Source organism: Lolium rigidum, chromosome 1 (assembly GCF_022539505.1).
Source record: "Lolium rigidum isolate FL_2022 chromosome 1, APGP_CSIRO_Lrig_0.1, whole genome shotgun sequence".
NCBI lineage: Eukaryota > Viridiplantae > Streptophyta > Magnoliopsida > Poales > Poaceae > Lolium > Lolium rigidum.
The window spans coordinates 128,416,233-128,487,494 of record NC_061508.1 but is presented as its reverse complement, the minus strand read 5'-3'; the positions used below and the strand labels follow the sequence as shown (position 1 = coordinate 128,487,494).

The following is a 71,262-nucleotide window of genomic DNA, read 5'->3' as shown; positions in this document are numbered from 1 at the left end:
CACTCTCGAACCAGGCTGCAATATCAGGGGCCTCTGGAACGGCAGGAGGAACGTCAGGAGCCGATCCTGAGAAGCAATCGTGGCTAGCTAAGTACGCCACTCCGACAAACCTCCACAGCCCAGCTCCTGCAGTTGGCTTAGAACCGGAAAAGCAAGCATGGCTGGTTAAGTATGCCACCCCGGCGAATCTCCAGGGTTCGACACCTTCAGCCATCACAGCGGATCAGATTTGTGCAATTCGAAAGATCGGTTTGGCATGATGCCGAAAAGGAAGACGTTCGGCTACACCAAGCCGTACCCCAACGACTACGAACTGATCCCGCTACCACCCAAATATCGGCTCCCGGACTTCACAAAGTTTAGTGGATCAGATGGTTCCAGCTCCATCGAGCATGTGAGCCGATATTTGGCACAGCTGGGCACGATCTCAGCGTCAGACGAGCTGCGCGTGAGGTTCTTTGCACAGTCCCTCACAGGATCGGCTTTCGGGTGGTACACATCGCTGCCACCAAATTCCATTCGGACTTGGAAGCAGTTGGAAGAACAGTTCCATGAGCAGTATCACTCAGAGGCTTCCGATGTTGGCATTGCCGATCTAGCGCAAGTACGACAGAAGCGCGGGGAAACAGTGTCAGAATACACCCAGCGCTTCAGGACCATTAGGAACCGATGCTTTTCGGCTCATATAAATGAAAAAGAAGCAGTCGAGTTGGCGGTGGTGGGTCTCTCATCATCGATTAAGGACGTGGCCTCCCAAGCGGACTACTCCTTCATTGGCGCACATGGTGCAGAAGCTGTCAGCATATGAGCAGCGTCACCCAGATGTTTACCAGGACAAATTCAAGCGTGCGGTGACCCTGGTTGAGGCAGACGAGGATGAAGGTGCTGCGGGGGATCGGGAGATAGCAGTGGCTGAATGGACTCGAGCGACAGGCCCCGTGACCTGCAAATGGGTGAAGCCACAAGGCCCTCCAAAAGGGTTCGACTTCGACGTGACCAAGACGGAGCAGATTTTTGATCTTTTACTCATGGAGAAGCATATAAAGGTACCCGAAGGCCACAAGTTCCCCACGGTGCAAGAGCTGAACGGAAATCCATACTGCAAATGGCATAACACGTTCTCCCACAACACCAACGACTGCAGGGTGTGGCGGCAGCAGATCCAGATGGCGTATGAAAATGGGCGGTTGATTTTTAACCAGTACGCCATGAAGGTCGACACACACCCCTTCCCCGCCGTTAACATGGTGGAGTATACTTACCACGAAGGTTGCCAGCCAGGGTCTTCGTTCAGTATCAACATGATAGGATCTGGACACCACGCTGGCAAGGATGGAGATGAGGGCAGCTGCTCTCATAGCAAAGATACTGAGGAAGCCGCTCCGTGCGATCGGCTCCGCCAAGATGGCAAGCGCTACGTGACAGAGGGAGAAGTGAAGAACATAAGATATCAGCGACCTCTCTCTGATCACCTCCTCAACAAGTATGTGAGTCAGTATGACCAACGCCGACGGTCCAGCGATGATGATGAAAGAGATCGTCTGGCTAGAGAAGCCAGAAGACATCGTCGGCATAATCGCGATGAGGAGGAGCACGAGCGTTGTGCCAAGGGAAAGGCAAGGGAACGAGACGACGAGGACAGGCACTGGGATTGTCCTTTCTTCAGACACTGCTGGGACTCAGGAATGAGCCGATTACCAACGATCGGCAATTGCCCAGAATGCAACCGGAAGAAGAAGGAGGCAGCCAATGTGTCCGTGTTCGAGCGCTTAGGGCCTCTCCCACCACAAAGCAAACGCGCTGAGTCCCCTCGATGGGAAGATCTCGAGGATTCCGAAAACGAGGGACAAGAAGAAGAAGAAGACAGGTACCATCGGCCAAGATGGTGCCCTGACGGACTCAGCCGTTCCCAGAAACGCAGGGTTCAGCGATTGCGCGGCCTGGAGGAAGCCGAGAGGTTATACTTGCATACATTGAGGAAGGCAAGGCCTGATCTGGCTGCGAAGGTTCAGCGAACCCTGGATGAAGAGGGTCGTCCACAGAGAAAGGAGTGGCGCCCCAAGCAAAGGAAAGCCGATGATGAAGCATCGGCTGGCACAAACATGGTACTCGTCCTTCCGACGAAGCTTAGTGCTCCACGTTTACACGATGCACTCAAGGTGGACGACAGCAAGCGTTCCAACATGATAAAGTCAGAGATTGGGCTGGTTTTATCCACTGACCCAACCATGTAGTTGGAGCGAATCAATAAACAAACGCGGCGAGGCTGATCCTTGTGATCGGCCCCAAAGGATTTATGAAGGGACGTTACAAAACCTTCACCGAGAAAGCAATGTGGAGGCCGATTCCAGCAATCGGCCAAAATTATCCTCACCATCCGTTCTGCCTGGGTTCAACATGTTATCCAACAGAGCCGATACCATCAATTCTCTTGACAGAATCGGCTCGGGGGGGCACCCAGGTGGATAAAACACGAGGATAGGCAATAGCAGTGTCTCATCCTTTGGTGGGCCGATGCATAAATCGGCCGTAAAAAATACAAAAAATTCGAAAATTTTCGAGCACAGCCGATGCAGCAGACATCGACTCAAGAGGCGTAATGGGGCAGTAAGCAGACCACGAAGATTAGGTCAAGGTTGGGTTGCCTCGGACCCACCAAAGGAAGGGAGCCGATCTAGTCAATAAGGCGCTAGAGGCGGTCTGAAGAAGCTCGGGGGGCAGCTCACCTTGAAGGCTCTCTGCTCTGGGAAGCCGATTCCTGATAAAATCGGCTGGCTCCGCGTTATGGCCTGAGGACAATGGCGGCACGTTTGACTGATTTGCTACCTTTGCCGCCTGGACTGAGACTCGGGGGGCAGCTGGCCTGGCAGATGCTCTGTTTGGAAAGCCGATTAGATGGCCATCGGCTAGGTCCTGAGTCGTGATTTTTGTCAGGGGTAATCCGGTGGAACCCAAAGCCATTATTCGAAAGGGACGAAGGATAGTTCAGGAAGGCCTGATGTGTTATCATCGGCTCGTTGAGGATCGGTTTAAAAGAAATCAACCAAATCAAATTGGGGAAACTTCTTCATTAATAAAGAGGATTTCTTACAAAGGAAGAACCGATTGATCAAAGAGGGAAGAGCAAAAGGAGGGTCTATGGACCAATCTACTACTACAAGGCCTATGCTAGTAGATCCTAATCTACGGGCCATCACTGCCCTCATCATCCTCGGAGCTCTCATCGGCACTGCTGCCGATGGGCTCCTCGTCGCTACTCCCATAGCCCTCCGCGGGAGCTTCATCCCCGTCTTCGTCGTCGCTGCTATCGTCATCCCACCACATGCGGAGGCGTTTCGCCGGCGGGTAGCCCTCGAGGGAGTCATCGTCGCCGTCGTCTTCCTCTTCCTCTTCTTCAGAGGTGGGGCAGCCGTCCCAGGAGAGCTGGTCGTCCTCGCTGTTTGACTCCAGTTCCCCGTCGGCGAGGAACCGAAGATCTTCATCCCCGCTGGTCAAGGACTTGTCGTCCTCGGACCAAAGGGAGGAGGCGTGGCTCTCCTCGTCCCATTCTGCTGGGGCACGGATTTCCGGCGGCGTCTCGCGGGAGGAATCGGACCCGTAGGAGAGCTCGGAGGAGGAGGAAGAAGACGTCATGGCACAGAGGGTTTTTTGGTGCTAATGCGAGGAGGACGAAGGAGACGCGAAACTGTTTAGAACGGTTAAATAAAGGGGATATGAGAGGGATTCAATGCCACATCAGTTTCCGAGGAGATGTTGCCCAACAGGAAAGTTTTGCGGCCACATGGAGAAATGTAAGGGGCAAGGATATCATGATGACGGATACTGCAAAAATCCTGCCACGACATGACCCGACGAAAGAAAGGCGTAATGATTTTGGAAATGTCATTTCCAAAACCAGGGGGGCATGTGTTATCACCAGAATTTGACCGAGTTAGGGGTGGGCCGCGACCAAGATGGATTTGAAGAATATACATAGAAGGAATACGTGAATCGGCCTTTTATACCAAGTTGGGCTAAACCGCCCGTGTATCTGTAACATATTAGATCGCATCTTAGTTTAGAAGTTAGAATTTTACCCGTGCACGGTTTAGTGCACGCCCACATTAGAAAGTCCCCTGGACTATAAATATGTACCTAGGGTTTATGGAATAAACAACAACCAACGTTCAACCACAAACAAATCTCAGCGCATCGCCAACTCCTTCGTCTCGAGGGTTTCTACCGGTAAGCACCATGCTGCCTAGATCGCATCTTGCGATCTAGGCAGCACAAGCCTGCCCACGTTGTTCATGCGTTGCTCGTACCGAAGCGTTTTTGATGGCGAGCAACGTAGTTATCTTAGACATGTTAGGGTTAGCATTGTTCTTCGAATTACATGCTTTCGTAGTGCAACCCTTGCATGTCTAGCCGCCCTTACACCTATCTTAGGTGTAGGGCGGCACCCCGCTTGATCATAGTTTAGTAGATCTGATCCATTACGGTTGCTCCTTGTTTCATCAAGGATTAGTTTAATATCCGCAATAGTTAGGCCTTACAAAGGGTTGGAGGATCCAGCGGCGTGTAGGGTGGCGTTTGCTAGCCCTAGAAAGGATGTTCCGGGGATCAACCTCGTGTTGGTTTTTAGGCCCTGTCTAGGATCGGCTTACGGTCACCGTGCACGAGCGCGAGGCCCAATCGTGAGTAGGATGATCCGATTATGTGGTGAAAACCCTAAATCGTCATAGATCTCATCAGCTTTATCTTGATCAAGCAGGACCACCATATATTCGGACACCCCATCTGAATCATGGGTGGATCGGCTCTTTGAGCCGATTCACAGGATAACCTGAGAGCCGATCGAGGCTCGTATTTAATGTTTACGTGTGTGCCCTGCAGAAACTAAGCGAGGCATCATCCACACCTTCCCGACCGGGTATAGGTCAGGTGGCACGCCCTTGTGATAAACATCGGACGTGTGACCAGGAGGCTTTGCGAGCCGTCGCTCAGAGGGACTGGGGCCAGCCGCAGCCCTAGTTGTTCCCGGCTCTACCGTGTTGACCGTCTCTGCCCGCCAGGGGGTTTCTGACGTCAACAGTGTTGCCAAGCACTTCTGCATCATCCACTGATATGTTGCTCCCGCGTTTTTCAGACCAAAAGGCATTGTTCTGTAACAAAACACGCCATAAGGTGTTATGAACGCTGTCTTGACTTCATCTTCTTATTTTAATCTGATCTGGTTATAACCAGAATAAGCGTCCAGGAAGGAAAGACGTTCACATCCTGCCGTAGAGTCGATGATTTGATCGATCCTTGGGAGGGGAAAGTGATCCTTTGGACAGTGTTTATTGAGGCACGTAAAGTTGACACACATGCGAAGGACTTTCGTGTTTTTCTTCGGGACCAGCACTGGGTTAGCTACCCACGTGGCCTCTGTATGTAGCTCTTTGATAAAGCCAGCTTCTCTGAGTCGATCAATTTCTAAAAGCATAGCTTTGCGGTTAGGTTCCGAAAAACGTCGCAAAGGTTGTTTGCTTGGTCTCGCTATTGGATCCAAGTTTAGGTGGTGCTCGGCAAGTTCCCTGGGTACTCCTGGCATGTCACCTGGACACCATGCAAAGATTTTCCAGTGCTCACGGAGGAACTCGACGAGCGCGCTTTCCTATGCGAGGTCCATATCTGTCGCGATGGACGTCGTTTTCTTCGGATCTATCGGGTGAATCTGCACTTCCTTGGAGTCTTTAGTAGTATTGAAAGTTGGTTCCCTGAGTGGCCTTCCTGCGTCTGGCAACACATCATAATCATTTGTAAGCCTTGACGCCATATATTCTGCTTGCATCCCGAAAGTTTCTGACAGTTGGTGAAAATCCTTGTCGCACTTATCAGCTAACGTGAAACTGCCTTTGACTGTAATTGGTCCTTTGGGTCCAGGTAACCTCCACAACAGGTACGTGTAATGTGGTACCGCCATAAACCTGGCATATGCTGGTCGTCCCAACAAAGCATGATATTGCGACGGAAAATCCACGACTTCAAACTCCAGCTTCTCTATCCTGTAATTTTCTCGGGTGCCAAACTGAACGTCGAGATTGATCTTTCCCAATGGAAAATTCGGCTTCTCTGGTGTAATCCCATGGAAACGTGTGTCTCTGGGTTTTAAATTTGCCAGGGATATGTTCATCTTCCTTAATGTATCAGCATACATAAGGTTTAAACTGCTGCCTCCATCTATAAATACTCGGGATACAGCGAATCCCGCGATCACCGCTGGTAGAATAAGTGTTGACTGTCCTGGTCGAGGAACTTGCCGCGGGTGATCCGCAATTGTGAAACCAATATCTTGTCCCGACCAATTTAGGTACTCTTTCTTCGGTGGAGGCATCTTCTCTGCCATGAACACTTGTCGTGAGATTACTTTCTCGTCGCTCGTTAGAAGGCCTAGCTTTCCGAATCATCAAAACCGCGCCATTGGAGTTAGGGTCAACATATGGAGGTGGCCGTGGTGCCGCGCTATTCTGAGTTGGTGTCGATTTTCGTCCGTAATCGCGGGAGGAGGTGGTAGATGGATCTCACTCCTGGGCCCTTGGGGGTTTTTATTTGTTGCTTGAGCATTAGCGAACCCTGCAACCCTCAACATTGCTTGGAAATTGCGACAGTCCTTCGGCAGATGTCATGATTGCCTCTTCCCATTATTGTCGAGATAAAAATGCATCTGACATGGCCCATTCATCATATCTTCGGGAGATACAAAAGGTCTTTGAAACCTTGATCCACTATTTTGCCTGTTATTCCGAGAGTCATCTCTATTGTCGCCTTGCTGCTGATTACTCCTTTGATAATCGTCTCTATTGTTTCCTCCATTGTTTCGCCGAAACCCAGCCGATATTTGGCCAGGGGCATCATAGCTCGAAAATTGTCGAGGAAATTGTCGTCTATTTTTAAAATTTCGACTACGGTCCTCCTCTGGTGACATGTGTCGTTTATTATGTATAGCATCTTCACCATCTGCCCATCCGTTTGCTATTTCCATTAATGCTGATATTGTCCTTGGGTTGGTTCTTCCCAAGTCCTCCACAAAATCTCCTCGTCGAACTCCTGCTACGAACGCATCTATCGCTCTCCCGTCAGATATATTTTCTGCCGAGTTTTTAATGATGTTTCACCTTTGGATGTACTTCCTCATTGATTCATCATGCTTTTGTCGACATGATCTCAACTCCTCTAGTGTCGCAGGCTTTTTGCAGGTTGATCGGAAGTTCTTGACAAACACGTCCTCAAAACTGTCCCAGCTGTCGATGGAGCCTGGGAAGCTTCTTTATCCATGATCTTGCGGCTCCACTCGGATGTACTTGGATGCTCGCATGGCTGTTGCTCTGGTTCCTCCTATCAACTTCACCGTCTCGAGATAATCAACTAGCCAATCCTCTGGATCTTGCAGGCCGTCGAATTTTTTGAAGTTATCGGGTAGTTTAAACCCCGAAGGAACTCGAGTTTTTCAAACCCTCCTTGTAAAGCACGACAACCCACACATATCCTCGTCATCGAACTATGGGGAGTGTCGATGTTCCCTTCTATTTTGTCGTGCTCTGTCCACTCGTGCTTGCGCTGCTGTGTCTCGTGCTCCACTTGTTCTCTCGGGACCTGGCGCTGTTGCAGCGGGTCGTGGACTATTTTGCCTTGCTGAACCTTCGGGAGGTGTTGTTATAAATGCCGTTCCCATGGCACCGACTCCTGCCATGGCCATATTGTACAATGCTTCTCGTGGATCTCCGGGAGGTGGCTTGGATGCAAGGATGAATGCTTGCATCGCCATGTACCCAGCTTCTGGTTTCTTAGCAATAATGTTCCCCCTCGTGTCGATTGACATAAAAGACATGTCGAGGTTTTGAACTAGGTTTTCTCTCTCGCTCGTGTATATTTTGCAGGCGAGATCTTGCTCTCCTTCGAGCTTCCTTGTGACTATCTCCCGAAGTTCCTGAATGTCGACTTAGCTCCGCTCTTCGCCTGCTTGATGCAGAGGCTGCTTCTTGCCTTCTATCCAACTCGATTTTCTGTTTCTCGAGATCCCTCCTGATACGGGCAAGCCTATATTGGTATGCTTGTGACTCCTCAGGTGTTGCCGCAATAGTCATTGGTTCTGTGCCATCGATAGCTCTTGCGACTCGATCCCACACGGCCTGAGGAAATTGCACCATCTCTCGTGTTCCTGTCCCGATATATTTTGTTCCCAAACCTCGCGCAAGATCAGCGGGATCGACATACGGATTTCCTGCATCATCGAAAGCCTCTGACGTTGCTGGTTCTGCCCGGCTTGGTTCTCCAATTGCGTAGATCTGATGATATTTTGGATGCTGGACTTTGTCGGGTTTGGTGACACCATCATAGAGATTGGTGAAGACCTTTCCAATGGTGATGGATTTGTCGATGAAGTTGAGGCTGTCGGTGTCGCTCGAGTCATCGCTTATATAGGAGTCCGCAGATGACTCGAAGGACATGTCACTGAAGTTTTTGACGAGTTTTCCGCTCGTCCTGGTGTTGATGAAGCGTGGCGATAAAATCTCCTCATCGCCTGACTCGACTGATGATACTGAGCTCGAAAAGTCGGGATCGACCGCCGATAATCCCGACGAGATCGGAATTTCGAGACGATATGCTCCTCCTTTCTCGACGCGGAAGTGGAACTTTCCAAACGTCATCTCCATGGGCTCCTCCAGATACGCATATGCATCCAAATGGGAGGGCAGGTGAGGAATAAAATCAACGAGACCAGTTTCGATTTGTTTACCTCTGTCCACTGCGTTGCTTCCAGTTGATGAAATCGACGATCTTGAACGTGCCATCGAGATCAGATCCTTGACACCTCTAATCCCCACGGTCGGCACCAATTGACAAAGGATTAACTTATCAATGGCTACAAGTTGTAGACTAGTGTTTTAGTCGGAAGTAGAGGGCAAGTAGATCTCGAAGGTTTCAGCCGAAAAGTACTCGACGATATGAAAACTAGGGTTTTGTGAGACAATGATTCGATGCTTTCTTTGTCCCTCGACTCCCCTTATATAGGAGGCGGAGCCGATGGATTCATAATACACAAGTTACAGAGTCCGGGAGGGTTTCCAACTCATCCCGCAAGATTACAAGTATTGCTTCCTAATACAACTCTAGCTTTTCTTAATAATAATTTGGGCTTCTGATTCTTCTTATCCGTCGGGTCGTGGGCCTTCAGTAAACCCTGGGTACCATCGGCAGGCCCATTGGGGATGCCTATGTCACCTATTACTCCGGAAGTGGAGGTTCCGCCTAAGGCCTCCTCGTCTGCAGCTCAGGGTCCAAAGGATGCCATCAATATCAATGATATTCCGGAGGAGCCAACTGCAGATTCCGGCAAAGGTGCCTCCTCATCCAAGCCTCCGCCTGAAGAAACTGAAACCGCCTCGGCTGAAGCTATGGCTAATGATGCCCCAAAGAAATTGCTGCTAAGTGGTGCTAACGGTACGCCCAAAACGCATCCGCATTTCTTTCCGGTTCTTCAGAAAGTTTCCCTCGCACAACATCATGTGGAAATGACAAGCTTAATGAATGAAGTGTGGTGGAAGCCGGAGACGGAGCAGCAAGACCTAACAACCCCCAAAGACAATCTTCGGGTCTTCTTTGCCAAGCACAAAGTCGTGCGCGTGTAACACTAGCCCCCAAGCTTTGGTTTAGATATTTCCGGGTAAATTTGTAAGCCGATGCTTTAACTGTAAAATCTTGAATTGTTCTTGGCGGAAACTTGAAATTTCCTAGCACAAGAAGAGGTTTTAACTTCGCGTCCAACCCCCCAGATTTTAAACTTCCGGCTAACCATTCCTATTTGCTTAACAGAACACCCTTCAACTGCACGAACATCTGCGGACGCTGGTGCTGGAGCAGAAGGCGGAGATCGAGAGGCTAAACAAGAAGGAGGCAGAGGACTAGCAGGCAATCGCACTCCTTGAAACTTGTTTGAAAACCAACGAGCGTATGTGTTCCGCCTTGCTTGAAGTTCCTCAACGCACTCTTCGTTATTTGAATATGTCTTTTTTATTTCGAACTTGCTTTTCGCCTTACAGAACAACTTGCCAAGCGCCCCTCCATCGACTCCATCTCTGCCGAGCTCGAAGTGCTAAAAGCCGAGCATGCATCCCTTAAGAATTTCCTCATGGAATCAGCCAAAAAGGAGACTAAGGCCAAGAAAGAACTGGATGAGAAGCATGCGCAGGCTATGTCGAAGATGGCCGAAAAGCTTAAGACGAGCAACCAGAGAGTTAAGACTCTGGTGCCTAAGGCGAAGGCTTACGAGGCGGAGGCGTCAGATATTGACGAATTGATACATATCTGACATCTCCATTGCATTCTTTTTGTCCTATCTCAGAAACTGACCGTGCGATTGTTTGTGTATATCAGCATGTCTCAGATTTGAATGGACAGAGGACTCCGGCCTTTCCAGGACTGAAGCTTATGAAGAAGCCCGGAACTCTATTGACGATCTCTTCGAAGGTTGTCGTGGCATCACCGAGACGTTGTCCCTGAAGAGAGCCCGCACTACGATCATCGACAAGATGGCGAAGCTGATGAAGCTGGTGCCGGATCTGATCATGGATTGGCAAGAGTCTTCAGCTCGCGGAGCCGCCTCAATTGCCTTGCCATGTGCAAATCGTACTTCCACGCTGATGTGGGCATTACCCTTTGGGTAACTAGTCTTGTGCTACCTCTTACGGCCCAGCCAGGGGGCCCATGAAGGATATCCATCGACCAATGTCTTGATACATATACGTTAATTCCAAGAAAGGAGTCTTGGAAAGCAAGGAAAGAAGACGAAGAGAACAAAGAAAGATTAGAAATAGGACTCTTTGTAACCTAGTCGTACTCGAATAGGCCTCTCGAGACCTGGCTCCCAATATAAGAGCCAGGAGAGGGTCTCTCGAAGGACACAATCATAGTAGCCATAACCACCGTAAGTCTAGAGCTAGGTCATTGATAACCCACAAGTATAGGGGATCGCAACAGTCTTCGAGGAAAGTAAAACTCAAATTTATTGATTCGACACAAGGGGAGACGAAGAATACTTATAAGCCTTAACAACTGAGTTGTCAATTCAGCTGCACCTGGAAAAGCACTAGTAACAGGGGTGATGTGAAAGCAGCAGAGTAATATGAGAGCAATAGTAACAAGAATACGTGCAGCAAGTAGCAGTGAATACGTAGGCAATGGCACCGGTAAAATAGTTGATACTACTTATAATGACATATAGGACCGAGTGAGTATTTGATGATGAAAGATGGACCGGGGTTCCCAGCTATCTACACTAGTGGTAACTCTCCAATAACAAGTGACAAGTGTTGGGTGAACAAATTACAGCTGGGCAATTGATAGGACTGAAATAGCATTAAGACAGAACGTCAAGTCTATTAATCATGTAGGCATGTTTTCCATATATAGTCATACGTGCTCGCAATGAGAAACTTGCATAACATCTTTTGTCCTACCAGCCGGTGGCAGCCGAGCCTCAAGGGAATCTACTGGTAATTAAGGTACTCCTTTTAATAGAGCACCGGAGCAAAGCATTAACACTTGGTGAAAACATGTGATCCTCATATCTAAGCCTTCCCCTCCAGCTATCCCAGTTGATGTCACTCTGGGGCCTCGGGTTCCGGACATAGACATGTGCAAACAACTTGTAGATACAATCTAAGCAATAATTATAGAGCTTAAATCTAAGATTGTGCCACTCGTGCACTAGTGACAAGCATTAAACACAACAAGATTGCAGCAACAATAACTTCACAAACTTTATAGATAGACTGATCATAATGTAACAATTCATCGGATCCCAACAAACACAACACCAATTACATCAGATGGATCTCAATCATGTAAGGCAGCTCATGAGATCATTGTATTGAAGTACATGGGAGAGAGTACCAACTAGCTACTGCTAGAACCCGTAGTCCATGGGGGAACTACTCACGGAGGATGATGGAGGCGGTGGCGTCGATGGAGAAGACTTCCGAGGGCACTTCGCCATCCCGGCGGCGTGCCGGAACAGAGATTCTGTCCCCTGAAACGGAGTTTCGCGATGGCGGCGGCGCCTCTGGAGTCTTTCTGGAATATCGTCGGGTGTTGTAGGGTTTTCGCGTCGCGAGGAATATATAGGCGGAAGGTCGGCGTCGGAGGGGTCCCGAAGGGCCCACCCCACAGCTGGGCGCGCCCCCCTCCTAGGTCGCGCCGCCAGGTGGTGTGGGGCCCCCTCAGCCCCTCTCCGTCTCTCCTTCGGTGGTCTGGGTCCGTCTCGGTAAAATAGGAGGTTTGGCTTTTGTTTCGTCGAATTCCGAGAATATTGCCCGAACAGCTTTTCTGGAACCAAAAACAGCAGAAAACAGGAACTGGCGCTTTGGCATCTCGTTAATAGGTTAGTCCCGGAAAATGCATAAAATCGTTATAAAGTGTGAGCAAATCATGTAAGTATTGTCATAAAACTAGCATGGAACATCAGAAATTATAGATACGTTGGAGACGTATCAAGCATCCCCAAGCTTAGTTCCTACTCGCCCTCGAGTAGATAAACAATAAAAAGAATAATTTCTGAAGTGACATGCTACCAACATAATCTTAATCATACTATTGTAAAGCATATGAGATGAATGAAGTGACTCAAGGCAATGATCTATAGTTTGCTAACAAATAGATAACATATAGCAAAAACTTTTCATGAATAGTACTTTCAAGACAAGCATAAAAAAGTCTTGCATAAGAGTTAACTCGTAAAGCAATAAATTCTTAATAAGAGGTTTTGAAGCAACACAAAGGAAGATTTAAGTTTCAGCAATTGCTTCCAACTTTCAACATGCATATCTCATGGATAATTGTCAACACAAAATAATATAATAAGTGCAATAAGCAAGCATGTAAGAATCAATGCACAGTTGACACAAGTGTTTGCTTCTAAGATAGAAAGAAGTAGGTAAACTGACTCAACATAAAGTAAAAGAAAGGCCCTTCGCAGAGGGAAGCGGGGATTAAATCATGTGCTAGAGCTTTTTAAGTTTTGAAATCATATAGAGAGCATACAAATAAAGTTTTGAGAGGTGTTTGTTGTTGTCAACGAATGGTAGTGGGCACTCTAACTACCTCATCAACCAGACTTTCAAGAGCGGCTCCCCATAGGCTGGCGCACCCCCCCCCCCTCTAGGCCGCGCCGCCTGTGGTCTGGGGGCCCTGGGCCTCCTCTCCGGCTCCCCTTCGGTGTTCTGGTCCGTCTCGGTGAAATAAGATGTTTGGCTTTTGTTTCGTCAAATTCCAAGAATATTGCCCGAACAGCTTTTCTGGAACCAAAAACAGCATAAAACAGGAACTGGCACCTCGGCATCTTGTTAATAGGTTAGTTCCGGAAAATGCATAAAATCATTATAAAGTGTGAGCAAAACATGTTGGTATTGTCATAAAACTAGCATGGAACATCAGAAATTATAGATACGTTGGACACGTATCAAGCATCCCCAATCTTAGTTCCTACTCGCCCTCGAGTAGGTAAACGATAAAAAGAATAATTTCTGCAGTGACATGCTACTTACATAATCTTGATCATACTATTGTAAAGCATATGAGCTGAATGAAGTGACTCAAGGCAACGATCTATAGTTTGCTAACAAATAGATAACATATAGCAAAACTTTTCATGAATAGTACTTTCAAGACAAGCATCAAAAAGTCTTGCATAAGAGTTAACTCATAAAGCAATAAATTCAAAGTAAAAGGCATTGAAGCAACACAAAGGATGATTAAGTTTCAGCAATTGCTTTCAACTTTGAACATGCATATCTCATGGATAATTGTCAACACAAAGTAATATGATGAATGCAAATAAGCAAGTATGTAAGAATCAATGCACAGTTGACACAAGTGTTTGCTTCTAAGATAGAAAGGAGTAGGTAAACTGACTCAACAGTAAAAGAAAGGCCCTTCGCAGAGGGAAGCAGGGATTAAATCATGTGCTAGAGCTTTTTAAGTTTTGAAATCATATAGAGAGCATACAAATAAAGTTTTGAGAGGTGTTTGTTGTTGTCAACGAATGGTAGTGGGCACTCTAACCCCCTTGCCAAACAGTCTTTCAAAGAGCGGCTCCCATGAAGGACGTTATCTCTACCAGCAATGTAGATCATCCCTCTTCTCTTTTGTTTACACATGTATTTTAGTTTTATTTATAGATGACACTCCTCCCAACCTTTTGCTTTCACATGCCATGGCTAACCGAATCCTCGGGTGCCTTCCAACATTCACATACCATGAAGGAGTGTCTATTTGCAAAATTAAGTTGCTTACTGATGAATCAGGGCAAAACATGTGAAGAGAATTATTAGAGAAAGTTAATTAATTGGGGCTGGGAACCCCGTTGCCAGCTCTTTTTGCAAAATTATTGGATAAGCGGATGAGCCACTAGTCCATTGGTGAAAGTCTGTCAAGAGTAAATGACAAGGTTGAAAGATAAAACACCACATACTTCCTCATGAGCTATAAAACATTGACACAAATAAGGAGTAATAAAGTTTTGAATTGTTTAAAGGTAGCACATGAAGTATTTACTTGGAATGGCAGAAAAATACCACATAGTAGGTAGTTATGGTGGAGACAAATGGCATAGGTTTTGGCTCAAGGTTTTGGATGCACGAGAAGCATTCCCTCTCAGTACAAGGCTTTGGCTAGCAAGGTTGTTTGAAGCAAACACAAGTATGAACCGGTACAGCAAAACTTACATAAGAACATATTGCAAGAATTATAAAACTCTACAATGTCTTCCTTGTTGCTCAAACACTTTTCCAGAAAATATCTAGACCTTAGAGAGACCAATCATGCAAACCAAATTTCAACAAGCTCTACGGTAGTTCTCCACTAATAGGTTTAAACTACATAATGCAAGAGCTTAAACATGATCTACTTGAGAGCTCAAAACAATTGCCAAGTATCAAATTATTCAAGACAATATGAAGCATTTTCTGTTTCCAACCAAATAGCAATAAGTGCTGCAGCTTTCAGCTTTCGCCATGAATATTAAAGTAAATTAAGAACACAAGTGTTCAAATGAAAAAACGGAGCGTGTCTCTCTCCCACACAAGGATTGCTAGGGTCCGAATTTATTCAAACACAAACAAAAATAAAAACACACAGACGCTCCAAGTAAAGCACATAAGATGTGACAGAATAAAAATATAGTTTCACTAGAGGTGACCTGATAAGTTGTTGATGAAGAAAGGGATGCCTTGGGCATCCCCAAGCTTAGACGCTTGAGTCTTATTGAAATATGCTTGGGTGAACCACGGGGGCATCCCCAAGCTTAGGCTCTTCACTCTTCTCGATCACATTATATCACCCTTCTCTCTTGACCCTTGAAAACTTCTGCCACACCAAACTTCTCATAAACTTCATTAGAGGGGTTAGTACTCAAAAAAAACTTTAATCCACTTTAGTTCTGTAGTGACACATTGCAAAAACTGAATAAAACATTAGCTACAGCTCTCCACGTTTAGAAAGCCTTACTTAAAGTCCACAAGAGACAATGCAAAAAAAAAACAGAGACAGAATCTGTCAAAACAGAACAGCCAGTAAACTCGATTTTTTTAGAGGTACTTCCGTTGCTCAAATCAGAAAACTCAAAACTAATGAAAGTTGCGTACATATCTGAGGAACACGCATGAATTTTTGCGGAATTTTTAGAGTCTCCTACAGAGAGATCTACTCAAATTCGTGACAGCTAAAAATCTGTTTCTGCGCAGAAATCCAAATCTAGTATCAACCTTCTATTAGAGACTTTACTTGGCACAACAATGCAATAAAATAAAGATAAGGAGAGGTTGCTACAATAGTAACAACTTCCAAGACACAACAAAATAGTAGCAAAATAAAAACATGGGTTATCTCCCAAGAAGTGCTTTCTTTATAGCCATTAAGATGGGCTCAGTAGATTTTAATGATGCTCACATAGAAATAGAAAATGAAGCAAAAGGAGCATCAAGAAGGAAATTCAAAACACATTTAAGTCTAACCCACTTCCTATGCATAGGAATATTGTACACAAATAAATTCATGAAGAACAAAGTGACAAGCATAGGAAGATAAAACAAGAGTAACTTCAAAAATTTCAGCATATAGAGAGGTGTTTTAGTACCATGCAAATTTCTACAACCATATTTGCCTCTCTCATAATAATTTTCAGTAGCTTCATGAATAAACTCAACAATATAACTATCACATAAAGCATGTTTTTCATGATCCACAAACACATAATTTTTATCAAGCTCAAAAATAATAGGATCAAAACTTTCAAAACCACTTTTATCAATAATATAACAAGATGATTGATCAATCTCAAAAGATATGGGACTCATAGATAAAGTCAAGACCTCTCCAATCTCATTTTCATTAGTAGTAAAATTAACATTATCAAGTAACATAGGACCATCATCTAGAGATTTATCATAAACATTTGCCAAGCAAAACTCTTTAGTACCATGCATTTCGACATCAGGCACAAACAAAGCATTATCATAAAATTTATCAAAATAGCATGGATTATAATAGATAACAGTAGCATAATTATTCTCACAAGTTTTACTCATAAGGAATATTTCAAGAGAATCCACAGGAACATAACATTCATCCTCCTTTGGTAAGCATGGAGGACAATCAAATAGTGTAAGAGATAAAGAGTTACTCTCATTAGAAGGTTGGCATGGGTAGCTAATCCATTCTCCTTTTGTTCATCACTCTCCTCCTCTTTTTCATCGAATGAGCTTTCAGGTTCATCAATTTCTTCTTTCACAGGTTTCTGCAAATTGTGAGTGCATTCTTGTGCATGAATGAGTCTCTCTTTATAATCAATGATATAAGGATTATTGTTGTAATGTTCTATGAAAAAATGAAGGATAGAAGAGACATAATTTTTAAGGTCCTTACAAGCAACACAGGTTTCATAATTTTTAGACATGAAGAATTCTATTTCAGAAGCTCCCATAAACAAAACAAATTGTTCCACTTCTTCGAACCCAAGATGAATATAGTTATTCCAATTATAGTTCATAATTAAAACTTCCTGACTAAAGCCACATGAATTTAAGATGTTTAGTATCCTGTTTAGAGCAAAAGTTTATATCATGGCGTTTAAGCAAGATTTTAGCAATTGTATTCATTTTTTCTATCACAACACTCATGACTTTACCCTTTCTTGATTCTCTATAATTCATATATAATTCTATAAGCTCCAAATAGGTTGTGGGTTCTTCCCTAACAACAGTTTTTAATTTTTCGGTTTTTCAAATTTTTATGGATTTTCGGGTATATAAGAAAAATAAAACTAGACAAAAACAAACTAGACGAAAGTAGACTAAGCAAAATAATACTAGAAAGAAATAAACTAAGCACAAATAAACTAGACAAAAGTAAACTAAGCAAAACAAAATAAAATAAAAACAGAGAGAGAGAGGTAGAGTGTACTCCCCAGGTGAACTTATGAGTAGAGCTATGCCTCCCCGGCAACGGTGCCAGAAAATAGTCTTGATAACCCACAAGTATAGGGGATCGCAACAGTCTTCGAGGGAAGTAAAACCCAAATTTATTGATTCGACACAAGGGGAGACGAAGAATACTTATAAGCCTTAACAACTAAGTTGTCAATTCAGCTGCACCTGGAAAAGCACTAGTAGCAGGGGTGATGTGAAAGAAGCAGTAATATGAGAGCAATAGTAACAGTAACACAGCAGCGATAGCAAGTAATACGTAGGCAATGGCACCGTGAAAATAGTTGATACTACTTCTAATGACATATAGGACCGAGTGAGTATTTGATGATGAAAGATGGACCGGGGTTCCCAGCTATCTACACTAGTGGTAACTCTCCAATAACAAGTGACAAGTGTTGGGTGAACAAATTACAGCTTGGGCAATTGATAGGATTGAAATAGCATTAAGACAGTAACATCAAGTCTATTAATCATGTAGGCATGTTTTCCATATATAGTCATACGTGCTCGCAATGAGAAACTTGCATAACATCTTTTGTCCTACCAGCCGGTGGCAGCCGGGCCTCAATGGAATCTATTGGTAATTAAGGTACTCCTTTTAATAGAGCACCGGAGCAAAGCATTAACACTTGGTGAAAACATGTGATCCTCATATCTAAGCCTTCCCATCCAGTTATCCCAGTTGCTGTCACTCTGGGGCCTCGGGTTCCGGACATAGACATGTGCAAACAACTTGTAGATACAATCTAAGCAATAATTATAGAGCTTAAATCTAAGATCATGCCACTCGTGCACTAGTGGCAAGCATTAAACACAACAAGATTGCAACAACAATAACTTCACAAACATTATAGATAGACTGATCATAATGTAACAATTCATCGGATCCCAACAAACACAACACTGATTACATCAGATGGATCTCAATCATGTAAGGCAGCTCATGCAATCATTGTATTGAAGTACATGGGAGAGAGAGTACCAACTAGCTACTGCTAGAACCAGTAGTCCATGGGGGAACTACTCACGGAGCATGATGGAGGCGGTGGCGTCGATGGAGAAGACTTCCGGGGGCACTTCCCCGTTCCGGCGGCGTGCCGGAACAGAGATTCTATCCCCCGAAACGGAGTTGCGCGATGGCGGCGATGCCCCTGGAGTCTTTCTGGAATATCGTCGGGTGTTGTAGGGTTTTCACGTCGCGAGGAATATATAGGCGGAAGGGCGGCGTCGGAGGGGTCCCGAGGGGCCCACCCCATAGCTGGGCGCGCCCCCCTCCTAGGTCGCGCCGCCAGGTGGTGTGGGGCCCCCTCAGCCCCTCTCCGTCTCTCCTTCGGTGGTCTGGGTCCGTCTCGGTAAAATAGGAGGTTTGGCTTTTGTTTCGTCGAATTCGAGAATATTCCCCGAACGAGCTTTTCCGGAACCAAAAACAGCAGAAAACAGGAACTGGCGCTTTGGCATCTCGTTAATAGGTTAGTCCCGGAAAATGCATAAAATCGTTATAAAGTGTGAGCAAATCATGTAGGTACTGTAATAAAACTAGCATGGAACATAAGAAATTATAGATACGTTGGAGACGTATCAGTCATCGCAGAACTTAGCCTCTCAACGAGACCATAGCCGAAACCTTCGGCACCCCATTGTAACCCGATATATTCAGTAATCAAGATCAGACAGGCAGGACGTAAGGGTTTTACCTCATCGAGGGCCCCGAACCTGGGTAAATCGCTCTCCCCGCTTATTTGATAACCGATGTCTCGTGTCAGCCTACAGGATTCCATCTACCCTAAGCCCCAAACGGGGGGCATTTAGTACCCTCGATAATTGGCACCATCTGTGGGAAACCTGTCGGTACAAGGCATGTCATCGGCAGTCCTGGTCACGTCTGCGGCGTTCGTGCTAGAATCGCCAACGCCGCCAAGTCCAAGAAACTCGGTTCGTTGCGGATCCTTCGAGTTCACACCGCGTACTGAGGCCTCGCATCCGAACTTTCGGAGCTGCGCGGCAGCATGGATACAACTTTCGGTGGTATTCACTTCATCATCGACTCCAGAGGGTTTCTTCGACTTCCCATTTCAAACGCGCCAAGCCTAAGAACTTCGGCTCCAGATAATATCGCTTCACCAGCAACTTTGGCAGCCTCGCCTAGGGATAAAGGTGAGAGCAGTCGAAGCACTTTCGGTAGTAGAGAGGAGAAACGGAAGAGACGAAGGGATCTACACTGTGAAGAAGAGGAGAGAGCTGTGAGCCGTCTTCGATAGTGCGAACGGGGATGCTAAAATATGCAGTCAAGCAAGAACCGCCTTCGTACGCCTTACTTATCAGCCACGGAGCAGCTTGAAGCGCCGTGTTACTAGCACTCCTACATTGACCCAAAGGATAACCTAGAGAAGGCTACCCATCTGCTCAGAAATTGTCGACAGTTCCTCGAAGTCCAGCAGTTTTGCGATGACCTAAGGACTGAGGCAGCGACAAAATCTCATTCGGCAGAGAAAAGGGCGGCAGCTTGCAGTCACCCACAGCAGCAGCAATACCTGCCGGAAGAACAAGATGTGTACATACCAACCGAAGTATACCCAGCGTCCCGGGGACAGGTCAACATGATCCATAAAACTAGCTTCTCTAAGAGGGACGCTAAGAAGTTCTCACGGGAAGTAAAGTACGTAGAGGTTGCTATGGTAGAGGTACCTGAGTATATCGATTGATCAGATCAAAGCATATTATTTAGCAAAGCGGATCACCCGACGGCTGTTCCAAGGCATGTTCACGCTGCTTTAGTTCTCGAGGCGCAGATTGGAGGATACAATATGAGCAAGGTATTCATGGATGGAGGAAGCGGCCTGAACTTACTATTTGCAAGCACAATGAAGGCAATGGGTTTAACGGTTTATATGCTAAAAGAATCTGATACAGGCTTCCATGGCATCATCCCGACCCGACCCCCTTATCCCCTTGGCGAAATATCGTTGGATGTAGTCTTCGGCACACCTAGCAACTTCTGGAAGGAGAAACGCGAATTTTAAGTAGTCGATTGGGAGTCACAGTATCACGCCATCCTCGGTAGGCCAGCGTTTGCCAAATTCATGGCGGTACCTCACTATGCATACTTGAAGTTGAAGATGCCAGGCAACAACGGGACAACAATAACCGTTCATGGAAGTTTTTCTCATTCTGATAACTGCGACAGGGATTTCCAGAAGATTGCTTCAAAGTTTGGAGTTAAGGAAGAGTTAAATGCACTCGACGTTGTCACAGATCACACACAGCCTCCTGCCGATAATCGGAATGTAAAATCCGACGAATTCGACGTCGCAAAGGAAGCAAAGAAACAACAAGTGCATCCCTCTGACCCGAAGAAAACAGTCAATACATCGGCAGATCTCGCTGTCACATAGGAAGGCGCGCTCATCGAGTTCCTCCATGAGCGCTGGAAATATTTGCATGGGAACCATCCGACATGCCAGGTATTCCCAGGGAACTCGCTGAGCACGCCCTCAGTGTTGACCCTAAAGCCAAACCCGTACAGCAGACGTTACGTTGTTTTTCAGAACCAAAAAAGAAAAGCTATCGGCGAAGAAGTTAATCGGCTCCGCAAGGCCGGTTTTATTCGGGAGCTCAAGGAAGCCGAGTGGGTAGCCAACCCAGTCATGGTGCCAAAGAAAGACACGACAGCTCTTCGTATGTGTATCGATTACACAAGCCTCAACAAGCATTGTCCGAAGGATCATTTCCCGTTACCTCGCATCGATCAAATAGTCGACTCCACAGCCGGTTGCGATTGTCACTCCTTTCTCGATGCTTATTCAGGGTATAATCAGATCTAGCTCAAAAAAGAATACCAAGAGTTAACCACAATCATAACTCCGCATGGCGTTTTCTGTTACAACGTTATGACATTTGGACTGAGAAATACGGGTGCAACTTATCAGCGATGCATGCAAGCTTGCCTTGGAGATCAAATTGGTCAAAATATTGAAGTCTACCTCGATGACATCGTGGTTAAAACCAAAAACGCAGCTACCCTCATCGACGATCTGAGAGAAACTTTCGACAATCTCGACAGGTACGAAATAAAGCTGAATCCGAAGAAATGCTTCTTTGGGTTACCAGGAGGCCAAGTACTTGGGTACTTTTTCAGCAAGAGGGATAGAAGCCAACCCTTTACAAATCAAAGCCATCCTCGACATGGAACCGTCAAAGAATTTGCATCAGGTGCAGCAGTGGGCAGGACGGTTGGCAGCGCTTAGCAGATTCATTGCAAAATTGGGAGAAAAGGCTTTGCCCTTTTACCAGCTGATGAAGAAGTCAGAAAAGTTCTTGTGGACAGTCGAGGCACAGGAATCTTTTGATAATATAAAGAAGATCTTGTCAACATCTCCAGTACTCGTAACTCCACAGGAAAAAGAACCAATGCTTATGTACATAGCTACAACGGTGCAGGTCTTTAGCACGGTTCTAGTTGTCGAGCGAGAAGAGGCAGGGAAAGTTCATGGTGTACAACGACCTGTTTACTACCTCAGCGAGGTACTCACACTAGCGAAGCAGCAATATCCTCATCACCACAAGCTAGCATATGGCGTGTGGAGGACATCGCGCAAGCTACGACATTACTTTGCAGAGCATCCGATCATCGTGGTAACTGAAGCACCATTGAAGAATATACTCACCAACCCGGAGGCTACGGGCAGAGTATCTCAATGGGCTATCGAGATAGCGCCACATGACATCACTTATGTCAATCGAACAAAATTAAATCTCGGGTTCTTCCAGATTTCTTGGCTGATTGGATTCAATCGCAAATTCTGGCAGCACCCGATATGTCTGGATCATGGTAGATGTATTTTGATGGATCGAAGCAGAGTACAGGTGCAGGAGCCGGAGTAGTATTGATCTCACCATAGGAAGACAAAATGAGATATATTGTAAGGATGAACTTCTCATTGCCGACAAATAATGAAGTAGAGTATGAAGCATTGTTACACTGGATGCGTATGGCTAAGGCATGTGGAGCAACTTGGTTGGAAATTTATGGAGATTCAAATTTTGTGGTATAGCAGTCGATGAATTTATGTGATGCGGTCAGTGACAACATGATTGCTTACCATAAAATATACCAGTCCATGGAAGCCAAATTTGAAGGATGCGAGCTAAAACACATCGGCAGGGCTAGCAATGAGGAAGCTGATACTTTAGCAAACATAGGATCCACATGATCCCCTATTCCAGATGGAGTCTTCTATGAAGTAATCGCTCAGAGATCCATTAAGGAAAAAACGTCGGCACCTCCAGAAGTGTCGACTGCCGGCCCGGAAACTGTGCACCAGGAAGGTGTCGAAGATTTCACACTACAATCTGCAAAGCAAGTCCTTCTCCTTGAACCTCTTTGGACTGAGCCTTTTCTAGCATATTTGATAGAGCAAAAATTACCAGATGATCCGACGGAAGCCAAGCGTATCGTACGCAGGTCTAAGGCCTTTACTATAGTGGATGGTGAACTTTATAAGCATAGCATCTCTGGCATCTTTCAAAGGTGTATCGTCATTGCCGATGGAAAGGCTCTATTGCGAGAAATACACGAAGGAACTTGTGGTCATCATGCAAGTAGTAGGGCTCTCGTAGCCAAAGCTTTCAGAGCAGGGTTTTATTGGCCAACAACAGCATCTGATGCTCGAGATTTGGTGAGGAAGTGTGACCCTTGTCAACGTTTTGCACCAAAGCCGCATGCGCCTGCAACGGATCTAATGACAATACCCTTGGTCTGGCCCTTTGCGCAATGGGGACTCGATCAAGTTCGTCCACTGCCGAGATCATCACCTGGTGGGCACACGCATCTATTGGTTGCAGTCGATAAGTTCACTAAATGGAATGAAGCCGTATCAGTCAGAGATCAAACAGCTAAAACTGCTGTTAAATTCTTCAAAGGAATAACTTGTCATTTCGGTATGCCTCATAGCATCATTATAGACAACGGAACTAATTTTGATTCCAAGGAATTCCATAAATTCTGTGATGACGGTGGTATCATACTCAAATTTGATTCAGTTGCACATCCTCAAACCAATGTTCAAGTCGAAAGGATCAATGGCTTAATATGTGATGGCATTAAAAACGCCTCACAGGCGCAACTGGAGCCTAGGTCGAAGAATTACCATCCATGCTCTGGAGCCTGCGGACTACGCCAAATAGGTCGACCCAGTATACTCCATTTTTCCTTGTTTACGGAGCCGAAGCAGTTTTACCAGCCGATGTTCGTTTTGAAGCTCCTCGGGTGACCGCATACACAGAGACAAATTCCATCCATGCACTACAAGATGTTGTAGAACTCCTTGATGAAGCTCGAGACATTTCCTTAGCCAGAACGACAGTATATCAACAGGCGATATGAAATTATCACAGCCGATGAGTTCGCAACCAAGGCTTCAGCGTTGATGACATGGTATTACGACTAAAGCAAGAAAGATCTTTGAAACTCGAATCTCCATGGGAAGGACCGTTCATAGTCACGGAAGTAATACCAGGAGGAGCTTATCGACTCAAGAACCCTGCTTCGGGCAAAGACGTTGGAAATCCATGGGATGTCGCACACTTGCGACGATTCTATGCATAGAATCCAACTATTCCTTATTCGCTACATGAAGGCTTCTTAGCCTGTCACATATTATGAATAAATTTTTTGGTTGAGCTTCCACCTTTATTAATTATTTTGCCACTCGAACGGTTGTTCGGGTCCCTTGCTATTGGCTACTACTCCCATCGGGAGCTTTGGCTAAAACTGCGTGTTACACAGTCAACTCGATAATACTCGGGGGCTGCAAGAAATTATTATAGTATCGATAATTAATTAATACTCCCACCGGGAGCTATGGTTATCGATACACAATAAACCATCCAAGCCTCAAGAAACGAGTGTTGCAGCTGATGGGAACAATATTACTTACAAAAAGGCTCATACCGGTGCACCGTGTTACGAAGCCAAATAAATAAAGCGCCTAAATCCCCCGTTTACTCGATGGGTGTCGCTCTTATGGAACTTATGAATTGACTTTGCAATTAATGCAATTACAACAAAGTCGTCGAGTGAGCAAGCTGACTTGATCACTCAGTTGCCCTCGACAAAGCCTTTTAATTGAACTAACAAGTTCAAAAACAAATGATGTTAAAAAAAACACATCAAAGTGCATACAGGATTACTCCTTGCAACGCAAGTTCATCATAAAAAAAACTATACAGAACATCATGACAAGGCTTCTTGATCTTCTCGGGCCTTCAAATCTTTTTCGACTCATGTTTCCATTCGGAAAATCATAGTATATGCAGGATGTTTGGCTATAGAATAATACTGATATAATCTCTTATTATCATTTGCTATGGCCTCCAAATTTATGGTCGGGTGGCATGCTAAGACTGAAGCAAGGGCAAGTTCAGCTCCAGCAAGAAGTTCCTTCCGCACCAATAATTGAATCCTCTCCGGAGTCTTGAACCGATTAAATAATGCAGATAAAGTCTCGGGTGCATGATCCAATGGAAACATAGTTTTCCACACCATGGAAAGATGAGCATGATATTTTTCAAAGTAATAATGCACCTTCTCGACTCGATGTTCAAACTTAGCCATGGCTACAGCCTTTGATCGATTGGACCACAGCTCATGCTTTGGGTGAGTAACATCGGTCATCGCTGCAATCTTCTCATGGATCCGCTTGCTCTTTTCTGATCCATCGAAGGTTACGACTGTTGAAGTCAAAAATTAGATCAGCAAAAGATTATTTAACGAATGAGTCGACAGAAAATAAGGGTGGTCGACCGCTTACAGCTTAAACTCTCAGTAGCAACACGGAGGCGATCCAAAGCATGTTGTTCAATAGTAGTGGCAATTTCGATTTTTCTTTTCACCACAGCTACCATAGCATGAAGATTGGATATGTCTTTGTTCAACCGAGAAATTTGATCACGTAAGCGACGGACAAGATCAGATTCATCGCCAGTTGAAGGACTCAAATAAGTTTCGGCACGGGAAGAAGTTGAAGGAATCTGCAGCACAATTTTCAATTCAGGGAAGTGCCGATAAAAGGCGAAAAAACTCCCATTGGGAGCGCATATTGCATCCAAAAGATTGTTGATACTAGCAACAGAGCTAGTACGAAATAAGGCTAGACTAAATTGTATCTGAAATTACAACAACGAAGCAAGGTTTATTTCAAGGCCGAGCTGATGATGAATCAGGAGCAGCTTCAGATGTAGCTTTGTTCTTGTCCTCGTCAACTAGTTTGAGGAGTCGATTGGCGCACAGCACTGCCAATTGCTTGAAAGGCTCAAGGTTGACTAGACATTCATTGGCATCTACTGGCAACGACTTGAATAGATTTTCCAACTCAGAACCCAGTCCATGCCCCATTAAAAGCTGGAAAGTAAGGACCGACCCGTAAAGACGGGAGCGCCGCTTCAATACCTCTATAGCCTCGGAAGAATCGATGAAGAAGGCATCCGCCATTTCTCCAAGGGTCTTGTTTTGGTTCAACTTTGGGAACATCATCGAAAAAAGCTTCGACAAAGCCCCCTTGGTTTTCTGCAAAAGACCCTGAACCTGGTTGCTAGAATCGGTAGCAAACGAGAGGGCATCCGACATGGAATCTTCTCGAAGCTTGCTCGTACGGTCGATAGGCATATCGGCAGTACCTACAAGGATTACGAATAAGTAGCTGAGAAGATGCTATTGAAAAATATCATGCAAAGTACAAAGGGAAACTTACTTAGCAAGTTCATGATGGACTCTCGAAGAGCGCCTTCCTTTTCGTCGATTATGATGGAAGCATTGCGTCTAACTTCCTGCTCATCCTTCATTTTCTTCCTCAACTTCTTCAGCTCATCTTTCAGGAGTATGTTCTCGTTCTGAACATCGGCTGTAAGCTTATTGGCTTCCAGCACCTGATCAGTCGAAGTCTTGACGGCTTTACGAAGTTGAATGTTTTCGGATTCCAGGCCAGTAAATTAGCAAAATCTGCCACAACGTCAACTGTGGCAAAAATTGGCTGCAAGCAAGAAGATAAAAAGTTAAATCAAGAAGCGTGATGGATGAATCTCAACTTATGCTTGATCCGAGAATCAACTATTGGTTCAGAAGTTAAAAAGATATCGTGCCACATATTTTAATTACATGATCACGAGAAATTGAAGGGGCGGAGGCACCAACAAAAGGGTTAGCCTTTGACAGAGGAACCTTGGCCACGCTTGTTCTAGGCGGCGGAGTAGGCTCAACAGTCGAAGGATTTGATTCTTTTGCTGATTCAGTCCTTTCAGAAAGTATTTTTGCCCTCTTCGCGAGAAGGACTTCATCATCGTCATCGTCGGCGGAGCTGCTCGAAAATAAATACACACTTCAAAAAAAATGAAGGGAGTTAAACACAAAGAATGAGGAAAAACTTACAGCTCAAAGTCATCTTCGTCAGCGAAGAGGCCTGTAGATCCCTTTGCAGCTGGAGGAGGCGACATTCTTTGAAAAAAAGCAGGGGAAGCAGTTGCGTCAGCATCATCTTCTCGTCCGCTAGGACTTGATTCAGCAGTCGCTATCAAGTCTTCATTAATCATCCTGCATCGCATGGATTTAGTACGAGCATCATCCTCGGGGGCTTCGCCACCTTGGACGTCACTATCCTCGAGAGTGTGCTACTCATCTTCAGTCTCTTCCGAAACATCGTCATCCTCTGGTAATACCCCACTTTCGGGTGTAGGAGGGTAGTACTGAGCAACAGTACAAGCCTATCGACAGGGAAGGAAATTGTCGAGTTCGGATCCAGAAATGGAAATAACGTTTGATGCAGATACATGAGAGATTACCTTTGCGGGAAGATGCTTGAAGTCGAGAGGAGGGCGAGCCGAAGTCAAAATAATATTGTCTCTTTGGCTGAGACGGGTCAGACACCGCACCTCATCCCGAAGTTCTTCTTCGGAAAATTCAGATAAGCTGACCCTTGATTTATCCTTTTCGCCGGTGTACATCCACAATTGGTGAGGACGAGACATTAGTGGTTGCACCAGACGCCTTAGAAACACTGAAACCACCTCAGTGCCGCACATCGTCAGGCCTTCTACATTCTTCAGGTCCATGACATTTTCACACAGTTGGTCAGCTAGAGCGCTTTCTTCGGCAGTCAAAGTATTTCGCCAGGATTTCTTCGGCACAGCCGAAGGGACATCTTCAAACGGAGGCAGATTGCAACGCCGTCCTGGTACTGGGATGTCTCGCAGATAGAACCACTTTTGACGCCAGCCCTGAACTGACTCTTTCATCAGGTAGTCGAAGTAATTAACTTCCTTCTGACGACAAAGTCGACGCTACCAACGACGGGAGGGCCGTCATTGCCATTGTGGCGTTTGACGTAGAAAATCTTCCTTCACAAGCCCCAGTGGGGGTCAATGCCGAGGAAGGTCTCACACAGAGTAATGAAAATGGAGAGATGGAGAATGGAATTAGGAGTCAGCTGCCAAAGCTGAATCCCGTAAAAGAATAGAAGAGATCGAAGGAACTCATGGGCAGGGAGAGAAAGCCCACGAAACAAGAAAGCAGAAAACATGACAGTAAAGCTTTTGGAGGCTTTGGGCGGGAAGAAGAACCTGGATGACGGAAGTCAGATTCGGCAGACGAGATGAGGCCGAGCGACCTCAGCTTGTTCTCCTTGCGGTTGGAGATGGTGGAGGCAGTCCAGTCGAGACAGATCTTGGCCGCGCTTGCGGAAGCGCCTGAGCCAGCAGTTCCCTTCTTCTTGCCCATGGTGGCTAAGTTCTTGAGAGCAGGAGCAATGGCGAAGAAGGAAGGAGGGAGGAAGATGAGCAGTAGGGAGGCGTAAAAAGTGAGAACGGAAAAGGGTTCTTTATTTATAACAACGAGTGCTGGGGAATCGTTGTCGTAACTCGGAAGAACGTGGGAAGATGGACAAGGATCCAATCGTACACGTGTCCAAGTAAGAGAAATGAAACCGGCGGCCCATTACTCCCACTACGCGCGGAAATCGAGGAGGCACCTTGGTCAATGCACAAGCACTAGTCATTTCCTAACTGACCGCGCAAAAGTAGGGTGGGACCGTCAGGTCATGTCCTATCAATCGGACCGCAGCAGTGGTTACATCATCAATGATGTCATAAGTGATATTGACTCCACATGAAGCATCCGAAGGAAATTGAAACTCTCAAGTGGTATGGTTTGAGACTACGCACGCTTGCAAGCATCCGTGCCTAGACTCGGGGGCTATTCCCATCGGGAGCGCTGAACGCGCACCCGATAAAATTTGAACTCAAAGACTTTTGCAAATCCAGGATCATGCCCGGGGACTTGATTCTGAGTTGGGTGACGTAATCCGATATTTTCAGTAATCCGGATCAGACAGGCATGACGTAAGGGTTTTACCTCATCCAGGGCCCTGAACCTGGGTAAATTGCTCTCCCCGCTTGTTTGATAACCGATGTCTCGTGTCAGCCTACAGGATTCCATCTACCCTAAGCCCTAAACGGAGGGCATTGTCGGGGAGTACCCTCGACACGCGCCATGGATTTCGCGACAATCGCACGCGGAGTCCCCAAGGGCACCAACATCAAGAAAGCTCTCGCGGCTGAAGGCTTTGACACGCTCTTTGCCCAGCGAGTGAATCACTCAGCGTGGTACAAGAAGCATGCTCCTCCGGCCGGTTTCTCTGACGATGAGGAAGATGACGAGGAAGGCTCCGGGTCCAGCGCGCATCGATCCGACGATGATTCAGGCGACGGTTCTGGCAAGGATGGCACGTATCAAGTCTCGGAGGATGACCCAGAATCTTCCGAGTAATTCCTGAAAAACAATGAGACCCATCATTTTGGCCCCTTCGTGAGTTTGTAATAAAACTAAGTATTTGAAGTAACTAGGACGAAACATATGCATGTGGGTGGAATAAAACTTATCCTGCGATCCGTTTTAACTTATGTATGCATGTTTCGTTCGTTTGGAAAGCAAGTGCTAGTTTTTAAGTTTTTCCGGCTTACTTATTTGACCTTAAATGATCCGGAAGACCTTTAGCCGGAAACGCTCACCGACGGCGACGAAGCCCAATGGCGATCCATCAATAACCGCGGTAACAAGCCCCTAGCAAAGATGCCGGAAATCACTACCATGAATCCACAAGTTCACAACGGAAAAACCTATCTACCAGAAAACTTAAGCTCACGTCCTAAAGGACGATTTTGAAAACATCACAACTTTTATACACGCCTAGGCGGAAACATCCAGCTCTACGGTTTTAGTCGGAAAACATACACGATTCAAAAATGAACAACTAAAGGAGGTAAAAGACTCAGAGAGCGAACCATATGCTTTATTTCATCGATCATGTATCATAACTATTACAAAGTATGTAATGCGAAAATTGCTAAGTGTGAAAAGGACGTAATACATGTTTCTTTACACCAACAAACCCGAAGTCCCTGCCACGCCACACAAGCCAAGGTATCTTCGGTTGAAAACCCAAACCCCGCCGGAGTGCACGGTGGAGGCGTCAACCTCGCTATCTTCTTGAAGACACCGCCTTGAAGTTCGTTGTGCTCTGTGGAAGTCTTGGTTGTTGTGCAGCGTGGCTTCACCGGCAAGGTTGAAGGACATCGAGGCGGCAGTCCTGGATGGTGGTTGTGCGCCGAGACAGCGGCCTCGAAAAGAGTTGCAGACATGACCGAGTTATGGTTGTGCTCTAGAGGTGCCAATGCAGTGCCACGAGGGTGCATGTAAATCGCTCCGAGTTTTTTCCTTCTTCTTCCTTTACTATGCTGGATGTAATTTCGCTGGGGCGACATCTGTTCGTTGTACACACTGTTGTATGTTTGTTTTCCCCTACATCGGAAGCTAGCATTTGCTGGATTTTTTTTTTAAAAAAAACGAAGTCCCCAAGTTAGGCGTGCTCTGTATCAGCAGCTAGCACGTACGGACTTTATACTTTGTCAAATTATTATCCCTCGCGTCAGGCGGTGGCCTAGTCTGCTAGTCATATACGTACACCATGGAATTCTATGCCATGCGTTTTAAAAGAAAGTAATAGTCATGTATATATAAATCGAATGTGTTGACGTGTGTGTGAGGTGTGGAAGAATCTGTAGCGTGGTCGCGCGCCCTGCCTAAAATTATTAGACTTAGCTTTAAATAACGTCACGTTTCTCTATCGAATTTCCTCCTTTTCCAGTTAATTAACACGTGATGTGCCACGAGTGGAATTTCGGTTGATGCATCCCAATAGATTAGCTGGTGAGAAGGGCGCATCAGCTCTTATTTATTTTCTAGAGCGGAGGGACTCATCAACTGTTTGTGATGTGGAGTACAATGTTCCTACTCATTTTTTTCTTTTGAGGCAGAGTTTTTCAATTCCTTGTACGAGGAAGGAAGTGTTGGTTCAGGAGGCAGCCTTGCAGGCCAGTCGGCTTTTAACCTTTTTTTTCTTGCTCCAGGGCCCAATCGATCGATCTAACAAGAGCCCAGTGCCCAATCGATCAATCTTTCTTTTCTTGGTTCAGCAGAGTTTTTGTTCTCTATCTTCTGCTCCCAAAAAAAAGCCAGAGTTTTGTGTAAGGGCATCTCCAGCGGCGAGATGAATTTCGGACGTCCGAAATATCCGTTTGCGTTGCGGGGCGACGCGAGACAGATCGTTTTTGTCCGCGCGTCCGTTTGCACCTAGGGGTGGCTCCAGCGGCCCGACGCATTTCCGCGTTTGCATCAATTATGAAGTTTCCAAACAACAAAATAAGGAATTCGCTCATACTTATTACATTTAAATTCTTAAAAGTCTACATGAAAATAAGATAGTATTTCTCTAGGCATGATCTTCATGGTCAGCCAATGTCCACTGATGCTCAATCAGATCCGTCTGCAGCTGTTTGCAAACGTTCTCGTTAGTTACTTCTACATTGATATGTAGATAGTCCTGCCAAGATGAAGCTCCAGGAAGTGGCGTCACCAGCTCACCTTGGAATCCCCAGTGGTTTTCATTGCGGCCATCAGGACGCTCGTTCTCAACAATCATCTTGTGCAGGATCACGCAGCATGTCATCACCTCATGCATGGTCTTCAGCGACCATGTTCTTACCGGGTGACGGACAATTGCCCACCGAGCTTGAAGCACACCAAATCCGCGTTCCACATCTTTCCTACAAGCCTCTTGCATCTTGGCAAACCTCCTCGTTTTCTCGGAGTTTGGATTACGGACAGTCTTCACCAATGTGGCCTAGTCAGGGTAGATGCCATCAGCAAGATAATATGGCTTGTCATATGCATTTCCATTGATCTCATAGCTCACCCGGGGAGCTTTGCCTTGCATGAGCCGGTTGAAAACCGATGATCGGTGCAACAAAAAGATGTCATTGTTGTCATTGTTGGAACCGGCCATGCCAAAGAATGAATGCCAAATCTATAAATCTTGAGATATGGCAACTTCAAGAATGACAGTTCGTCCCTCCTCATGCCTGCTATACGCACCCTGCCATCCAAATGGACAGTTTTCCACTCCCAGTGCATGCAATCTATGCTGCCAATCATTCCTGGGAACCCTCTAGATTCATTGATAGACAGGAGCCACCTTGTATCCTCAACAGTTGGCTCCCTACAGTAATACTCTCCAAACACGGCAATCATGGCTCGGCAAAACCTGTACATGGTCTCAAGGCAGGTGCTCTCACCCATTCGAAGATACTCATCGAATATATCCGCAGCCATTCCATATGAGAGCATGCGAATAGCCGTGGAGCATTTTTGGTATGAGGTGAAGCCTAGCGCACCTGTTGCATCGGGCCTACATTGGAAGTAGGGGTCATAGTTTCTGACGCCCCGTAGAATGACCAAGAATAAATTCCTTGACATCCTGTACCGGCGCCGGAAGAGTTTTTCCGGGAACACCGGATTGGTGAGGTGGAAGTAGTCCTTGTGGAGGCGGACCTGCCCTGCCACTCTGTTGCACGGTAGGTTTTTGGAGCGCCCCTTCATAGAGCCCCGGTGCTCCGGCCCCGGGTTTGAGGTGAACTTGTGGATCATGGAGGCCGTAGTAGTTGCCAATGTCTGCGTCGACTGATCAGACTCCTCGTCGGAAGAGGAGTCAACGACCTCCGCGCGGAACTTGTCCAACATCTGCCACATGTCCATCAGCGTGGGTACGAACTGCGGATCAATGGCCGCGCACAATAGCGACGAAAACACGAGTAAGAAACCTACCGACGCAATTGACCGAACAGGTCGTGGGCGGCGAGACCGGACGGCTCAACCGGCAACGTTTGGCCCCAAAACAGCCGGCAGGTAGGCGAAGGAGCCAAGCCCGAGTACGATCCTGCTCTCCCGCGCGGCGACAACGGAGCCGACGGCGGCGCTGCGGCGGGACGGCGACGGGTGGGGCTGGGGTGGTGGCGGCGCACTAGGGCAGCAAAGAAGGGGGAAAAGAAGCAAATCGAAGCGGTCGATTTCGCTTTCCCTGACTTGCGGGACCGGGTAAGAAATGGAGGGTGTTTGGCGCGTCCGCGTAGCGTCCGCGGAGACGCAAACCTGGCGCATATTTGGACCAGATTTGTGTCTCCGCGAACGGCCCGGTTAATTTAGGTGACCCGCTAGAGCAGGCCCCAGACGTATTTCCAGTCACGGCGAACCAAAACGGTCGCTTAGCGTCCATTTTTGTCGCAGCGCTGGAGATGTCCTAACGACCTAAAACGGCAGCCTGCCCTTGCTCCTCGATGCATATCAACCTCGCACAGGCTTCCTTTTTCTTCAGGCCGTGCAGGACTGCAAATTATGGCTGGCACCCGTGGATTCGGTAATTCAGGCAATCGAGGTTAGCTCTGCTGATCCTTTTTGCTGCTTTTAACAAACGCCACTGAGCGGAGCGCTGAACTTTGACTGTCATGTCGTGTAGCCTCGATCTGCTAGTGCTGTGTCCTGTACTGTCTGAAACTCTAGATAATTTTGACTAATCATTCCCCTCGGTACTGACTCAATCACCGAGCTCTGTACATTGCTTCTCGGCGCGCAATTTCAAGGATTGCATGGATGCTCGCTAGTGCACTACTACTTGCACAAACTTTCTTACCGCAGATCATGATTTGCTATGTTCTTTTTTCCAACGATTCCTCTGACTGAAGAATCTGAAGGCACCGGCTGGATGATCACACACTAGATACACTCATACACATGGTTAGACCAACGCAAGCGCTGCTACCCAGAATCTTGGTAGAATTGCCAGCCGGTGACTTAAAGGCGCAACATGGCGTCTAGTGTAATGAAAACCTGAACTCTTGATGTGTAGAGTTAGATTTGCTTTGCTGTGGCACATCAATACTATGTTTATGCACCCAAATTCAAGTTTGAAGAGTTCTCCGTGTCTGTCTAGCTAAGTGGTGAGTGACCTCTCTACTTGTTGGCGTGAAGGTCACTTATATATTAAGCATTGCCTAACAATAGGCTGGGCTAATTGGTGGTCACCCGCACTGACGGTCACCCTAACAATCGATCTCGACAATCCCTAGATGAAAACACGAAGTTGAAGAGTTATGGTTGATAAAACTTGGATCGGTCGATGTTGTGTTACCACCTCACAAATGCCAACTTCTTTTTTTGTAGAGGCCATTATATATGAACCAAAGCCTTTAAAGAGAATCAGAGAAGAGTCGGCTGGGAGAGATATGCGAAAGTGTGGACAGAAACTCAATTCGGCTCCCGGGTGCGTATGATCCCTCTACCATAAAAACATATTTCCAAGTGTTAAAAAAAATTGACAAAAAATTTACATGTACATCTCCATAATATATGTGTATTTGTCAAGTTTCATGAAAAAATGATATTTTTTGTAGTCTAAGCGAAAAAGAGAAAATTTATCTTGTGACAAGTCTTTGTTTTAGCACCGAATTTTATCTTTTTTACACACGCCACATGACATGTCGATTTTTCATGAAACAACTTTGTGAGCGCGTAGCACATGAAGATGTACGTGCGAAATTTTTGTTTCAATTTTTTTGACATTTTAAAATGTGTCTAACATGTATTTCAAAATAAAGGGAGCATACGCTCCCATGTGTCAAAACATCACTCCCAACTGTGGAGAACTATTGCCGTGCAACGCTTTACTCCGGTGCTCCCCCCTAACACAAGTTAAAAGGTTATATTCTTTTTTTTTCCAACCTTAGGCCTGTTGACCCATATCCAGCCCATGTTTGTCCGTCTGTATACATACGGTATTTCCGTTCCTGATATGGTGGGGAAATTGGTGGGGTGACGTACGCGGAGACGTCTACGACCCTTTTTTATATGTCCTGCCTATTCGGTGCACGCACATCATCGTAGTAGTACACTATACTTACATAAAATAATCGTACAAGATAACGCGGACCATACGGGCCTCTAGAGGATCGTACGTACATATCAGATTTTTAAATTTTACGAGCATATCCCCGCTTACGAAGGGGTATTAGAAGATCTCAACCATTCTTGTTTATGACACAGCCTGAAATTTGCCAACGGGGGGAGCACCGGAGTAGAAGTGTTAGTATTGAGGGTTGGGTAAGCAAAGCCCGCCAATTCGGCAAAAATGGATGTGGCTAAATGCTGCTTTAAGAAGCGTGCGGGCTCACTCGAAGGCTCTTACAAAAACCAAGTACTCTTATGTGGAAGTTGCATCTGATAATCTAGTTGGTACTGATAAAAGCAACCAAACGCGCTCAAACCGAATCAACAAAAGCTATAATCTAGTGGTCTAAGTATGTACGGAGTAGCTTGCACAGATCACGGATGGTCCAAATTTTAGTTTGGGGTGGGGAGTCCGAAGTCACGTCGTTCTCATCTCCAGCTCGCATGCATTTTCGCAAAGCTACAACCGGTCGGCTCCGTTGCCGTCCTTGAACTATGCCCTTTCCCTTTTGGAGCCCGGCAGTTTCTAGTCGGTTGCCCCTAAGGGAAGTCAAGCAGGACACCTCAAGGAAAAGAAAGGGGAGAACAACGGACCAACCCAACCGAAAGTTGCAGGTTCCTGAGGGCAAGATCTCACAAACAAAGGTAAAAGAGAGCGGGGAAAAGCCATGATTTGCAGTACGGCAAGTAGCTTGTATGTCACTTCTTGCGATGGATCACTCCAGTCCTACAGTTCGTTATACTGTGCGAGCAGCAGTTGGAATTTTACACCCAAAAGGTGCCCCAGTGTTCTTGCTTTTATACATCCGAATATTGCTGAATTGTCGAACTGGTTTTGAACGATTGCTGCAGCGAACGGCGGAAATCCGTTTGAAATTTGAGGAGTGGTTGCATCGAACTGGTTTGAACGAATGTTACGGCAAACTGCTTTCCTATCACTTTGTTTTTAGACTCTCTAATGTTTGGTTATCTTCGCATGCAATGATTTGCAGTTTGCACCAAATTTATGCAGTTGCTCAGAGGGCAGATCAGCCACTTGTGTGGCGTTGCTGGTGGGCCTGCCGTGCAACATTAGGTCAAAACAGAGATGGTGGAAAGCTTGTTTACTCTATTGGTGCAAGAAGGAACCGAATTAGAAGAAACACAGAATTAAATGCCAAAAGAAGAATTAATGGACACCAACAAACAGCTAGAGGAGAGACGAGGGTACTATGCATGAGCTTTGGCCATTCCTGCCGAATAAGCACAGGCAAAACCTTTAGATATTAGGTATTTAGGCCACTCGCAGAAGAAATAGGACTTGAGCCTGATTTATGAGGGCTATATTATGAAACGAATAAGCTAACTAATGAGAGGAGTGTTTTAGCTTCAGGGAGCAGGTAACAGTAAAAAGGTGTACACTAAGAACCTTGTAAATCCCGGGTCGTATGGCGGATAAAAAAACTACATGGGTTTGGTCTTGGTGGTCTGCTTTGCTTCGCTAACTGAAAAGATTAGATTCGGAGCATCGGGAACCCCGAGGCTAATGATAGTTTAGTTTAGTGTAGAATAAGGTAAGCAGAACTAGAAGGGAAGACCATCTCTGCTCAGATGGTAACATGTAGGGAAAAAATCAAGCTTAACATTTAGGAAAAATTCCTTACTGATGGTAAAAAAAAAACATGCCTCAATACCTTACAAGAGCTGACCAAAGTTTAGTCAAACAGAACTACCGAGTAATTTTTTCTTGTGGGGTGAATCATAATGTTGATCATGAAGAAAGCTTAGCAATTGTACAACAACAAAAATTAGGACAAGGGACACAGTTTACAGCGAGGTTTGAGACGGCAGCAGAGTAAACAAATAGCTAATGATAGTTGGCACTGTCAGAAGCGAGCAACCATTGGCACGAGCTTTACTAGCAGTAATTAGCACGCAAACAAAAGGCAGAGGAAGGTTAAAACAGCATGATTAAAGGCAGAGAGACTCGAAAACAGCTTCCCTCAGGCCGTAAAATCTGAACCCTCCTATAAACCAAGAACATCCATTTGATTTGATCTCTCTCTCTCTCCCTCTGTGTGTGTCTCTCTCTCTTCGTCGTCTTCTTCAGATAGCAGGATGATGAATGATGACAACGGCGACGGGGTTGGAGTAGAGAGATACGCTTCATCTGGTCATGGCGTGCTGCCAATGGCATGGCACAGCCAGACGGCCAGCTCATATGCCCCGCCGGCACTACGCGACATGGATTCTTTCGCGTGGGCGTCCGTCTCCCGGAGCACGGCGATGACCGGCTCAAGTCTTTTCCCACCGGCAGCGTCTGCCTGCTACGAGCATATTCCGGCCGACTCCGGCGGGCTCGAGCAGGCAGGGCCACCAGACGGGTCGGACTCGAAGAAGAGGAAGAGATCATACGAGGTGATTTGCCTCCTTTCTTTTCTGGAGTTTCTTGTTGTTCTTGAGTGTCGTGAGATGTGACTTTGCGTCCTTACATTGTGAATTTGAAGGATCAAGCGAAGACGACAAGTGCGTCCGCAGATTCTGCAGAGACCGAGCGCGGCAAGGACGTCAATGGTGAAGAGACGGGCCCGGCGCCGGCGGCCGGAGGCACGTCCAATGTGAAGGGAGCCAAAGAAGCCGACGAGCCAAAGGAAGGGTACGTCCATGTCAGAGCCCGGAGCGGGCAGGCGACTAACAGGCACAGCGTCGCAGAGAAGGTACCCACCCTACTTCAAACACAACATATTTCTTAAGATTTTATTTAGGGCTAGCTTGAGATGACAAAATTACATGAAAACTAGTTCGATCTCGATAGAAATCATGAAAAAGGTCTCACGTTTCACACCAACATCGCCTAACCTGATTATTGAAATGTTGTGCACAGTTGAGAAGGGAGAAAATCAGCGAAAGGATGAAGCTTCTGCAGGACCTTGTTCCTGGCTGCAACAAAGTGAGTCTACTAGCACAAGAAAAAGCATACTGGCAAACTGAACTTTCTGTATCTGTAAGATTGGCGAGGAGAAAGTAACGACGAGGTTGCGTTTCTTTGGTTGTGCTTTACCAGGTCACAGGGAAGGCCGTGATGCTGGACGAGATCATCAACTATGTCCAGTCCCTGCAAAGGCAGGTGGAGGTGCGTACGCTAATCTCTCTTTCACGGTGATGTCCTGCAACAGAAAATAGAGCGAAAATGCATTACCGTTCTTCCTTCTTGTTTATGCAGTTTCTAGCGATGAAGCTCTCGGCGGTGAACCCGACGCTTGGTGTCAACCTAGAATCACTCGTCGCTAAGGATGTAAGCAATCACCCACAGTTCTTGCACCCCTCTTCTTGTTTCCAGGCCCTGTTTTCCCCTGTAGATATGGATGAATCCTGCGAAGTACCTGCGTTCCAAACTGGATTTGCATTCGCAACAGCCACTTGACCATGGTGATGCTTCTTATGACAGGTTCTTCGCTTTCCCTGGTCTCCTTCAACTCCTCTCATGGGACTCTCATTCGCTTCACAACCAGGCTTGCTCCAGGGTGATGCTCATGGCATGGCCAATTCAGATATGTTCAGAACATTAATGCAGTCATTCTCCCAGGAGCCGCCAACCCAGGTTTGTAGCTTGGCATGCTTTATGTTGTACCCTCACATATCACAAATATAGACGCTTTGGACTAGCCCGGTCTTGAAAATTCACGTTACAACTATTTTTTATTATAACATATGTATGTATAAACACAATAAAGCTATATTGTGGATATGCTTTTCGTAAGAAATCTTAGCATATGATTTATAAGTTCTCAATCTAAATATTCAGACACATTATTTATAGTCAATGTTTTGAAAGTGTTATCTCATCTATTTGTGATATGGAGGGAGTAACTATAAGCCGGCTGTAACTACCTACTAGTGTTCATGTTTCACCATTCATCACTAAAGCAGTGATCTGATTCTTGAACAGGTCCATCACACACTGAGTGGATCATTCGATGGTGCGGTGCAAATGGTGTATTCTTCAGAGGATCCAAGTATCAGGCCAGAACAGAATCGGTTTCATATGTGAAAGTTCTGCTTAATCGATGCTACAGGTTTCCTCTAATCAGCAGCCGTATGCCAAAGAAATTGCCTCAGTTACTACTTTTGTTGGGAGTGTAATTGTGTTCGAACTGAACTTAGGCAACCGTGAGAGCAAATCTCTGAGATAAAAATGGCGGGATGCGAAACAGCTACCGAAAGCTGAAAAGAAAGGCCAAACTAGATGGAATGGGCATTTTTCTCGTTATGTGAGCAACTCAATTGAAACTCTGATTTCTGTTGGTTCCATGCTAACTTGCCTAGTATGCAAGTTACTCCAAAGCAGGAGAAAGCATGAAACTACTTCTGTTAGAAAAATAGGTCAAAATATATCATGAAGGCAAAGTCCATTTAGACTAATGTAATTCATGTATCTTCTTTTCCTGCATTCATTTTTGTTTTGGCCCCTTCATTCCTCGGATCTTACAGATCATATGTGAAACAGACTAAGCTTTAATAGGAGTACCTTTTTAACTCCCATAAGCAGCCCGGTTCAACCAAAATAGAAAAGAGCCACAAGCACCCAACACGGATCATTTTTGGTTTGTATCTAATGCTTGGTTGATCTTTTCCTTTGCATATATTAAGGTTCGCATTTTTATGTCTGAATGATTCCTGAAGTGTAGTACACTGAAAAACACCCAACGCACCCACTGAACACTAGCAATGTAAGTAAAAATAAATAAATAAAATCATTCGATGAGCTGGATCTTGGATGGTACAGACAGGCCCAGCTAACACATGTAATATCAACACCGTCATGGAGAAGTATTTCTTTGGTTTCATCTGACGTTTTGATTTGCATACACATGCCATAAAATACTGTTCCTTGGAGCTAAGGTCATCTAAGAATTTCGAAAGGCAGCCTGTCAGTAACTGGTGTGCAATTAACGCCCACAAAAGCTCTTAGACGCGGCAGATGATGATTTTGAGGCACCGCAACCATATTATATTTTTTATTCATAAGACCACCCCCTCCAATATGGCAGTGGCCAGTGAGTCTACAGCTACAAAAATGCAGGGCAGCATCAGGAACCCTGTAATGATTTATGGCCAAACCACGTTCTCTAACCTATGATTTTACCCCGGAACAACTAAGTTGAAGTTCTAACAAGGATACCTGAGAGAACTCACACATCAATCTCTCCACGGGTCACTCTCAGGCCTCACTTCAGAAGGCTCAATGACCTCTGTCACCGTGCCTTCAGATGAGTCCGACTCTGTGTTGGTTACTTCAGCTTCAGTGTCAGACCTCCCCCATCGCCCGCCAAGGGCAATTGACATCATCTCGTATATCTTGCCACCCAACTCAGCAGGGCTTTCAGGCTGCACATTCCAAGTAAATAAAAAATTCAACCATTAGGGTGAAGTCATTTTCTGGCAGTGATGGCCAAATGCAGGAGTCTATTTGTTGTACTTACAGTATATCCACTGGAAATCAGAGCAGTCTCATACAATAGCTCAACAGCTCTCTTGGCTTCTGTGCTCTCAGGTTCATTTTTGCAGGCAGCCTGCCAATGGTCATATATATTCATGATACTTGTTGATAACAAAGCTGACTAGCTGAGGTACATCTGTAGTTGTTAAAGTGCTAGGTGTAATGAATCTTACATTCAAGTCCTTGACAATTGGGTGGTCTGGGTTAATTTCGAAAATCCTTCTTCCCCTCATGAACTCCAAGCTTGATGTGTCACCAAGTGTTTGTGCCTTCATAAGTCTGTCAATTTTCAGAAGCATGCATCAGAAATAAGTATAGTGTTCTCCAACACATTTATCTGTTGATGCAGGAATTAATCCCTAAAACCTACCTTTCCATGTTAGCAGACCAACCAAACTTGCCAGATACAAGAACACATGGTGAAGAGCTGAGACGCTTTGATATTTGAACCTTTGCCACCTTGTCACCAAGCTGCTGTTTTACCCAGTCACACAGAAGAGTGTATTCCTGCTTAGTTTCTTTACTGTCCTCATCTTCATCACCTGAAAAAGAAGAGATATACATTATGTGATGGAAATAAGGGTGTAAAAACAAAGAGAGAAACTATCAACCATTCCCTCACCCAATTCTAGGTCCTCTTTGCTAATATCAACAAACTTCTTCTCTTTGTAGGTCTGTAAGTTCTGAATGGCAACCTCATCAATTGGCTCGATTAGGTAAAGTACCTAAGAAGAATAAAAAGTAACGTGAGTCACAGCAACCAAAGAAACAATGAGCAACTGTTGAGATGTCATTATTTAATGTTCATACCTCAATGTCTTTTTGGACCAGCTTTTCCAAGAAGGGCGCAGTCTTTGCACTCTGGAGACTATCTGTAGCAATGTAATAGATTGCATTTTGATTCTCCGGCATGCTCTCTATATATTGATCAAGGCTAATCATATTTTCCTCATTTTTAGAAGTGGGAAAGCGTAGGAGTGGGGCAAGGCGCTTGTGATTTCCCGTGTCCTCAATGCAACCAAGCTTGATGAACTTTCCGAAGCTCTCCCAGAACTTCTTGTAGTCCTGCGCACAAATAACATAGGTTCAGTACCAAGTAAAAGAACAAACAAGGATGAAAAGGAAAAGGCACGGTTCTACCTCTTTGTCCTCTTTTTCGGAGATTTCCTCAATCATATCAAATGTCTTCCTGACAAGTCTCTTGCGCATAATTCTTACCTGAATATTAAAAAACATAAAACATAAGTTACTGCCGTCTGCCAATGTCAGTAATAGATGTAGAAAAAGATGCATTTTCTATCACTTACAATTCGGCTTTCTTGAAGAATCTCCCGGGAAACATTGAGGGGAAGGTCATTTGAATCAACTACACCTTTTACAAAGCTCAGGTATCGAGGAAACTGCAAAATACATGCTGAACTAAGAAATCTGTTTTACCTAAATCAATGAATAGTAGAAATAACAGGAAGTACTATGTTAAGTGGTGCAAGATCATGTACCAGTTCACCATCAAAGTCATCGGAGATAAATACTCTTTTGACATATAACCGGATATTTTTGGTTTTGGGGTTCATTATCTCCTCATTACTAAGCGGTGCCATTCCTGGAATGTAAATAACACTCCTAAATTCCACCTCACCCTGGTAACACAAAGATCGTGTTATACAAAATATTCAATGTCCAGAACAGTTAACAATGTGCTATTTGATGAATTCACTCACCTCTGTCGTGAAGTGGGTGTAGGAAAGAGGATCCAGGAACTCATTGAATGTCTTCTTGTAAAATTCATTGTATTCGGTTTTCTCGATTTCCTTTGGACTTCTCATCTGCATGAAGGAAACTAAATTCAAATATCTACTTTCATTATAAGAAATCATATATCACATGCAATTGGTTTTGGCAGAATTCCATCTACCGCACGGAATGTTTGCAACATCCCTTATATACCACTGATGGCTGCCTTGCGCACACATGGGACTGAACCCAGTGAAGCAGACGGATTTCGTAATTATTACATGGCATATAAGAAATCAATCCTTGTTTGAAGAGAACAAAAGAATTGAATAGCTATAAATCAAAGCATGCATGACAGAAGTTGGAGTGACCAGGAAAGTAGCTGAAGAATTACCCATATAGGCTTTGTTTCATTAGCCAGTTCCCAGTCCCAGTATTTCTCAGTAATGGTCTTCTTCTTTTTCTCTTTCTCGCCCTGTACATGGAAGTTGTAGCAGTTGCAGAAGTAAGTAAAGTCACTACTAAAATTACGGGTACAAGAAGAGATCTTTCAGGATAACTAACCTCAATTGCCTCTTCACCTTCTTTTGGCTCTTCATCCTCTTCAACCTGTGGAGCAAGGTCACATAAGTGAAACAACGAAAAGGTGATACATTGTGATGCAAGGTCAACTCGATGGTACAGAATTAGTAAGAAACACCATCAAGACCCTACCTCAACAGTCCTTGATTTCTCCTGCCATGTATATATGGGGAATGACACAAACTGGGAGTAATTCTTGACTAAGCCTTGAATCCTTGTAGGGTCAGCAAACTCATACTTATCATCAGGCTGCATAAGTAAAAAAGCAAGTAAGCTTTCTGTCACAAAATGTTATCCACTTTATAACAAATCAGGTTAACTTACTCTTAAAAAGAGAGTGATCTGAGTTCCACGGGTAATCAATTTCTCAGGATCAGTCTCTTCCTTGATGACGTAAGAGCTACTGTCAGCATCAGCTTCCCATACGAACTGTTTGTCAGTCTTGGGGCTCTTAGTGGACACCACAACCTGGGACACACATTTTAAAACAATTGAGTACATGTGAAAAAAGGACTAAAGGAGACATGCCATGAAATATGTTTTACAAAGATACTCCCACCGTTCGTCTTTAATTGACACGGAGTGGCATGCACACAGGTATGTAATTAGCTGATGGCTGCGTCAATTAAAGGCGAACAGAGGTAGTAGTATATAAGAGATATTTCATACCTTCTCTGCTACAAGAAATGCTGAATAAAACCCAACACCAAACTGACCAATTAGACTGTTGTCAGACCCAACTTCCTTGTTCTCCTGCACAAAGATTCAGTTGGCATTAGAAATGGCTAAATAACACATACAGTGCCATATTGCATACAACTTGATGATAGATGTATCTAGGAAGGAACTGGAAGAAACAATACACCACCTTGAGAGCCTTTAAAAACTTGGAGGTGCCACTCTGAGCAATTGTACCAAGGCAGTCCTTGAGCTCATCTTTGGTCATCCCAATGCCAGTGTCACTAAAAAATCATCAGCAACCAGTGTTACTAGACACACCAACAGAAAATAATAACAACTAGCGCATTTACTAGAAACACAAACTTACGTGACAGTGATCGTTCCAGCATCTGGGTCCGATTTAATCCTTATTTCCAAGTCACCGCCATCAGCAAGCAAAGCTGAATCGGTGACACCAAGAAAGCGCAGCTTATCCAATGCATCACTCGCGTTACTGAGCAGAAACAGAAACACCAGGTAAATGACATAGCCGGTCATGACATCAAATAAGCAAATTACAAAACAACAGATTTAGATATCGAGCTGCATATCTCGGGAATGGGTTGCTTACCTTACAAGCTCCCGAAGAAATACTTCCTTGTGGCTGTACAGGCTGTGGACGATCAAATCCATTAGGCGGCTCACCTACATGGCACAAACACACATAGCATGTCTCATCAGACAGCCCAAGTACAAAATTAAGCTCTTCCTTGCAGATTTATCAATTATTTTGTCAGAAGAACTATACTACCAGTACATGGTTCTGTCACATTAACTAACTACAGATTATCTTAACTCCAACAACCTACTATTATATATATTGAATAAAGTCCCATGAAAGAAACTAATCATAAATGTGCCGACGCTTCAATCATGTGGAAAATTCAACATGCTCACCTAACTCAAACCAAGTGTCATAATCTAGCAGTTGAAATGCTATAAAACAGTACAGCATACATAAGTACTACCAAAACAGTACAGCATATACAAGTAGTACAACCAAAACCAATGAACTCGCGGCCCCGCCGCTCACCTCAGCCTGGTACTCGAACTTCTCCTCCGCCGCGTCCTCCTCCTCGGTGGGCTTCTCCGCGACGGCGGCATCGCAGCTCACGCGCAGCAGCCTGCCCCTGCTCCTCCCCGCCTCCCACCTCACCGCTCTGGCGCACCTCACCGCCCGCGGGGCGACCGAGGTGAGGGCGGAGGCTCTAGCCGCGCACGGGCGCAGCGCCGCCACCGAGGACGCGCCCAGAGTCGTAGCGAGCGCCGGCTCCATGGGAGAGACGCAGGCTTAGAGAGAGGGAGAGGGAGGGTAGGAGAAGAGAGGAGCGGAGAGGAGAGGATAAGGGGGGTTAGGGTTTTTGTAAGGAAGAAATAGAGGCGGGCGGGCGGACGGGTTTAGGAGGAAGGAGATGACGCAACCAGGAAGCTTCTGGACGCGACTGGGATGGTTTGGACCGTCCGATGGTGAGATGGTGTGTGGGTGAGTTGAAGGTACGTGGGTCCACTTGTCTGTGCGGCTCGTACAGTTTCCTTGCTTAGGTGGGCTTTTGTGGGCCAATATTGCTGCCGCATGGTCTCGAGTGATTTATAGTTTTATACGCCGGCCTTCCGAAGTGTATGGCCAGGCCCACTGAATTGCATCTTCACTCTGTCCAGCCTCCGGGTGTTCTTGTTCCACTTTGATTGATGCCATGATTTTGTTGTGTTTGTGTGCTACGAGATGTCATCTAAGATGTGCTATTTCAATGGGAGTGAATAACAAATACAGTGCGTTCTACAATTTCAAAGGTGTGGATTCCACAACTTTTAAGGACAGATACAAGATACAAGTTCTGCTACCACTTCTCACAGAACCGAATCTTGTGTACAAGTACAACGAGATGAAGGCTATGAGTATATAGGAATAATTGTCCATTATTTACATCTAAAAATGTTACTACCTCTTATCCATATTAAGTGTCTGGGATTTAGTTCAGATTAGCTAAAAATTAAAATAATCCCTAACATTTATAATGGATCGGAGGGAATAGTATAGAAGAATTTTCTTCAACTAATATGTGCACTTTTTTGCATACAAGGACCTCGCATTGTTACCTTGCACAAGAGCCCCATGTATGAATCGTTGCTTCAAGTGACACATGGATGGAGCTACAGAGCTAGGGGAGGCGAGTTGGGGCCATCCCCCCCCCCTCCCTCTCTAAAGGAGCCTTTCATGAAAGACCCCCTAAAAGTATGCACAATTGTCCCCAAACTTTCTAGAAATTGCCTATATGGTCCCTCCAAATAACCTAATGTTCAATTTACCCTCCTCCAATTTAATCTCCATGATTCCATGCATAGGCGTGTCTCATTTGCGCTCGTGGTGCGGATCTATCTCGTACATTGTCTATTCCTCTAAATCTAGGCGAGGGTCGGGCACGGTGCGCGTTGGGGTAGCGACTACATCTTACCCACGCTAGGGGCTGGAGTAAGTTGTGGTACATGTTTTCTCGCCTTGCATATATCGACGACTTCGCCGCCATGGGAGAGGGGTGGCGGTGCTACGATGAAACCACCTATTACACATTGGTTGGATAAAGGAACATGTGAAGCACTTCTACACGCAGTGTGTGATCTGTAACGTTGAATATAGTCATTAGTTATTTCATATGACCGAGTGGGATTGGTTGTTTTATATTAATGTCGTCGTGAGTATTTTACCATGGTGAGTATATATTATCGTGAGTATTTTACTGTGTTGAATATAGTACGGTCATTAGGTGAGTATTTTGCTATGCTCTCTTTACTTGGCCTTAAAGATATGGGCGGAGCTACGGAGGCGAGCTGGGGCCATGCCCCCCCACCCTATGTTGGTTTTTTTTCCAGAAAGTCCCATATGAAATATGCATATTGGTCCCTAAATTTGCTAAAAAAAATGCCTATGCACCACCTTCAACTAACCAAAAGTCATTTGGCCCCTTCCAAATTATTTTTCTGGCTATGTCCCTGAAGTGTGACAAGTGCACTTGTTTACTCTACGGCCTGCATAGAAGGATCCATGTTGTTATCTCGCATTAGGGCCTTTAACATGTTAGGACCGGCCCTGGCTCGGGCTTTGTCGACTTGGGTGCAGTGAGGCCAACTATGGCTTGCACACACATGAATGTGTCGTGGGTCAGTATCGACCTATGGGGATGGGTGACCCAGTGTGCGATGCTGTGCACATTAGACAATACAAAGTGGTAGTGTTCGTGTGAGGTGTCTGTTGGACACGCGTGGTGGTAGACATGAGAGGGTGGAGCTTGTCCAGGTGGTGGTTGTAGTGACCCTAACATACATTCTTGAAACGTGTAACTGCTAGAGAGTGGCTTTGGTTTAGCGCAACAACATGAGAGATGATAGGAAGGAGTCGGGGCAAAATGAGATGGGGCTACGGAGGCCATTGCCTACCACGTGTTAATGGATCTCTCTACAGCCCGTAACCTCAATCAATTAGAAAAACATCGATTTTTATTTATAAATAGCCACCCAACTCGTGGTATAGCTAGCCTACAACATAAATGACCTATAAATCGGTCTTGGCAAGGGATGTAGATACATAAAGATGGACATGAGAACCAACAGGTTGTTGGATGGCTAGAAGACAGTGGCACCCTAGTTCACCAGAGTACAAACCTCATGTTTGACACGTTGGTGTCTCATAAAAAGTGAAATATCCAGTAGTGAGAGGCGATGTTCCCGTCAACAGCGACACACCTGTGGTGCCTTCGTAAATTTGAAAAAACCCGCCGGATCAATTTCGTAAACTCAGTCTCTCGAAGGTACTCATATGTATAGGGTATGCGTGTATGGATTGAGTATATGTATGTATTTGGCCACCAAGTGAACGAGAACAGTGGCGGAGCCACGTTTAGGCAGTGTAGTCAATTGAATACACTGTTTTTTTGGCAAAATAGGCTGAACGAATGCGAAAAATAATGAAAAAATTGTATAAGTATATGTATTTGACTACACAGTTTCAAGCTGACTACACAGCCTTGTTGTCCTGGCTCCGCCACTGAACGAGAAGGCTGGACATCGTGGGAGTAAAATTCACAGAACTTATAAATAAGGGATTTCTATTTTCGTGCCCTCGGGTCCTTAGTTGTGCTCAGTTTTCCCCAGCTCTTTAGTTTTTCCTCAGTTTTACCCAAGCCTTTGTCTGAAACCATCACACGTGATGTAACGGCCGGTTGCCCGACGGTTGACCGTTATCTTCTGACTAGTGGGGCCACGTAGAGCCCGCAAAGACACGTCAAACCATCCATCTATGTTTGACCGTAAGCATCGGTGTATCCCTGACCAAAACGCGCGCGAGTGGGGCTTCGGTATATCGAATGACAAGTGGGCCATGGCGCTGATACAATGGGCAATACACGGGTAGGAATAGATTTTTAAACGGAGCTCTACGAGCGATGGCACGGAGGAGGTGGCTCGCGGGGTGCCGAGATGAGATCGACGCCCACAAAGAACTGCATGAGGCGAGACCGGACGCATTAGATAGATATGAACTAGACGCGTTTAACCATGCAAAGAAGAGAAGAAATGGTCGACGACATCGACGACTACCTCAAAACTTTGACTGACCGTGATCCGAGCACGAACGCGAGCAATGTAGAGAAAACTAGTGTCTCTCCTTTCCGGCGTGTATAGATGGGTGCTAGAAGAGTGTGGTGGCGAAGGGAAAGACCTCGCGGTGGTCTGTGGCGTCCAGCATAGCGGGCGGCGTGGCCGTGCCCACGATGGCGTGCATGCATGTTCGGCATTGGCATCGGCATGTACGTTCGGCATTGGCCTCGGCGGTATCTCCGGTGTGTCAGTGATCGAATGAGGGGACGGGATTGACGGTGCATCCCGACGGTGACCTAGCGATGGCGGCGAGCATAGTCGTTACGACCATGCCGATATCGGCATCGGCATCGTTTGGAGGTCTGTGGTGCTCGAATCAAGGTGAGATTTGTTTCTTGTACGCCAAAAGTGATTTGAAACAAGTTTCGTGTTGAAGGTTAGGTAACGAAAGTTTGTAACTAGGGACCCTTGTAACTAAGCCCAAAATTATACTAGCGCCATGGTGAGGTTCTTTTTGATAGAGCTATACGGTTGGGCAAACTTTTTGACACTTTTTAGATAGGGTTCCTTGTTGTTACACGTATGGCATCATGTATGGCAAATTTGGGGTCATTTGGAGATGTTCGAAAAAATCACTTTGCTTAAACGCATGCCGTTTCGTCTCACTGAAACCATCTTTTCTAACAAGGTGATTTTTTCAACATTCTCTAAATGACCTCAAATTTCATACAGCTGATCTTCTATACATAGATAGATAGATTGTTTCGTTTTTACATTTTTCGAACTTTTTATTTCCCTTTATAATCCCCAATTGATTTTCAGATTTGGTAACAAGTTATGGCATAATGTATGGCATCATTTTCGCCCTAAATTTGAAATTTTGTGAAACTTTCCCTTTTAGATATTCCTTGTTGTTATAGATATGGCATCATGTATGCCCAATTTGGTTAGGTCTCACTCGAAACCAGCTTTTGTAACAAGTTAGGTTTTTTCGACCTTCGAAAAGGGATTTTTTTGCGTGAAAAGTAATGGATACAACAAATCGGTGATGGTTTATCATTTTTTGCGTGAAAATTAATGGCTACAACAAATCGGTGATGGTTTATCATTTTTTGCGTGAAAATTAATGGCTACAACAAATCGGTGATGGTTTATCATTTTTTCGTGAAAATTAATGGCTACAACAAATCGGTGATGGTTTATCATTTTTTGCGTGAAATCGGTGATGGTTTATTATTTTTTGCGTGAAAATTAATGGCTACAACAAATCGGTGATGGTTTATTATTTTTTTTGTGAAAATTAATGGCTACAACAAATCGGTGATGGTTTATTATTTTTTTCATGAAAAGTAATGCCTAAAAGAGTTTATAATTTTTAGCGCGTGAAAATGAATACAGAAAACCGCCCTTTAGCATACTTAGAGAGTGGAAGGTAACCGCCGACAGAGAGAGAGAGAGGGGTTATCCTGCCCGTTAAATCATACGATCAACGGTCGGCGGGCACGATCCGCGTGACATGGGCTAGACCAATCAGAGCAATGTTGCACGTCTGCGAGAATTTGTGGAGGGAGAGGGCAAAGCCGAGTAGTATCAAGAAACCAAGGGCACTCGTATAATAAACAGACTAAGGGATTCAAATATGAGATTTAAGAAATGGAAAATGCGTGTTTTGTACAATGAAACCCATCTTGGCCTACCTCAAACTATTTGCAATACAAATATACATGAGTGTGAGAATTGTGGCCTCATTTAGACAAAGTATGTTTTGGGGAAAGCTGTTTTGGGAAGGGCTTATTGTGGAAAACCATGCACCTTCATAGCTACTAGGTGATTTGAGAAGGCCTTTGAGAAGTGGCAATTTGTGGTAAACTTGATTTATCTATGACTTATCTATGTTTTGAGAACTGGCAATTTATGGTAAAGACTCCATGAGTATGTGCCACTATTTTTCGGAATTTTTTGCACATTAAATGACTCATTTAACTAGTTAATCCCATTTGTTGACTGTACATGTGACCAGCCACTTGAGGGTAAAACTGAGCATATTGCACTAGCCGGTATTAGCACTCAAGGGGAAAACTGAGCACACAAAAAATGCTAGTATATGACTCGAGGTTATATCTCGAGTATATCTAAATTTCCGGGGTTAGACTCGAGGACGCGTGTTGCGGTGCGGAAATGGAAGACGTGCAATTGTTGACGCGTAGACGCGGGTCGCGGTGCAGAAGTCGAAGACGTGCAATCGTGGACGCGTGTCGCATTGCGAGAAGTCCAAGCCGTGCGGACGTACGGCGGTGGACGCGTAGGACGCGGGTCGCATTAACCACCCTCGCCTTTATAGACGCCTCCTCCCACTATCTCTCGTCACTCTCACTCGCCCACGCAACGACGCCTCTCTCACGTCCCATCATCTTCTCCAAAGCTCCCAAGCAAAAAACCCTCTCCCTCTCCCTCTCCTCTGCCGGCGAGATGGACAAGGAGAATGCCAATCCCATCGTCGACGGCGCCGTCGGCTCCAAGCGCGACGCCTCCCTCTTCGACGCCGTCCCCTCAACGGACGTCGCCGTCGCCGCTGCCGGTGCATCGGAGGTTGCTGCCGCCGGTGGCAGTCAGATCCCGCCGGGATTTGACCCCTATGAGCCGGTGCCGTACGTCCGGCCCCCGAACCCCTACGACACCTTCCTGGAGGACCCATGGAACGAGGTAACTACGGTTTGCTTCCTTTTTGTTTCCCCATTCCTTTTTGAACCCTATTTTTGCTGGTGTAGATGGATCTGTAGATGGATGAGTATTGGGCTAATATTTGCGCCGATTTTATTCCATTTTATTTTGATCACTTCTTGATTTCCTTTAAGATTTGGGGTTCGGCCGTTCGGTTAATTTATGCAAGTAATAATTGGATCTCAATCGGTTAATTTATGCAAGTAATCATGGGATCTCAATCGGTTATTTTATGCACTAATCAAAAGATATCAACCGTTTAATTTTGCAAATAATCCGGAATGTGTTCAAGTTCGGATCCGGAATACGTTTCTTTGCCTATGATGAATCGTTGGGCACAAATTTTTACAGGGAGGGTTCAGCGAACCATTGCTATGTACAAATCTGTTGTGCATGAGCTTTGGTTCGCTTACACCTTCCTTGTAGATATATAATCATGCCCACTCTAACTGAGGCTGACTCTGTTTTTCCTAACTTTGTTATCATGCACGTTCATCATCGTTGCAACTCATTCACTCATAGTTTCTGGTTGATATGGATCAGATGTACGGCAGCGACGTCGGCAGCGACGACGAGGAGGAGGACGTCAAGACTCGCCAGTGTGCTGCGGAGGCTGCAGGTCGGCCGATACATCTCCTACTTCGCCAAGGGTGTGTACGAGTGCCCCTTCGCACCGAGGAGACTCGGCGCCACGGACTTCAACCGCCTCGTCACGCATGCCGAGAACATCGGCAACACCTTCCCCAAGGTCGGCACGACGGTGAACGTCTACTCCTTCCGCGCCAAGCACAGAGCGCTCGGCATGCACCTCCGCAGCATGCAGCGGGTGGAGATCTCCGCCGGGCGCATGCCTCCGCTCAAGCCCAAGGCTCCCAAGGGGAGCTGCAGCAACAAGTGGAGGGAGAGCCAGATGGGGTAGGCGGAGTCCTGGACGTGTGCTGCTGCCTCCCATTTTGTTGTTGGGATCCCTTTGTTGTTAGCTAGGGATCCCTTGTTGTTATGTTGTTAATATGATGGTGCTTTGTCAAGAACCTCGAACTTGTTACTATGTTGGCTGCTGTGTATGCAGCTTATTATCTAGGGAGGGATCCCTATTATCTATCCCTATTCTACTATATTTTGTTGGTCTTTGTTTTCTCTATTTACTATGACTGTGAATTTATCGTACATTACCCTGGAGATTTGCTTCTAGATTTAACTACATACATATGGACCAGAGGGAGTACTAGATTTGCTGCCATATTGGACAAACAACGAGGGCCAAAAGACACAAATAATTGAAGAAATAAAGAAATGCAAACTTCTCTAGATTTGATACTATTTTGGTGAAAAGGACAGAGAGAAAAAGGGGAAAAAGGTGCTCTTAATAATGCCAATTTGGGGCCGAGAGAGACAGAACCCAGCTCCTGCTCACGTGCAACCAAACACGGTCTCGTCCTGTCCCACGCGACGCGGCCCCACACGACGCGGCCCCACACGTGACAGAACGGTCAACTAAACGGGAATCCTGCCGTCTGAGCTGCTTCTGCGGGTTTCAAACAAGGGCTTGGGGAAAACTGAGAAAAAACTAAGGAGTTGGAGAAAACTGAGTACAACTAAGGAGCCAGGGGCACGAAAATAGAAATCCCTATAAATAAACCATTTCTTGCTCATACGAAAACATGCATACATAGACATGTGGATGTTGGTCCATATTCAAAGAAAAGAAGTGTTCATCTTGACATATTCGTGGCAACAAAAAACGACACCCATACATCAAGAACTCAACACTACCAATACTATGTAAACCTTGACTTACTTCAGGTTTACATTTTACCTCACAACTGTAATAAATAAAAAGATTAAAAAAGAGGGACGAAAATTAAAACACGATCGAACCCTTTTATCGTAGCGTTTCTTCCATCCAAAGAAAAAGTCATGGAGAAAGGAAACAAAATAAACATGAACCCGGCGAAGGCTTTGCATGTGGATGCGAAGTAGGCGCCCGGCAGAGGCAGTCGTCGCCTCGTCGGTGGTGGTGGTGCCAATGACCAGCTACACGGTGCACGGGGGCGGGGCCTTGGCGGCGGCCGCCCTCACGAGGGAGAAGGTGGGCAGGGGCAGGCTGCTGGGCGGCGGCGCGAGCGCGTGCAGCAGGTCCTCCACGAAGCCCCGCGTCACCTGGCGCTCCAGGTCGTCCAGCGCCTCCGTGACCGCCGTCGCCGCGGGAAGCGGCGCCGCCCTCTGCAGCGGCTTCCTTCGCTGAGCCCTCGGCGGCTCCTCCGTGGACCTAGGCGTCCTCGGCTTCTTCCTCTTGTACTCACCCGTCCTCCTCGGCACCTGATCCATGACCATCCCGGCCGGTGTGATATGGTTTATGGCGGCCGGACGAGGAGGCAGAGTCGACGTGCGGTAAGGGAACGTGGCTTGCTTGTGGATGGTCACGGGCGGGCGGGGCGGGAGGCCGGGGTGGTTGGAAGGAAGTGCAGGGAGTGAGTTGGAAGAGTAGAAGGTATACGGCGCGTATATGAATGGACCCGGAAGAGGAGCTGGGGAGTAAGGAAAGAAACTGTAGGCGCTTGGAGGCAGCACCGGCGAGCTCATCGCGAGCCTCCGGCAGCCTGCGCCCGCAGCCCTCCGACGGATGTTTTGCCCGCCTGCTGATCGGTCGACGAGAACATTATCCATCTCTGATCTTGGAGGGAGTAATATACGTGCACCGCTACGCAAGAAAGAAATTCTGCAAAAGCAAGTTGCTCAACGATGGTCTGGACTTTCAACTACTGTAGAAAAGATTGAACTTCCAAGGATTGATAGAGAGGAAATCAAAGTGAAGATGAAGAGATCAACATAATGGAAAAGAACTGGTAGGGTACTGACTCTCTAGAGCAGAGAGGCGGCGCGATCGCATCCGGATCCGGACGATGGATTGGAGCCATCGCCGTGCCGCCTTTTATAGAGAGAGTGAGAGGCTCTGTTGACCTGCAACTTGCAAGTCTTCCCCTCTCGATCTCTCTTGCACATGTCAAGCAACCTGCATAGTTTTCAAGGTTTTCTCGTGCAGAACGGTCGACCATCTCCAAGCAACTTGCGTGATTTTGTTAGAATAAAGCCACCGACCAGTACGGCATGGCTGCGTCCCGACTCGACCACCCATCACCCTGCCACTATCCAACAATAATGGCAAGATCGATCGTGTAATGTAATGACGCTGAGAGTGGGCCGGAATCTATCGTGGCCCCGCATGGAATTGTGCTGGGTCGGACAGCGCCACACGATCTGACTGTGTGGATGTAGGGGATTCCCAGCGGTGGCAGGAATCTGGCGGGCGACGAGCATGTGCGGGGGAGGCGACCAAACCGACCATTCCGTTCTGGCCGTCGGATGGGTATCCTTGCTACGCTGAGGTCCATCTGACCGTTCAGTACCACGCTCTCGTCTACATTTCACGAGGCTACTTGCGTCGCACTCTTACCATGTACACCAGCAAAAAAATACTACTCCCTACGTTCCACAAACAAAAACTGAAATGTTAGGTTTGTCCTAAGTCAAAATATTTTAGGTTTGATAGTGTTGATAGGAAAATATATTAACATCTATATAGTACCAATTTAGTTTTATTAGATTCATCATATAATATATTTCCATGCTATATAGATCCAATGTTGTACTGAAACATTTTTCGTTAAATCTGATCAACTTATAGAAGTTTGACTTAGAACAAACCTAGAATTTTAAGTTTTTTTTTTGAACAAGAGAGTATATTTCAAACGATAAGACGTTGGACCAAAGAGCATTCGATGTCTAGCGTGAGAGTTGAAGGTCTGGCCTTTTATAGGTTGTACCTGTCAATGGGCTTGCTGAATACATTGTTTTGGAAACTCGGCCTTTCTTTAGGGTGAAAACTCAAGATTTTCGATCGGGCCATGACAATGCTTGTGGATTGTTTCCTTCTTGGATGTGTCGTTTTTGTAGAACCTCTTTTGATGTCCGGGTGTTGTCTTTGCTGGTGGTTAGAGTGTTGATGTTGCGAATGTTTTAACGCTACGTCGAGGTCTTTGTTTCATATTCTATATCTCTATTTTACTTGGTTGTGTACATCCTTGATGTCTTTTGATATCTTGGTGCAGAGCTAGGTGTAACTGATATCTTCGCAATATTTATATATTCTCCTTATAAAAAAAGAGCATTCAATGTTACGAGCTCCACTCATTGTAACACCTTGGGTCATATGGTGGAGAAGTCTTTTCTAGTTGGATCTAGAGACCATATTCCAACAATGTCAAACCACATCAACACTCTCACACAAAGTCCAAGTAATTTTGAATAATTTTAAATATTACGACGATAATTGTGTGTATTGATACAATAACCTATGGCAATATAATCTTGTTTTTTTTGCATTGAATCCATTGATCTTTTTCTCTATTTCCATTTCTCTGTACTATGTCTCAGATATTTGTATCTACAACATGCATTTACACATCTATTCATTCACATGCAGCATGTAAGAAATATGTTTCCTCCATGGATTTCCAATATAATTCAATTATAACATTGGCCAAAGGGGGATGGGCCCCTCCCTTTGCTATCTTTTGTTAGGTAGAAGATGAGACCTCTCCAGCGGCAGTTTAATACGCGGTAGTCAGTACCCCGTTTAATTTAGTCGCACCTGTGACTCGAACCCGGGTGGGCGAGCTCACCACAGTGAGTTCAAGACACCAATCCAGTGTTTGGTTCTCAAGTCTTCAAATATGAACGCGAGAGGTTTGGGGCTACTTGTGGTTATTGTTCCACATGTGGTGAAAGCCGACTTGTTGAGCTCATATTGATCCTTCCGGTGGTTATGAATCTGTTGAGAGAATATTTTAGGCAAGAAGTAGTACTATTAAAATAGATTTGCGGAACAAGCTATCGAATATGTGGCTCGGTGACTTGATGGTGGGCCACACTAAGAGAACTCTTTCAAGTTTTTGGTCAAAGTCAAACTCTTTCAAGTTTGACCAACTACATAGAAAAAATGTCAACGTTTGTAATCTCAAAGCAATATTGTTAGAACCAACGTGGAAGATACTTTTATATTGTGTGCATTTGATATTGTAGATGTTTATGTTCAGCTTTCCTATACAGTTAGTCAAACTTTAATTTCTTTGACTTTGAAAAAAAAACTATAATCCTTTTTGGGATGGAGGGAATACTACAAACTAGAAGGATACCCCGCGCGTTGCAGCGGAAATCTTCTAAAAAATTAAATTGTCTAAATGAAATGGTATAATACATATGCAATATTCATTGTCTATAGAAGTATGCAATATTCAATTGGTCAAAATAGTTGAGATGCTAAATTTAATTCACATTATTTTTTTATATTTGATGGCTATAAAATAGCTATGTGGACATTTTAATCAAAAAAATGGTGACATAGATAGCATGCATGTAAGGATACATCAATAATGAATGTTAGTGGGGATGACATGGATATTTGATTGGTTAATGGAGTAGATGATGTGGATGGCTTGCATGTAGAGATAGACTAATATTAATTGCAGTTAGTGTGGTTTTGCTTTATAAGAAGTATAGATAGGAAGGGCTTCCAACATAGGAAAACCACCAAGGACGGTACGTTGATCAGTTTCAGCATACTACTGTTTCACTATCTATTTATTTTTCCCATGCAGGTCACTTGGTATGTAGCCCACATTATCATTTTGCAGGTTAATTCTGCTTTATAGCAGCTTATCAAGGTACCTCATACTTTTTGATTTTTGGTTGTTGTTATTAGGTCTAGGGGGTGATCAATGTAGTTCGGTCCTATGATGTATTTTATGGATTTCTGGGGTTATCGTATTCATTTTATGATATCATTTCACAAATTTCCTAGGAAAATGTTAATTTGGGGAAGGGGGTCTTAGAAATGTGAAAGCAGTATGTTTGGTTTCATGTATTCGACAGAACGTGCATTATGCATGTATGTTTGCTAGTGGTGTTGTAGTTCTTGGATTCAGATGACAAAATAGCATTTGTTCAGTTCAGTTAATTTATTTAAGAGGGTAAGTTGTGATGCAATAGCAACCAGAGAGTTTCTGGACCTAGGCAACAGAACTGTTGAGGATGAATTTGAAGCTGCTCTTCTCCTGTCCAGTCCGCCACGCGCAGCCAGACCACACGCGAGGAAGGGCAGTCCAGGATCAGGTGCATCGTGCAAGGCGTTCTCTGACACTTAATCTGAAGCAGGTCGTCCGTTATGATGCGTTCTCTTAACCGAAGCCAGAGAAAGATTTTGCACTTGGGCTCCACCTTAGCCTTCTATTCTGAGCTGATTCCAACCGACATCTATAGGCAGAGGACGCCGAGCACTGAGTTGGTTCAGTCCATCTCCACTTAATCCTATCTCCCCCTCAGACAACTGAATATTCTGCAACCTGATCCAGAGAGAAGTGTATTCCCGAAGCTGAATCTGGCAGGAAATCCGTTGGCAGCCTGACATCCATCGCTCTGCTGTCAATGCTGCAGTTCAGTTAAGTGCTTTGTTCGGGTAAGCTTGCTAGATTGGGCGTTAGCTCGGCAGGAGAGGCCATGGAGCCAGCGGGGAGAACTGTCATTGACTGTAACTTGCTGGAAAAAATTGTGTCGTGCAATCAAATGCTGCAAATTCATGTGGTTTAAACATAATATGATCCAGAAAGACACTGGTTTAAACATGATGTGATCTATAAGACATACGGAGTAGCATTGCACATTTGCACTACCCGAATCCAAACCGAATTGATGTGTTCCCAACATGACATGTCACTAGGATATGCTCTCAGGGACAACAAAAGGCTTGGCCTCGCAATTGGTGATTACGCGCAGGCCTGTCTCTATAGGCACAAACAGGCAAACACAAATGATATCTTCCCATGATTGCATGCCTGAAATGATCTTGGATCAATATCACAGAGGACACTGTTAATTATGCTGCCCTTTGCAAAGAAGCACATGATTGACCAGTGCGCATACATGGATGCCATCCAAGACAGGATCTGGACGGTCTGCTATACTGAAGAGAAGCATTCTAGCAGTCGATTTGACACATTTCTGTCTGTCAAGAAAATCACTGTTTCCATTCGAGAGTTGCACCTATGCTCACCTGATACTTGCAAGCCGGAAGAAAGCAGGAAAAAGTGCCATTCTTCGTTTAAAAACTAAAAAACAGAGGTACTAGTATATACAAGACAGAATAAAGCTCAAATTGAGAGAGCTGCACTATATTTCTCTGTTGCTGTTCATGATTTTTTTACGATCCCCGTCACCAAGAGCACACAAACCACTGTTAACTGATATCCGACGCAGGAAGGAAAAAACAAAAGTTACTACAACTACATCTAGGACTGACCTATGGAAGGCTCGGTCTTTCGAGGAGGGTCTTTGAAGCAATCGACATTGCACAGCCCCATGGATCTAATCATCTCGCCAAGCCTGCCAAATATTCACACGAATGTCAATACAATGCAATGTGAATTGCCCCTCAAACAATTTTTGACCTCAAGAATCATCGTTATATAGTTTCTGCAGATCGGATGATTGTAAATAGTGTAATTCTGCCTGATGGTACAAGATAGAAAGCAGAGGGAGGACCAACCTGTCAATGCTTTTCCTTGGTTTGTCTGTCTGCTCGTTTTCATCTATCGTCGCCCTCTCAAATGTGTCGACACTTCTTCTCCTTGATCTCTCTCTCCTGTCTGTGCTGGATCTTGATTTTTCTCTGACGCCTGTGCTTCGCCGGTGTTTATCTACATGTTCAGTGCTCGGACCAGGAGGCTGTTCATGCCTGGAGCTCTTCCTCGATGGCTCTAACCTTTGCGACGTCGTCCAAGGAGCCTCAGAAAGAGCTCTATCGGAAGGTGTTTCGTTTTCAGCTGGCAACTTCTCAGTGTTAGCTGGTGCTTCTTTTCCTATAGGCAACTTTTCTATAGCCGACATAAACTTCTTCAGATGCCTTATGTACACTGGGAAGGTCTCCAAGTTACAGTGATCACCGCCCTCAATCCACAGAGGTTCATACTTCTGTTGGCTAAGCTCCCATAGACGCTTTCCATGGGAACAATCGACGACATCATCATTTGTGCCCTGAGAAGCAAAGGAAGAAGATCATCAAGTTTAGTTACCTGAAGATATGCAAGATGCATATAACTACAAAGCGTGGATGCATACACATTTCCAACTTACATGAATTACCAAAACCGGGCATTTGACACGGGGGATTTTCTCAATGTTCTGCAGCGAAACAAGTGTTTGGTTAGTGTAGACAAAGCATGTAAAGTTTTTCAGTATTTCTCTTGATTGTTCCGCCAGTAAAGCATACCTTATATATGTCAAACCAGTATGTTTTCTTCACAGAAGAGTACATGACACGCAGGCCAGACAGTATGGGGCTATGCAGAACAACTGCTCTTATATGATGCAAATGAGCAGCTAAATCGACAGTGGGACCACTACCAACAGACTGACCATAAAGAACAATGTCTTCTCCCCTAGTCCCATATACCTCCACAAGGCATTTGTATGCTGCCTCAATGTCAGCAAAGGTATTAGCTTCACTTGCCTGAAAATAGAAAAGAAAGATTCTTTCATAATAATTTACATTTCTAACCTTGAGATAAACAATTGGAAGCTTGTCAGAGAAACAATTGGAATTAGCCCAATGCAAGAAGGTATCCCTGAACCAAAATACTCAGGTAGGAATCAGATTTGCGGCCTCTCCAATAAAATGGTGAGATCAAAAACACCAACCCAGTAAATGATTCCTAAAGATGACTAACGAGAGCAGAGCAAAAGGAAAGAACATTAATTGGAAGAAAGAGAAGAAAATATTATTAACCTTGCCTGATGACCGTCCATAACCAGAATAATCGTACCTGCGTGATTGAGGAAATTATTATGAAGGAAGTAAAATGAGGTGTGGAGTACATCAATGATAAAATTTGTCATTAAAAGTTGTAAACAAGACTTGCTAAGGCATCAACGAGAACAAATGCTAACATTGGATCACTATTCAAATGTAGTATCTAACATGTTTGAAATATTCAGTCTTTACACAAGTCAAGATGTATATGACATTAAATGATAAAGAACCATTCACACAAAGGCTACCCAGTTCACTAGTCAACAAGGCATGCTACAAAAGACAAAAGAAGATCAACAGTTTAGACGTCTGTTAAAAATGGCTGCAGCCAGCAGTAGTCTTTTCTAAACTGCACACCTCGAACAAATGAAAATCCGACAGAAATCATGAATAAACCTCACAGGCCCCACATCAAACTGTCTGTCTTAAATTAGGCATCTAATTATTTAACTATTGTTAACAGTTAACTGAGGGTAGGCCACCTGGAAAGGTGAAGTACTTGTTAATTAAGATCTGATGGTAAGTTTGGTAACTGAAATCATTTTAAGTCAATTATCAAGTATAATTCCATCTATGACGGCATCTGCATAAGCAATACAGGTGGGCACTGCCCAAAATTATTGGGTTTTCATCAATTCTGGCATTGATCTTATGGCTGTCTTAATTTGGGATGAGTGCATAGGCATGCTCATAATCTTAAATGTTTGATCAAACTTTTTTGCCTCTAACTGCAGCTATATCCCCTCACCAACCCAAGTTCTATTATAAAATTCGGCATTTTCCCTCCCCAATCAAAAAACATACTGTAGATACTAATGTTCACTGTATTTGCCCGTTTTCCTAGACAAATTCCTGGGTAATTTACGGAGAGTGGACCTGCGGCTAGTTATTAGAAGGTGCACGCACAATCAACCGGTTACTTAAATATAACTCGGAGGGCAGGATTTATTTTATCTCCAATTCTCTTACAGCTCATGATAAAGAATAGGGATCTTGGAGCATGGCATGGGAAAGCATTCTTCATTTGTACAGAACAGAAACTGGCTTACTATATAATTCTACTGACTAGTTGGCGCTGGATGGAAGAAATAGGATATTAGTCCAAATACGGCTGAAATGAGCATACTTTAATTTTGAGGCCCATGTTTAGTCCTGACATGCAACATGCTGACACCATTGATCATCATTTCAGCTGGTTGGTTGCAGGTAACGCCGTAATGGTAAAGCAGATTAAAACACACAGAGCACCAACATGAGCTAGCATATACGCAAATAGTACATACTATTGAGGAGTCTCTAAATAAAACCAGTGCATATATAATAACCAAGAAAGATCCATACGATCAAGCTTAAAACCACTGTTTGCCTTGATAAGTTGATAGGCAAGCAACAGCATTAAGCAAACTTAGTGGAAAATTAGGTGAAAGCCAAACTTGGGGTCCTATAAACAATTCCGTAGGTACTACACTCATTGAGGAGGAATCAGCTTCAATAGAGTAAAGAAAGATCTTTTCCAAGTAGCAACATCTTATATATTAGTATATGGTATGAATATCCTAAAAATAGTATTAATTTCACATACTAAATAAACTTATCATACTATTGTATTTTAAGTTATAATCCTAGAAAATGGAATTTAATGCATACCACTTATAATAGCCAAAATAATTAATTCATAAGTGATCTGAAAAAATAGCAAAACAATAACTCACAATTCAAATATAGAAATCCTGCAAACTAAAAAAAATCAGAACCTACAAACCGACATTCTATTTTGATGTTTTTCAAAGGCATCACTATCAGCAATTTCAACACAGAAGATACGCCCATTATCAGCTGACTGAGCGATCAAAGCAGAGCAAGTGATGAAAGGAACACTTACCCCATGACGTTGACGTGGAGGCGAGCGCTGAACTCGATGAAGAGCTCATACATCTTCCCGAGGTCGGCGGCGTTGCCGTGGGAGTAGAGCACGGTGAGGCTCGCCTTGGGGCACCGCACGTACATGGCGATGATCTCCGAGCCCCGGCGCGTCCGGACCCGACGCGCCTCCACCCCTTCCCTCCACGGGACCCCCGTCATCGCCACCCTAGAAGAAATCTTGGCCGCATCGCTCTGCGACACCACCGTGACCGTCGCCGCCGGAGCCGCACCCGACGGCGGCGGCTCCTCCTCGTCCACCACGCCGTACGACGGCGGGTCGGGCGGGAAGAATGCGAACTTGGCGGCCACCGAGGACGTCACGCCACCCATCTCCGGTGCACTCAGGCCTCCGACTGCAGCGGCATTAGGGTTTAGCTCCGGCCAGGGGAGGTGGAGGCGGCAGAGGAGGGGCGTGTCCGTGGAAGGCGGCTTTGTTTCGGGGTGTTTAAAAGGAAAAGCTCGCCGCGAGCGCGTAGGTGATATTTGGAAGCACGAAGTTAGCTCGGGGGCTGGGTTGTCACCGATGGAAAGCACGAGGGGTTTGTCGGAGGAAGAGGAATGGTTAACGGGAACCGGGGAGGCGGGGAATTAGGCGGAGGAGTTGCCGGGAGAATTAAAGGAAAGAAGAAGAGCGTCACGTGACCCTCGGCTGGGAAGCACGTGACCTCCTGGCTTTACATGGGACGGGTGCACCATTTTCTTTCCTTTGATTTGGACTTGATTTGTGGGTTATGATTGCTGATACTCAGTTGCTAGATTTGGAAACTTTTTAAGTTTATTTTTATGACACATTGTCTATTTTTGTATTCTCTCGGATAGTATATATCGTTATATGGTTTATTTGTTCAGCAACATGTGGTGCTATTTTCGCCGTGTATTTGCCATGTCATAGATTGATTAGATTGATTGAACTTTCAAAATGAAAGGGGAAATCATGTTCCTGCACAGGGTTGCAAGTGGACCTCCTATATAAGTCACCGATTTCGATGAGGTATTGTTGTATAGTTCAAATTCATTGTCTTTGAAGGGTTGTGCATACCAAACAAAACATTATGCCTCCTCTCCAAATTTATGTCATCATTTGGGTCTATATATTCCAACTCAATTCTCACTTTTTCCACAACTTCAATATAGTTGGGACTTTTTTCAAACACCATCACAATCTCCTCAAAGTCTAACTTGATATTGCCTTTCATGGACGCGTCTTTATCCACATAGTGAACACTCACAATTCTCGTCATCTATATTACAATGACTCAAATGCATCAACTATATGTATATTCCATGACTATACAACAACAAAACCTCATAGAATGGTGGCATAGATCCAATTTCTAGGGTTACCAAGATACAACAAAATGGAACCAGTTTTTTTTCAAATTTAATCGAACAAAAGCAAGGAGGATGGGGGACAGTACTTTTTTTGCGTCAAGGGGAGTCCAAATCCACGGCTAAATCCACCCAACAAGGAGAGATTCGAGAGGGGCGTGAGGTGGGGGGAGAGAGGAGGACGAACATACCGGTTGGTTGAGAAAGGAAATGAGCTAGCTGGGTGGCTGCGACGGGCTCACGCAGGGTAAGCTAATCGGTAGGGTAGCGCCGAGCTTCAGGGCGCTAATATACACAGGGTAGCACCACTAAGCGGGGCGCTAACTAGCCAAGCTAGAGGTCCCATGCAACCACCATGGCGACATGGTAGTGCCGCCTAGAAGGGTGGTACAGAGAAAAGGGTAGCGATAGAGAGGCAGGCGCTACCAAAAAGTGCTAGATTTTCAACTTTTTTTTTGAAATAGGGTTAGATTGTGCAGAAAATTTCAGGAAAGGGTCAAATTTGTTGAAATTGACGTATAAGTCCAAAAAGTATTATTTAGTTCAAACGAAATAATTTGCTAAAAAGCTATAACTAATCTAACTGATTTTGACTAAGAGGCTGGTGGATCGGAGGCGCTTTCCATCCCTAACAAAATGAAAGATTCATGCAGGCAATGAAGCACAGATGGCCCATGCGAACTGGATTTGCATTATTTCTACAATTTCGATGCGAACAACTGTACTGTATGCTCTGGAGGCGACATGAATCGGACAATTCGTTGGCAGGATCCTTCCCGCTTGTCTGCTGATGGGTCCTCCTGTGCCCACCTCACGCGATGATCACATACACCATACCTCTACATGCTTCCATCAGAAGGGATTTTTTAGAATTAATTACATGAAAGGAAATACGACTCGTATTGCTCGTATTGCTACATGATCTGTTTCTTACGGGATTGTTGAATGAGTGGTGTATCTTTTCAAATTTCGAGTATATGTTCTTCCTTCAGTTTGAACTTACATACCAGAACTCTAAGGAGAAATTAATACTCTCACATTCTACGTACGCGCTGGGACGAGGATACCCTGCGTCGGGTGGTCCGGTCACCAAGGTCTTCATTGGCGTGAGTCTTGCCCATCTCTTCTTTGAAGCTCGTCACCGGAGTCGGAGATACCAGTCTGCCATAGGCCGGAGTGGGCTTCACGAAGCCATTCCGAAGATGATTTTTTATGTGGTTGTTCTTCGAAAAAGTCGAAGTCGCTGGCTCAAGGAGGAGTGATGACGATGACACCGGTTGGCAGCCTCGATGATGGTCCTCGTTTCGGTGGTGTGTGCACGGTTGTGTTGGTAACCAGCTTGGTTGTGTGTGTGCCTTCAACGCGGTCGTGTTCTATGACTCTACGAGAATGTCTGTATCGGTTTTCAGCCAGTTTCTCCCTAATTAATCGGTCAACTCTCTTCTCTTTAATTAATAAAAATGGTAAATCTCTGCCTCGTTCAAAAAAAGTGTCACTCAATAACCTGAAGAGCTAGCAATATAGGCTTTTTTGAGACAGAATCCAGTGGATGGAATTATTAGCGCCTGCAAAGGCTGTCTTGATGGAGCACAAAACGATCGTGGCTGAATAAACAAACTGACACCGATATAGACTGTTAGTCCTTAATTTCTGTAGGAGGGAACTCGTATCATTGGCCTTTCTGCTTTCTAGCTCTGCTTTGGATGCAATTCAACCCTGCACCGCAGGCCATGAAACGGGGAAAGTTGAGGTCGCTTTTGTTGTCCACGCTTGGTTGTTTTCCTTGACATTTGCACGGCCCCTTCAGTGATCCGTGTGCAATTTTCTTTTTCCAGAGCAATCTTTCTACAATCCCTTTTGTTCACCGCTTTGCTTCCGGTAATGATGAGGATTTCATGCGGTCCAGTTGGGATGTGAAAAAGCTTGACAGGTGAAAAGATGACCAAATCAAATACGCATGCATACGTTTATTGCATGGTTGGGGCCTGGGATTTTTTTAAAAACATAAGACCCGCATTTTATTCATTGTTCAGCAAAGATACATCGCCAATTACATCACTTAGCACAGACGGAGGTGGATCACCATCCCATAAAACGTAGAATTTGAATCAAAATTAAGTCTAGCTAAATTATGTGCCGCTTTATTTGCCTCTCTCCGGCAATTTTGAAACGTGAATTTACCAATTCGGTGGTTTTGATTTTTTTTCCGATAAAGGATGCTTTATTACTTAAAGAAGCAATTACATCCAGCCTCTGCATAACCAGCATAACCAGGATGCACACAGCCGTTTGTTGTCTCAAGTGAAAAAAGTTACATAAAGAAAACTAGGTGAGATACATATCGGAACAATGAATCATATGACGCCAAAGGTGTATGTGGAGCTACTATCCGTAGACTATGCTGTCACCCATGTAGGAAAAAAGTATCTCTCGCCGTATCCTCCAACCGTGTACAGACCTCCGTAAATAGGTCTCGGTTCTCCACACGCTGAAGAGGTAACCACGAACGGAGAATACATGTGCATCTGTAGATGACCTGCAACAAAGAGCTATTTTTGTCATTAAAGATCTTGTCATTTCTACATAGCCAAAGCGCCCAGATAACTGCAAGCGCCCCCACCCTAAGAAGCAACTTAAACCTTGAATCGATACCATGAAGCCAATTGCCAAAGACATTGGCGACACTAGTCGGAGGATACATGGTAGACGCTACTTGACCATATAGATCTCGCAAACTGACACTGGAAGAATAAATGTTTGATGGTTTCATCATGATGACAAAAAACACACCATGTACTTCTGTGCTAATTTCGCTTAACAAGATTGTCTTTGGTGAGAATAACCCCACGACGAAGATACCATCCAATTTTTTTGATTTTTAATGGTATCTTCATATTCCAAATCTTCTTATTATTATCAACTGGTAAATCAGAAAGAAGGATCGCATTGTATAAGGATTTTACAGAAAAAGTATCATCTACATGAAGATTCCATCTGAATTCATCTGGTTCTGGCGATAAATGAATATCTCCGAGCCGCTGAATTAGAGTATTTCATGCCGCTAGTCTTTGTCCAAGTAAAACCCGTTTGAACGTCACATTCGGAGGTGAAGCAGCCATTACAGTTGCAATGGTATCACCTTGGCGACGAGAAATTCTATACAAAGCGGGATACTGTTCACTTAAGGGTGCATTGTCTAGCCAAGCATCTTCCCAGAACCGTATCTGTGCTCCGTTCCTGATCGAGAAAGTCCCATGTCGAAAAAAGACATTTTTATCGCCATAAGACCAGCCCATAAGTGTGAATCCCAGGTTTCCAAACCACTTGGGATAATGTCTTCGAGCCAATATACTTTCTCCGAAGAATAGTTTGCCAAATCCCATCCTCGGTAAGTAGCTTAAAAAGCCATTTACCCAGTAGAGCTGAATTCTTGACCTCCAGGTCATGAACTCCAAGCCCTCCTTCATCTTTGAGACTCCAAACTATACTCCATTTAACCAGTCGATATTTATTTTTCTCGTTGTCCCCTTGCCAAAAGAATCTGGATCGATAATAATCGAGTTTATGCAGAATTCCTTTCGGCAGAATGAAGAATGATAACATATACAGTACCATGTTTGTTAGTACCGAATTAATGAGTACCAATCTTTCACCCAGGGACAACAATTTACCTTTCCAACTACTGAGGTGTTTTTGTAATCTTTCTTCCACTAATTTTCTTTCCGCAATTGTAAGTCTCCAATAATGAATCGGAATACCGAAATAACGAATAGGAAATTGTCCTTGCCCACAACCAAATAACTCTGTATACAGAGCCACATCATTTTGAGCATCGCCGAAGCAGAACAATTCACTTTTATAGAAATTAATTTTCAATCCCGACAACTGCTCAAAAGCCGCCAAAATTAATTTCAGATTTTGAGCTTTTTCAAGATCGTGATCCATAAACAGAATTGTATCATCAGCATATTGAAGGATAGATAAACCACCATCAACCAGATGTGGAATCACCCCTTCAATCTGGCCGTCAGACTTGGCCCGCTCTATGAGTATAGCCAACATATCCGCTACAATGTTAAACGGCATCGGTGATAGCGGATCCCTTTGGCGTAACCCTTTTCGTGTTTGGAAATAGTTTCCGGTGTCATCATTAACCTGGATTGCTACACTACCTCCAAACACAAAATCATATATTAGAGCACGCCACTCTGGAGAAAAACCTTTCATCCTGAGTGTCTATTGTAGGAAAGACCACTTGACTTTATCATACGCCTTTTCAAAATCTAGTTTTAAAATAACCCCATTTAATTTCTTAGAATGCATCTCATGTACCGTCTCATGCGAAACTGCCACTCCATCAAGGATGTTTCGTCCTTGCATAAAGGCTGTCTGCGATGGCTGAACAACATAATCCGCAACCGTATTAAGTCTAATGGTGACCACGTTTGTGAAAATCTTGAAACTTACATTTAAGAGGCAAATAGGTCTATATTGTTGAATCCTTTCTGCCTCATTAACTTTCGGTAACAAGATAACTTCACCAAAATTGAAAATTTATTATTCAATCCTCTGTGAAGACTGCATGACCAATGGCCGCTCCCACCTCCCACCTACCGCCCCTTGACCTAGCGCCGCCGCCTCCCTCCGGTAAGCCTCCGATGGCCTCCCCCACCCCCTCCCACGTCTCTGCCACGCCTGCCGGCACTCCGGTGACGGCGAGGACTGAGGAAATGCGCTGGCTTGGTGACCTTGACAGCCCGTTATCCTCAGACTTCTCCTCCAACAACTCCTTCGCCGCTGCCGTGCAACTGGCGCTCTCGCCGCCCGCTTCCCCGCCCCCGCCGGTGAGGACTTCGGCGCAACCGCAACCACAGCCTCAAGCTGGTCGTCGCTTCAACGCCTCCCCCGTCCGCTTCCCCGAGCCGACGCCTCCTCCGCGCCGCTGGCCCGCGGGCCACGCTGCCGCCGCCGAATCCTCAAGGCGTGTAGCCACTCGTCGTCCCGCTCCGGCTCCGGCTCCTGCTGCTGCTCCTTCTCGCTCCGCCTCTCGTGTGGATGCCGACGGGTTCGAGCAACCCCATGGTCGTCTCTACCGCCGGCAAAACCGACGCTCTGCCTCGCCACCATCACCCCCGCCGCCGCCCCACCCTGCTCGGCCGGTACCGGCAGATCTCTGGGGCCTCTGCTTCAACTGTTGCCGCCCAGGCCACAAGGCTGTCGATTGCTGGTATCCCAGCAGATGCCTCCGGTGTCACGAGGAAGGGCATCACGCCGCCGACGTCGCGCTCTGCATGCGACAACGCTCCCCGCCCGCCGTCGAGGATTCCAGGCCTACGCAGCGTCGGCGGGCGGGCTCGCCTCCTCCACCATCTCCGCCCCCACAACCTCGTCAGGCTCCCAGGCAGTCGCCGGCAACCATCATCCACGCGCGTCAGGTCCACGACAATACCCGTGCTCCTGCCATGGACAACCAGGTCGTCTCTGCTCCAGCCCGTGCCGCGGAAGTTGTCACGCATCACACATCCCCGAGCCTTGATGAGCTCATGCAGCATCGGCCTGAACGCACACTCTGCTACATCCGCTGCTCCCCTACCATCTCGGAAGCGGAGAGCGCCTTGGAGGATGCGGTGACCGTCATGATCGTCGGCTCCCGGCCGGCTGTCTCTCGAACCCAGCTTGCTGAGTTCATCTCCGCCAGATTCAATGTCGCACCGGGATCCTTCGACATCTACGACTTCGCTCCCGAGGACTTCCTCGTCCACTTCTCCAACAATGACGACCGGAACCGCACCCTCGCCGTCGCTGGCGTCCTGTCTGCGCCAACGTTCAAGTGCAGCATCAAGCCTTGGACTCGCCTTGCCCACGCTCAGGCCTGCTCTTGTCACTACAGGGTGGTCGTCGACATTTATGGCATGCCCCCAACGCCTCGTGCTTGGGCACGGCCAGCTCCATCTTGGCACCATGCTCAGTGTATGAGCGCATCCTCACGGAGCGTGCTGACAGGTCCAAGTTTCGTGTGGCTGCTTGGACCTTGGATCCCACCACGATCCCTTTCTCCTCCGTCCTTTTCGTGGAGGAGCCAACCAGCAACGCCGTCGGCGACGATACCGAGCTCAGGATGCTGGCCTACAACATTTCCATCAAGGTCCGCGAGGTCGTTCATGTCTCCGCCGCGCCTCCTCCGCCCCCTCCGCCACCGCCTTCTGGCGATCGCGAGGACGAAGGTTCTAGGCATGGCCCGCATCGCCAAGACGACTCCAGCCACAACCGTTCAGTGAAATTCCCCGATCATGGTCGCACCGCCCGCCGGCCCAACAACTGCGCACCTGCATCCTCTGCTCGTCATCAAGGCCAGCCTCGACACCGTCACGTCATCGACATCTCGTCGTCTGCATCCTCCGAGTCTCCTTCAAGCTCCGCGTCAAGGTCGCCGACGGCAAGTTCTACTGCTGCCTCTGCTCCCACTTTGCCTCCCTCTACGCGGCGGCGCCGCCGCGGTGACAGGGGCTGGATGAGGACAACGGCCACCTATAAGGCGCCCGACAAACCTCTGCAAAAATGGGTGGTCAAAAGTTCCGGCATGACGTCGGTTGTTGGGCGCGAAACCACACCCGTTTCAAACGAACCGCCACCATCCAGCCACGTCGATCCCTCTACCACGGGACAGGCATATCCCATGCAAAACCAACTCACCACCATTTCGCCTGCCCCCACCACCAACCACTCCCCGTCTGCCACCCATCACCAAAGCATGCTGATGTCTACGGGAGCTTCTATTCTTGTAGACAGTGTTGGGCCTCCAAGAGCAGAGGTTTGTAGAACAGCAGCAAGTTTCCCTTAAGTGGATTACCCAAGGTTTATCGATCTCAGGGAGGAAGAGGTCAAAGATATCCCTCTCATGCAACCCCGCAACCACAAAGCAAGAAGTCTCTTGTGTCCCCAACACACCTAATAGGTGTACTAGTTCGGCGAAGAGATAGTGAAATACAGGTGGTATGAATAAGTAGTAGCAACGGCACTGGAAAAGTGCTTTGCCCAGGACAAGAAACAAGCAGTAGTAACGCAGTAGTAGTAACGCAGCAGTAGTAACGCAAGAAACAAGAAACAGGCAGCGATAGCGATATTTAGGAACAAGGCCTAGGGATTAGACTTTCACTAGTGGACACTCTCAACATTGATCACATAACAGAACAGATAAATGCATACTCTACACTCTTGTTGGATGATGAACACATTGCGTAGGATTACACGAACCCTCAATGCCGGAGTTAACAAGCTCCACAATAATGCTCATATTTTAGTAACCTTTAGTGTAAGATAGATCAAAAGACTAAACCAAGTACTAACATAGCATGCACACTGTCACCTTCATGCATATGTAGGAGGAATAGATCACATCAATATTATCATAGCAATAGTTAACTTCGCAATCTACAAGAGATCATGATCATAGCATAAACCAAGTACTAACACGGTGCACACACTGTCACCTTTGCACACGTGCAGGAGGAATAAAACTACTTTAATAACATTGCTAGAGTAGCACATAGATAAATTGTGATACAAACACATTGCAATCATAAAGAGATATAAATAAGCACCTCACTATGCCATTCAACAGTGAATAAGTATTCTGTGAAATATAGCCTAAGAGACCCACACGGTGCACACACTCGTCACCTTTACACACGTGGGACAAGGAGTCTCCGGAGATCACATAAGTAAAACTCACTTGACTAACATAGTGACATCTAGATTACAAGCATCATCATATGAATCTCAATCATGTAAGGCAGCTCATGAGATTATTGTATTGAAGCACATAGGAGAGAGATGAACCACATAGCTACCGGTACAGCCCCGAGCCTCGATGGAGAACTACTCCCTCCTCATGGGAGCAGCAGCGGTGATGAAGATGGCGGTGGAGATGGCAGCGGTGTCGATGGAGAAGCCTTCCGGGGCACTTCCCCGCTCCGGCAGGGTGCCGGAACGGAGACTCCTGTCCCCCGGATCTTGGCTTCGCGATGGCGGCGGCTCCGGAAGGTTTTCCGTATCGTGGTTTTTCGCATCGTGGTTTTCGCGACGGAGGCTTTATATAGGCGAAGAGGCGGCGCAGGAGGGTCGAAGGGGTGGCCACACCATATGGCGGCGCGGCCAGGGCCTGGGCCGCGCCGGCCTATGGTCTGGGGGCCCAGTGCCCCCCCTCTCTGGTCCTTCCCGGGTGTTCTGGATGCTTCCGGTGAAAATAGGAACCTCGGTCTTGATTTCGTCCGATTCCGAGAATATTTCGTTACTAGGATTTCTGAAACCAAAAACAACAGAAAACAGGAACTGGCACTTCGGCATCTTGTTAATAGGTTAGTTCCAGAAAATGCACGAATATGACATAAAGTGTGCATAAAACATGTAGGTATCATCAATAATATGGCATAGAACA

The 71,262-nt window shown here is 45.5% G+C and overlaps 4 protein-coding genes across 5 annotated transcripts; 1 reads left to right on the top strand and 3 right to left on the bottom strand.

The window, feature by feature from the left end:
* Nucleotides 1-36,981: 36,981 nt before the first annotated feature.
* On the top strand, nt 36,982-38,287 carry LOC124651526 (transcription factor bHLH49-like). The gene is made up of 5 exons (XM_047190608.1): nt 36,982-37,281; nt 37,371-37,580; nt 37,748-37,813; nt 37,928-37,996; nt 38,087-38,287. Exons 1-5 carry the CDS (start codon nt 36,982-36,984, stop codon nt 38,285-38,287), a joined length of 846 nt encoding a protein of 281 aa, XP_047046564.1.
* Nucleotides 38,288-39,845: 1,558 nt separating this feature from the next.
* LOC124671333 (heat shock protein 90-5, chloroplastic-like) lies at nt 39,846-44,690 on the bottom strand. Its single transcript, XM_047207746.1, has 19 exons — nt 44,433-44,690; nt 43,971-44,044; nt 43,728-43,853; nt 43,548-43,641; nt 43,349-43,432; nt 43,004-43,147; nt 42,812-42,928; nt 42,662-42,706; nt 42,492-42,572; nt 42,085-42,189; nt 41,863-42,003; nt 41,671-41,763; nt 41,504-41,581; nt 41,174-41,428; nt 40,986-41,088; nt 40,734-40,905; nt 40,537-40,642; nt 40,347-40,436; nt 39,846-40,251 (listed from the first exon to the last, which is right to left on the bottom strand). Exons 1-19 carry the CDS (start codon nt 44,673-44,675, stop codon nt 40,063-40,065), a joined length of 2,340 nt encoding a protein of 779 aa, XP_047063702.1. The 5' UTR covers nt 44,676-44,690; the 3' UTR covers nt 39,846-40,062.
* Nucleotides 44,691-52,744: 8,054 nt separating this feature from the next.
* Nucleotides 52,745-53,377, bottom strand: LOC124651514 (WAS/WASL-interacting protein family member 1-like). Its single transcript, XM_047190597.1, has one exon. The coding sequence runs from the start codon at nt 53,375-53,377 to the stop codon at nt 52,745-52,747; it is 633 nt and encodes a 210-aa protein (XP_047046553.1).
* Nucleotides 53,378-57,900: 4,523 nt separating this feature from the next.
* On the bottom strand, nt 57,901-61,826 carry LOC124682125 (alpha/beta hydrolase domain-containing protein 17B-like). 2 transcript variants are annotated; one of them, XM_047216880.1, is made up of 6 exons: nt 61,456-61,826; nt 59,550-59,586; nt 59,034-59,273; nt 58,898-58,945; nt 58,311-58,798; nt 57,901-58,147 (listed from the first exon to the last, which is right to left on the bottom strand). In XM_047216880.1, exons 1-6 carry the CDS (start codon nt 61,824-61,826, stop codon nt 58,054-58,056), a joined length of 1,278 nt encoding a protein of 425 aa, XP_047072836.1. In that variant the 3' UTR covers nt 57,901-58,053. The 2 variants fall into 2 exon arrangements, with proteins under 2 accessions (XP_047072836.1, XP_047072841.1); XM_047216885.1 differs by lacking the exon at nt 57,901-58,147 and having other exon boundaries at nt 58,566-58,778; nt 58,888-58,945; nt 61,456-61,673; nt 61,755-61,826.
* Between the last annotated feature and the right edge of the window lie 9,436 nt (nt 61,827-71,262).

Excerpts from the sequence above, each read along its gene's own strand:
- LOC124651514 (XM_047190597.1), bottom strand. The coding sequence starts at position 53,377 with ATGGATAATGTTCTCGTCGACCGATCAGCAGGCGGGCAAAACATCCGT.
- LOC124682125 (XM_047216880.1), bottom strand. The coding sequence starts at position 61,826 with ATGGGTGGCGTGACGTCCTCGGTGGCCGCCAAGTTCGCATTCTTCCCG. Across the intron at positions 59,587-61,455 it reads CTCCACGTCAACGTCATGGG|GTACGATTATTCTGGTTATG; the intron begins GTAAGTGTTCCT and ends TCAATCACGCAG. Across the intron at positions 58,148-58,310 it reads CCAAGGAAAAGCATTGACAG|GCTTGGCGAGATGATTAGAT; the intron begins GTTGGTCCTCCC and ends AATATTTGGCAG.
- LOC124671333 (XM_047207746.1), bottom strand. The coding sequence starts at position 44,675 with ATGGAGCCGGCGCTCGCTACGACTCTGGGCGCGTCCTCGGTGGCGGCG. Across the intron at positions 42,929-43,003 it reads AGATCACTCTCTTTTTAAGA|CCTGATGATAAGTATGAGTT; the intron begins GTAAGTTAACCT and ends TTACTTATGCAG. Across the intron at positions 41,582-41,670 it reads TTCTTCAAGAAAGCCGAATT|GTAAGAATTATGCGCAAGAG; the intron begins GTAAGTGATAGA and ends TTTAATATTCAG.
- LOC124651526 (XM_047190608.1), top strand. The coding sequence starts at position 36,982 with ATGATGAATGATGACAACGGCGACGGGGTTGGAGTAGAGAGATACGCT. Across the intron at positions 37,282-37,370 it reads AGAGGAAGAGATCATACGAG|GATCAAGCGAAGACGACAAG; the intron begins GTGATTTGCCTC and ends GTGAATTTGAAG. Across the intron at positions 37,997-38,086 it reads CCCTGCAAAGGCAGGTGGAG|TTTCTAGCGATGAAGCTCTC; the intron begins GTGCGTACGCTA and ends TTGTTTATGCAG.